This window comes from Colossoma macropomum, unplaced genomic scaffold (assembly GCF_904425465.1).
Source record: "Colossoma macropomum unplaced genomic scaffold, Colossoma_macropomum, whole genome shotgun sequence".
Classification (NCBI taxonomy): Eukaryota; Metazoa; Chordata; class Actinopteri; order Characiformes; family Serrasalmidae; genus Colossoma; species Colossoma macropomum.
Window position 1 is genome coordinate 12105090 of NW_023494793.1, and position 63148 is coordinate 12168237.

Sequence of the window (63148 nt, forward strand, 5' to 3'; positions counted from 1 at the left end):
ATTAATTGCCGCCGTCTTGCCAAATGAACCGATCTGTAAGGTTTCTGTGTCCAGAAAAAAAAGGACCCAGAAACCTCAGGTAAAGTGGAGCTGTCTGGAGGGCACCACTAGAAATTAATGTTAGGGCTGTATACAATCGATATTGCATTATTCTGTATGAATTTCACAGCATCGTAATTTAGTGAGGCTGCCAAATGCTCTGTTTGGCCGTTGATAGTGTGCTGCATTACTTTGACCTGAATGTTGTGACTATTGACCACCTTTTTCTTCTTTGAGGCCACTGCTGAGGAAACAGCTTAGACCAGTATGAATTCCATGCTAGTCTGAGCTGGACTGGGTGAGTTAGTGCTGGTCTAGTGCCGGGTTAGCTGGTTGACTATCAAAACCTATGTTCTGCATTTACATGGTGGTTGACCTGTAAAAGCTTGTTGATGGTGGTTTGCAGTAAAAACAAAACAAAAAAAAGCATGAAAAATAGAAAATTGTATCTTTGTTTTTGTTGTTTTTGCCTTGTGCAAAATTACCTGGAAAACACTTCTTTTTACACTGACTTCCTTTTTACACTGACTTAAAATGTTGTTTCCTTCTCCTTAAAGTTACCATTTTTGTTACGACAGCGACGCTATGCTAGTCCAAACTGGATTACACTGGTCTGGGGTTAAGTGGTCAACTAGCTACAGGAAAGATTGATATCATTACTGCATATCATCACGGTCACATCAAAACCTTGTAACTCCATTTTTTTCATTCCTTTTTTTTTTTTTACACCAGTTACCTTATTGACTATTTCTTGATAGAAATTGAATACTTGAGATCATCACTTTTGTTACCGGTGATCAGAGAAGGGATAACTCCACAGCCTCTCCCAATTGATGCAATGCTGACCAATGCTGGCATCCTTTCACTGATGTAACAGAATTGGCAGTTATTATTCGTCACTAATGACATTGTGTTTAGCGACAGTCTGAAAAGATGCAGTGGTGCTTCACGTGTCTCGGAGGAAGTACGTGTTAGCCTTGACTCTGCCAGACTGATAGCACTACGTGATGGGGAGACCTAGCTAGGGGGTATAACTAGACATGACTAATGACCCCGACATTCACATACAGTAAATAACATTTCCTTGTCATGGAAAGTTACCATTGTGCAGAGGGAAGCTTTTGTTACAACAGATGTTGGCTGACCAGCTATGCTGGGGTATGCTGGAGTTTCTAGCCAGGGGAATACGAAGTGAAATCCATGAATAAATTTCACAAAGATCCAACCACAGTGTCAATGAATTTCACTTGGAAGTTACTTTTAGTAACTTGGGGGGAAGAAGCTCCTCAGGGTGAGATCTCTGCTCCCCCTCTTATTTTCTCTCCTGATCAAATGATAGGGCCAAATCTGATCTCAACACATTTGCTGAGTGACTATAATCTAATTAATTCTGAAATTTATCAGGATCACTACATTCCAGGAATTTTTTGATGCAGAAAAAATCGGTCAGCTGATCTGATTTTAAGTTATTGGCCAATGATATCTGGATTTTTATGCGTTGCAGAAGAAAAAGCAATTTGGTTTCAGAAAGAAAAAAAAATAGACTTTATCTGTTTATTTTAAATTGAAAATATAAAGTTTGGGGGGTAAGTAGCCCCCAAATATTAACTTAGATTTTCATTACTACTAGGGTTTCACTGACACAGGGGTCGGCAACTCAAATGTTAAGAAGAGACACTTTTTGTCCTTTCAATAAAAATCAAACCACTTTGGGAGCCACAACATTTTATATCCGTTTTACCATGATGGGTGAAAATATGTCCCAGTTACTTTACTCTGCTTTAAGCTTTAGCTCAGCTATCACCACTTTTCTCACATCTCCGCCAGGAAACTTTTATACAAAAGTAGAACAGATTCTTCTAAAATGTCTCAACATTTGATTTTTTACGAGGCTGAAGTCAGTTTCTCATTCGCCAGCTTCTTGTTTGAATTTTCATGTTCCACCTTAAAAGGTGCCAGAATATAAATGCTGAGCCATTTAAGGTGGAACTCCAGCGTTTAAGACCATTTGTTGTTAAAACTGTTAGAACGATCAGCAGAGCTTTATTTTACTATTATTTTATTTTTACTTAAATATCTAATTAGGCTGTGGAGCCGTAAAAGAGCTGCATGATGGTGACCCCTGAGAATTAGTGTTACTTTAGCTATAACAATTGTTAGCTAGAATTAGGTCACATTATTAGCAGTCTTGCTGGAGATGAATACGATCTGTGCAGTCATTTCTGATTTGCACTTCCAAGATTAATTTTGAAAACTAATGTTTTGTTTAAACTGATATTATTACAGCTCTTATAATAATAACACATTAATGAGTAATGTGTATACCATTTAATCACAATAACATTTAATTAATGTACATAATTGACTTTCTATTTCACAGACATTTGTCACGAGTTATTAAAACAAAGTGAAATCACTAATTTAGAAGTGACAAATTATTTATTATTAAAATATAATTTGTAGTATTAGATTTTTTGTTCAATAATGATTTGACTAATAAATGATACAATCTTTAAAACTTCAATTTTTTTTTGAAGATTCACAAGGGGGGCTTCTTACCCCAGGTTCACCCCTTTTTTAGGCTACGAAAACCAAATGTGCTGCTTTTCCTCCTAATTGTGTGTATTTATTTGCATCATCTACCAGTACATGATAAACTCATTGGTGTATTTTACTATGTTAAACATCATTTATATCTTTTGTTTACATCTTCGATGCTTTATTCCCCCCACATGCTGGTGTGTGTGCACTGCGAGTTTCATCTGATTGTGCTCTGCTGAAGGATGGCAATGCGGTTATACTGGCAATCTGATAGTCTGCTTTCTGTACACGCAAGTGCTTTTTCTTTTTCCGCTTCTTTTGTTGCCCATGGGCGCTCGGCTACAAAAACATGCGCAGCGCGCTAAAATCTGGCTCTGTGTTTCTCCTCCAGATTGACACCACTCGCTTCTTTTTTCCATTCCAGTGCAGAAAACTGCAGAGCAAAGGCAGCTGCTGGCAGCCCCCCTTTAACACCACCACCCAGTACCCAACAAATATGAATAATTTGTTCCTCTGCTGTCGAACGTGAAGAAGGAGAGGGAAAGGATTGTGTTAAAATTTAATGACTTTCTTCCATACGAACACACATCAGTACATCAGTATGTATCACAAAAAAAGAAAAAATAAAGAAATTGGCAGCAGGAACTCGCAGGCATTTTGTCGAGATGTTACGTTCCTTTAAAATCATAAGAACACATACGTTCACTCCTTTCCAGGCAAACACACACGCACATGCAAGCAGGTTTCAACATTATAGGTCATTTAGAGAAGGAAAATGGATTGTTTTAAAGAGGCAGTTTGGTGAAGAAATCTAGTTTACACAATTTTCCTCCTTACTTGAAATGTAGTCAAGGAGCTATGATATGTTTGGTGTATGAAGTCTGCCTCTTTAGTTTTGCACTGGAGCTGTAAGACTGACTGTATTATCGAGCTGCATGATAAACTGTGTAAATAAACACATCATTTAGGGCTGTGATGACAGAATGGATCAAATTCACCTGAATGAGATAACCAGATTGGTGGAAACATAGCGTCAGAACCAACAAGTGCTTCCCAGTGCTGAGAGCATGTAACTTAACCATTCGGCCATTCGGTTGTAACCATTTGTTACAACAAACATGCATCACCATGAGGATCTTTTTTAAGGAATTAAAAGTACACCGACCGGACACTTCATTAGATACATCTCCTTGTATCTACACTCACTGTCCATTTTATTAGCTCTACTTATCACAGAACTTTGTAGTTCTACAATTGCAGGCTGTAGTCCATCTGTTTCTCTGCATACTTTGTTAGTACCCTTTTACCCTGTTCTTCAATGGTCAGGACCCCCACAGGACCACCACAGAGCAGGTATTATTTGGGTGGTGGATCACTCACAGCAATGAAGTGACACTGGCATGGTGGTGGTGTGTTAGTGTGTGTGGTGCTGGTACGAGAGGATCAGACACAGCAGTGCTGCTGGAGTTTTTAAACACTCACTGTCCACTCTATTAGACACTTCTATTTTGTTGGTCCACCTTGTAGATGTAATGTCAGAGACAGTAGCTCATCTGCAGCTGCACCGTTTGTGTTGGTCATCCTCCTTCATCAGTGGTCACAGGACACTGTTGGCTGAATATTTTGGGTTGGTGGATGATTCTCAGTCCAGCAGTGACGCTGAAGTGCTTAAAAACTCTGTGTCTGATCCACTCGTACCAGCGCACCACACACCGCAGTGCTTAGAATCCACCACTCTAATAATACCTGCTCTGTGGTGGTCCTGCGGGGGTTCTGATCATTGATGAGCAGGGTAAAGGGGGGCTAACAAAGTGTACAGAGAAGCAGATGGATTATTCAGTTGTGTAGGCCTGTAGAAAAATAAATAAAGGTATATGTTTAATTCCTTTTGTAGCCTTTATTGAAAAAGCTGTTCAGGCAATGCTGACTGTTTTTCAGCTTTACAGAGAACAAAAATATGTAGTTCTGATATAAGTAGCTATTAATTTTTCATTATTTTTATGTTGCTCAATACTGAATGCTATTTTGCTATTTGTTTATGCTTCTCATACCATCATCATGATATCTAACAGCTTTATAGAACATCGCATTTTACATCCATAATTTGCAGCCCTACTGTATTCTGATACACTGTTATCTATAAAAATGGGCAAACATACTCTTAACTAGCTAAAAACAGTAGCAGCAGTTTTGTTCAATGAGGGTAAGAAGAAAATTGTGCAAACTGATTTTTTTGCTGAACTACCTCTTTAACTCTCTACAAGAGTTACATTTCTTTGTCATTACATTTTCCCACCAGGATCAAACATGGAGCACAAAGACACAAGGACAACATTTCAGTACTTTTGGCTTGAGAGCAGGTAAAAGAGTCATTTTAGCGCTGAAGATCCAGTGAAAACATGGCAAGTGGCAGTGTTTCTACACTTCATCATCTAATTAGCAGCGAGACTGCAAAAGTAGTGATTAACATTCACCAGCTTTCCACCTGTCTCCTTTACACGTTTCTATTAAAGGAATACTCCAGCAACTTAATCTCGATCTGCCGCAACTGTGGCATATGGTCGATTACCACACTACAATTTCCCTGTATGTAGAAAAAGTCCAATACAAACACTTATAATAGAAGTCTATGGGTAGGTGCTGAAGCAACTGCCCACTGGCGTCTATTATAAGCAAGTTTTGTATCAACTGTTTTTGTTTTTTGTTTTTTTTTCCACGTAGTTATTATGCATGGTAACTGCCTGAAAAATGTTGGCATATTCCTTTAAACTTCAGCACCAGCTGTAGTTAACATGCAGAGACTCATAGGAGAGCAAAGTCTGGAAAAAAGTAGTCAGACTCTCATGCATCCACAGAATACAGAAGCTATCCAATTTGCAGGGAAGTATGGTCAAATCAAAGGACAGGAGAGAACCCACAGAGACACTCAAAAGATGAGAGATGGACAAAAAAAAAAGAAGTGGGCATGCTGCAGTTCACACTCAGTGAACCGCATGTATTGTTAATGGGTGCAAAAACACATTTACTTTATTTGTTCTCGTTTTTATTTACGTTCTGTGGCATTTATGTTTGTCTATCATTGCTCTTTTGATTGTTAGCATACCCAGTAATTAAATACTCTGTGGGGATAAACAGTTTATTCAATTCACAAAGGAATCTGACTGACCATGCTTACACGCACAGCTTGCTCTCTCACACGCCGTCTCCCCCTCTCCCTCTCTTATCTGTTCATTTCTAAGGGCTTTGACAGATCAGTAGCTCATTGTATGCTGACCTTCACAGTACTAGTCTCTCTCTCTCTCTCCCTCTCTCTTTCTCTTCAATATGGAGCCGCTGTGTAGGTTTTGGGAGAGCAGACACCCGACCTTATGAATAAAAATACACCCCTAGATCCCTCACCCTGCCTTCTGATCAGGACATCAGAGCTCCCGAATGCAGCGCGGGCCACAACTTTGCCTTCTTTCTGGCTGCCGACTCCACCACAATAGCAAAGTTAAGCTCAAATCAGCAACATGCGCCAGTATGGACATCCACACCTCTTCAGACAACACAGATATTCTGCTGATCTCACATACACAGCCCCTCAAAAAGTCTGGGACACAATACCTTCTTTTGAAATTAAGGCTTGCACAATATATTGTTTGTTAATTATCATCACAATATCAGTCTTTGCAATATCATTACTGCAGAAAGCTTTACAGAGCATAATGAGCAAATATGTTTAAGCATCTTCACTAATTATACAGACATACATTTTCTAAACTGCTTAGCCTTCTGGTTTGCGGGGGGCTGCTGGAGCCTATCCCATCGGTCATTGGGCGGAAGGCTTCACCAGTCACAGATGAATCAAAATGTAATCCAATAGATAATTATTTATGCTTATAATTAAAAGAATAATTGGTTCACCGATGGGTTTTAATGTTGCAATGCACACTGCAATCGCATTATGTTGTGTAATATAACTGCAACACATCTTTTTGTATTTTGTAGGGCTGGCCTGAATGGGGTTTTACAGGCTTCGATTACTTGGTATTCCTGAACAAATACTTAAATACTCACTCTCAAAATCACCCTTAAAAACATTTCTATATTTGATAATTAAACATAATTTTAAGTATGTTTGTTACTGCAGTCCAGTAGGCAGCAATAATGTATTAATACTCATATTGTTGCTATAGAAGTCGAGATATAGCCCTCTCATTCAAATACAACTGTTATGAATTATGTGGATGCTCACAATTATCATTTTATTACCAACATCACGGTTTTAGTTCAGCTCATTGTAGTTGCTCTCATTTACTTTATCAACTTTATTTGGTTAGTTGCCTCAGCAGTGAGGGCGACACACAGGTTGAGTTCACCCGAGACTCAGTCACGTTACTAAGAGTGAAGTGAATGATATGAGGCTCTGCGCTCCCGGGTTTTAGCATCACCCTCACCACAGATCACAGGTATTCGGAGAGCTGGCAGTCTCTTGCGCTCTGAGGGGAGGTGATGCATATGCCAGCATGAATTTATGATGTATTGAACTAAAACCAGCTATTATTGATCTTTTTTTCCACATATTAACAATGACTGTTAAGGCCTCTGATGATAAAATCTTTTGTAGTTTAGACTACAATTCCTGCGGATTTCCAATATTAACTTAGAAGCTGAAATAAACCAAATACTCAAGTATTCTAATTATTCAGGCCAGCTCTAGTATTTTGTGCATATCGTAGATCCCTTTTTAAATTTTTAATTTTCTCGTTAAGAAAATACACCTACATATGCACTTGGATTTATTTTGCACCACTCAGTTTCAAGTGCCTTGCTTGTTATGAAGAGCATGTTTTGTCTAATAGTTGCTACTACTGTTAAAAGCACAGATGGCTAACAGCAGATTGAAACCACTTTTAGGCCCAAACATGGGTTAAATATGTGAAAGAAGGGTCTGAGTGCTGACATAAACAAGAGCATGTAGGGTACAGAGATTTTTCTTTTCCGATACAGATACTAAAACCTTGAGAACTGGCCAAAACTGATCTGATATTTCTTCTTTAAAAACTACTGAGCTTGAAAATGAGCTACTTTTACTTGAAGCACTTCCTGTAAGATATAAGGCTTGAACTACTCAATCACTACAACCCCACAGCAAGAAATACAAACCCAACATCAATCATGTCACACAGAGTGACTGAGTGCTGTTTCAGGTTGGAGTTGATGCAGGACTGGATTATTTACTCCTAAAATGGGCCGATACCAATACCTGTAGTCTAGTGGGGTGTGTCATTATTCCGAAGGAAGCACTGTGAAATATCGTCAGTAATATGCTCATTTGTATTAAACATGTTGAAAAGCTAGGTGTCCCCAAATTTCTGATGGGCAGTGTATGCGTCAGCTTCATCTCTGTCATTACTTAAGAAGATCTTCTTCATGTTTGAGACTAAACAGCAAAGACAAAGGCATTTCTCCTCAGCGGCCGACACCTGCTTTAGAACACACTGAACTACAGAGCTCTCAGACAGAACAGCTTCACTTCAAACGTTTAACCTCTAGCGCACACACTCGCACTCTTACTATAAATACTCAGACGCACATAAATATTACACAACAGTCAAGCCCCTGACAACAAGCGCTATGATTTCCTCTCTATCATAGCAGAGATGCTAATGAAAGGCCTTTTTGTTCTGAGGCTGTGTTCTACTCTAAACCTTTGACCATGGCAGTCTACAGCGGTAATCACATTTTCTTTCATTCGTTATTTTTAGCACATATCGGCTAATTTATCACATGCTAATGCGCTAACAATTTAGGGCACAGACAATTTGATCTGAATTGATTCGAGTGAGACAAAGTGAAACATAATGGAGGAACGTTACACCATTAGTTGTACCCTTTACTTTTTGCCTCTTGATCATCTCGTCATTAAAGGAATACCCCAGTGTTTTTTAGCCGAATAACAGAAGCTAATAGGCAGTTGTGGAATTCTGTCAGTTAACGTTCATATGAAATACTTTATAGATCACTTATGGATTTTCCTGTCAGAGATATTTGTAAATAAAGTTTTCCAGTGATGGGACTAGTTTTCCAGAGGAAAGACTATGGTAAATCATTACCAGTGCAGTGGTTAGGGCCTGACCAATATATCGGTTAGTCAATATTAATGACCTTCAGCACGAGAGTAACATATTATTACAAGACATATAAAATATATCCAAACTTAACCATTGAGCACTGGGGAATAATGTTATTCTCATACTTATTAGAATCAAGTACCTCAAAAATTATGAGTTCAGAATTTTTTGATGCATGTGAAGAAAAGAGAAAAATAAGAGGTAAACAGAAAAGACAGTGCTACGATATTTAAATGATTTAAGATTGGGATTCTGTTGTTGAGTTTAAGAAGCATGCTAACTGAGGACAACTAATAGAGTGTAAAATTAAACTTCTTTTCCACTGTGCTGTTCTACTAAAGTTGTAAGTACTGCAGTTTGTAATTTGTGTTATATAGTGATGCATTTCAAGCGTTTATTCAGAGAATGCAGCAACTGCTCAATGGCGTCTATTTTGGGAGAGCGTTTTCAATTATTACTAATTAGAGGGAAATGTGTTGAAATCATTGTCTGTACTGTGTAATACAGCTGTGAAAATGAGTTTGTAAAAAAAACAACACTGGAGTGTTCCTTTAAGAATAAGAGTGGTCTGTGTTCCCCTTCACAATTTCCAGCACCAGTTGTTTTCTTCACAGACTGAACCACACAGCCCAGTAGAGCTGTGTCAGAACCATGATTATAACCCGTTTTCCATAAATAAACAAGTAACCCGTAGACACAAAAACAACTGCAAACTGCAAACAACGACAAAGGTGCTCTAACAACCAAGCTTCATATTAATATTCACCAGTAACTTTACACCACGCACTTCTGTATTCATATTTACAGCCTTAATTTACTGACATTTTACAAATATCAATGCTCTGCATGATTTGTTATTGTTTATAGGGCTTTATTCTCGACAGTCTACATAAAGAATCCCCCAGGCAGCAAGAATAATTCCCCTGTATTTGAACGCGGACTCCATTATCAAACACAAGGACCAGAAGTGGTTTAATAATATTCAGGACACTTCCAAATATGAGAATGGAATTGGCACAGACTTTTTGGGACAATTACACAGACTTGGTCAGTTTTAGCTAAGGATGGCAGGGAAACTACGATTGGTCCGTGTTCAGCATTATAGGAAGGGCTGCTGAAAAACTTCTACATATGCATCTATTTCAAAATGAATCATCTTTATCATTATTACTAATCAAATAAATAGGTTTTTTAGTCAAGGTCATGTGTAGTTCTAGCTGTGAAAGGCTGCAAATGAAGAGAATATTCACAGCAGATTTCAGAAACTGAAGAAGCTCCTAAAATTACAGTGAGTTTGAGGAATTTCCAAGTATCTATCGAGAAGCAGAGCCCTAATAATTAAAGGAATACTCCAGTACTGTTTCAACATAGTCTCTAGGCGATTACACAGGCAATAATTCTTCCATGTTTCTCTGTACATAAAAGAGAACAGCAAACCCATGGGCTAAAAACATACCTATAGTAGAAGTCTATGGACAGCTGCTTCAGCACTGCCAACTGACTTCCATTAAGTGACCGAGTCAGGATATTGGCTGACACAGAGTACCGATCAGATATACAGATGCATATAAGGTACTGTTACAATTGAAGAGTATCATTCCAAAACATGACCTATGTATATTAAGAATTTTTGGTAATTACGTCAATAACTACTTCATAATTAACCATATTCTTCATTTTTTTTAGGGTTACTTAGTCTAACTGATCACTGTAGTCATCTTAACTGTCAACTTATGTTCTTATCTCAAAATCACCCACAAATCTGACCATTTTCATTTTAAATTGACAGAAATGTAAAAGCCTGAAATTGTTACTTAATAACTGCTGTGTGTAGCACAACAGAATAGTTAAAGCTCTCCTGCACAGGGTTTTTATTGTGCCATGCAGGTTCATGCCTTGTTAAGAGGGCTTTTATTTTGACATGCTGCTGTGCTTTGTAGATACATATGGTGCATTTCTTCTTTGAAAAGAAACACTTGTTTCATCTCTTAAAATAAGACTACCTGTAATGTGAACAGTTATAATTATTAGCAGTATTTTCAGTTCCAATAATAAAAAAGTGCATTGTGGAATAGAATGACGCTCGTCAATTTGTGTCCAGGAAAAAATTCAGTATCGATAGCGCATCGGTCATGTCTGGCCAATATCCGTTTAATATGTAATGTGATCATTCATGATTATTAGCTGTAAGTAGAGCATTCAGTTCTATTAATAAAAACACAGTAAATATTTGATATGTATCGCGTTTCTGAATTACGCTCTTCAATTTTAGAGCGACTGTTTCCAAGAAACAGTACCAATAGTGGGTTGGTTTAATGAGATCAGTATCGGTGCCAATACTGATCAAATGTAGCAAATGACCGCATCACTAGACACTAGCTTGAAACATTCTAGAGTACTCCTTTAAAGCTCAGTGCATTTTCACAGCATGCCTAAGACTTTGGTACAGAATAGACATGCTTGTGGTATGATTTCCATCTGGCCGACAGTATGGGTAAACAAACACTCCAGCTCACCTCATAAGCACTCTCACACACACTCACACACACACGCACACACACACTCACACACACATACACTCACATTCAAATACATATTTAAAGAAACAGGTGTATATACATTAGAATCAAGTACCTGAAAAATGCTGTGTACAAATGTGTTCATAAATATATTTTGATGCATGTGCTCACTGAAAGTCTTTAAATATGTATTTGACGTAGATATGAAACGTTTGGTACATACATACAGACACGTACACACACATGCACTCAACACGCCGCTGCTGAGGATGCTCAGCTACCACAGGTGAGTCTCTCGGATCTCTGAGATAATGTTGTTGGCTTTCTTCAGTGCCTGAAAAGAGAAAGGAAGAAGGAACGGAGTTTGTATTAAAGGATAAAAACAAGTCAAACAAGAGAAGCTGCATCCTGCGAACGAGCAAGCACTGATATGAAGGCACCTATGAGACCTTTTGTTGAGAACAGTCCAGGGACATAATTAGCTCTTCTGCTTCCCTGCTCTTACACACATGTGCACTGCTGTTGAGAAAAGTCCAGAAACTGTATAAGCTCTCCTGCCCGTCTTACAGTCACACACAATATAGAACTTTCCCGCAAGTATGTAGATGCTTTTATTGTGGGTAGCTCTGTACAGCAAGAAGGGCCTGGGTTCAATTCCCCGGCCGGGTGACCAGGGTTCTTTTCTGTGTGGTGATGGACTAGCGACCTGTCCAGGGTGTTTCCTGCCTTCCGCCTGATGAGCACTGGGATAGGCTCCAGCACCCTATGCGACCCATGGCTTAGAACAGGGGTGTCGAACTCAACCACTAGAAGGGCCATATTAAAAATCTGTGGTCCAGCTGTGTTTTTATTGCATTTTTACTTAACATTTTGCCATAATATGAACAGGCCATTGTTTATTTGAAATATGCCAAAATTGCAACAGCAAAATGGGCATTGAATACTTATTCAAAAATAATTCTAAATAAAAATAAATTGTTTTAGGTCTTCTTTTTTTATTAATTGCTTGAACAAGACACCAGGCATCTTCTTTTTGTGTAACCGCTGGCCCATAGATTGTTGCTGGGGAGGGGGTCAAAACACACACTATGTTGTAGTGCATGCTGGGGACTGTAGTACATCTCAGGGTGAAATGGGCTAGTAGGAATAGGAACTTAAAATCACTTCGTGGGACGAACAGGACTGTGTCATGGGCCTGACTTGTTTTGTGTTTGTGTTTGACACATAGGGCTTAGAAGATGAACGGATGGTGTTAATAAGCATTAAATCAATGAAAAGTTTGAAAAAATGAAACTGATAGGGAGAAAGTATTCAGAAACCACAAATTTATAATACTTTACTGCAAGGCTGTTGCTTGCAAATACAGCTTAAAGATGTCCAAGTAATTTTTTGCAGTGGTTCAATGTTAGGCCATTCCATCTTGGCAAACCAGGAGGTTATGAGGATCCCTCTGATGTACTCGCAATTTGAAAATCCTCCATAGAATTTCAATGAGATTCATGTCAATAGATTGACTAGGCCATGCAAGCATCTTCACATTTGTTAGAAACCAGTCTTCAGTTATTTCAGCTTTATGTTTGGGGTTGTCTTGTTCAAACGGCCATCTTCTTCCCAGATTCAGCTGCTTGGCCAATGAGATTAATTTCTCATCCAATATCTTCCGCTACATTGCTCCATTCCTGTTTCCTTCAATGACGTGTAATGCCCCAGTACCGTTTGCAAAGAAGCAGATCCATATAATGATGCTCCCACCTTCAATCTTCACTGTTAGCGTGGTGTTCTAGGGATCACGTGCAACCCCTCTTTGTGGAGCTGAATTATTGTCAATGAGCTCTATTTTTCTTTTGCCTGACCAGAGTACTAGTTCAAGAAGAGTTCAGATTTGTCTAAATGCTTGAGTGCACATTTTAGATGCACATCTCTCTGCTTTTTTCAGCAGAGGAGCCTGTGTGAGGTTTAGGAACGCAGATGACTGCAGAGCAGTTTTTGCATTACTGTTGCTGCTGCTTTCAAGTCATCCTGCTGCCTTCTCTCTTACGTTTCTCATAATTAGTATAAGAGAAATCTTGTGTGGCACACCTGTCCATGAACATTCATATAATTTCCGATTACATAACAAAACAATTGTATTGAGAGAGATGTTTAAGGTCTTTGCTATAGTTCTGTAGCGTTGTCATTTGAGTGCTGTTTAATAACAGTCCCTGAGAACGTCAGGAAGCTCGTTGAACTTCACCATTAGTGCTACTTGTTGCATAAAATCTCAAAACAAATGGTGATGTCGCTTATAACAACACTAGGAGCTTTTTGGATGTACATTTATATTCTTATTTATACTGCATTAATATGTAGAGCATTGAAATATGGACTGGAAGTACACTAAATAACAAAAAGCAAAGTTTCTTGTTTCCCCTCAGTGCAAAATCATTCTAACACGCTAGTTCTGTTCTACTTTACGGGTTTGAACTTGACAGGACACCCTGTAGATATGCAAATGTCAGGCGTGAAAAGGTGACAGGTTCAGAAACACATTGTGTGCTTGGCCACCACTGAACACTGCTTGTTGCTATATTTGTCAGCTGTCTCTTAGAAGCTCACTGTTGTTATGACAGTCGATAGAAATCAACGCTTACTGTTAAAAACGTGTCAGTTTCTAACAGAAACTAAGTTGTAGCCGACTGTCCTTTTTGCAACCTTTGTTCAACAGCTATTAATGAAAAATCCACATAGGTGAATATGAAATCAAGCTTACTGCTCACTTACAACTACAGTAACTGTTGGCTAATGCTAACGATACCTTGTTTCACTGTTAAGTTGATTTAGCAAATTAACGATACTGTAGCAAAGTTACTTAGATTATTTAAACTGTTGAATTCCATACAATAAATGAGAATAAGAGCTTGGTTTCAAAACAGGTTAATGCTGTCACATCAGACAGAACACAAAGGTAAATGAGAACCTGGGGCCAGATTCACAAAAGCTTTCTTAAGAGAAAACTTGCGAAGGTTCTTAAGACAAACAGTAAGAAGTTTATAAGAATCTTAAATGCAATTCTAAAAAAAACACTTAAGAAGTTCTCAAATATTCTCCTAAGATCTTAAATACTTTTTAATGATTTTTTTTTAAAGAAAATCTTCATAGTTTTCTTGTGTAGGCTACTATGCCTTTTACCATGTACCATAAACGACACAAGATACATTTTGAATTTTAATTAAATTGTTATCTCTGTTATTTAGTTTAATCCAAGCAGAGGACAGCAAAATGGAGGAAAAACATCAAACCAAGCACTTAAAAAATGTTAGCAAATGAGAACTAGAGGTGATGATGGAAGAAACAGACAACAGGAAAAAATTCCTCAATGGAAAATAAGATAATTGTGGGATGACAGATGAGGATGGGCTGGAGTAGCAGATGCAGTGTCCATAATAATTTTAAATGCTTACTCTGGCAACTCTTACAGCCTAAAGCGAGTGTGAGGCTATTGTAAGATTGAGAAAACACTTAAGAACATAATATTTTCAAGAATACCATTTGTTCTTAGAATTAAAAAACAGTTAAGGAAAGAAAATAATACAATTCTAAATAAGTTATTTAGTTTATTAGTATATTAGAAGTTATTTAACTTTTTTCTTAAGAATGAAGTTAAGAAAAATACACACATTTAAGACGCTTTCATGAATCCGGCCTCAGTTTTGCCTCTTTGAGATGATGCAGATTTTCATCTTGGTTCTGATCGGCTCGTAGTATCAAAGTACTATATGAAATGGCCAAACAGTGACTGTGATCTGCTGCTGTATTGCGTTTGGAGAATGCAAAACTCTTCACAATTCAAGTGAACGGCATGTTTAGCATTCAAAACAGTAACAAATTTGAATGTTTGAACTTAAAAAAATAAATAAATAAAATAATTGAAAGAAGATGACTACAGAGTCATTATATGATTTTTTCATTTTATATATATATAAATATATATAATGTGCACACACTAACCTCCAGCATCTGGGAGACCTCTGTTCGTTGCTGTGCCGTGTCCTGAGACTCGATAAGGAGCTCCTGCAGCAAAGGCTGCTTATAGAGCTGCCCCACCAGCTCACTCTGCAGCCGCTCCTTCACAAAGTTCACCAGGAAATGCATCACTGTTTTAGGCACGCTGCAGGGCAAGAGAGAGGGAAGACAGAAAGAGAGGAAGGGAGAAAGATGGGGTAAAGATGAAGAAAGTGGTAGAGAGAATTTATTGGCAGGAGGGTGGGGTGGGTAGGACAGGGCGGGATCCATTGTAGTTACTTATGCAGCCCAGTTCAATGAAGCATCCATTTATTTAAAGTGCAAGAAATAATGGAATTCAAGTTTACGAGCCAGTGAATAAACTGTAAAAGGAGGATTTTTAAAGGACTTGGCCTATTTTAGACCTAAAAGTCAGCATTTTTTATGGCACAGAAGTCTTATAAGGCACTTCTGTACCTAACGCTTCATTACTACAAATAGTTATAGGAGTGTATGGCCGATGTGACGTTGACCCTGCTAACCTGTCCTGGATGTTCTTGCGTACAATGAGGAAGTAGCATTTGATGAGACGCTGGATGACTTCGCAGTCCCGCTGCTCACGAGTGCTCAGCTTTCTGGAGATCGGCACTGCCTGGTGGACCCAAAACAAACAAAGCATGCCAATAAGCAACAACTTTAACACTTAAATGATTTTTGACTTCATAATGCATGATGTCTTTTGAAACAACACTGTATTATAGTTGCAAATCTCTGATCTTACAATGATTAGATTAAATTATTCAAGCAATGATTTAATGCGTCTTATTATACATTATTATTATTTTGATACGATTCACAGCCATTTTAAAAAATACTCTGAATAGACAAATACACAAATATGACTGAAGGAACTATAGACTCAGTAGTAGAATACAGACCGTAAAACAAGACCCCAAGCTCTTGGTGGATTCTTATTTTTTTAAATAATAGCCTTAGATTTGATTTTGTCCACAATTTCACAGGTTCTTTATTGAATACTAACATGATCAATAACAACCAATTCCAATGTTCCAAAATTGATGCAGCTGAATCACCACCTTCAGACTGTTGCATCTTTACACCCGCACACCATCTGCTTGTGTAAATGTAAGTGCTGAGAATATCCGTGCATTTTTTACTGTGGTTCAATACAGCATTCACGGTCCTCCAGTTTTTCTACCTTTGAATTCTGTGCCAGGTTTCAACACACCTGAGTCAGTAAAGTAATCAAGATAACTAGCCTGCTCGGGACGTGTTTCTCAAAGAAGAATTTCTCAGTTAGCCAGAAAAATTACGCCAGAAGTCAAGCCATTCCAATAAGAGGACACGATGGGCATTCCCATTGGACAATCCCAACTTTGGGCTTAAGTTATCTGATTAACTGACAAATTCTGCTTTGTTAAAAACTCCCTGTAATGCTGGGGGATGAAATAAAACACAAACATGAATCTTGCAGCCTCATGCAGACTGCCTCAACACTGAAGATTGTTCTAAGCTGGACTTAGGACGCTCTCTTACTGTGTCCAGCAGGTTTACTGCTTTAGCAGGGCTTCCAAAACCTGGTACCAGGCCTTTATCCTCTGATGGCATCTTCTCATTCTTCCATCGCTTCCCTCCATCCAGCGACTCAGTCTGAGAAGATGGATGGTAGAGTCAAAAAAGTGAATACATGTGAGAGCGACTGACTGTGTTAAATACTTTAAAACAAAATAACAGATTCAAGTGTGTGTGTGTGTGGGGGGGTGTATTTGTGTACATATACACAGGTGCTATCCAGAATTTTTGGTACCCAAAAAAAAAGTTTTTGAAAAAAATATTTATTTTATTTAAGAATAGACCAACAGAGGCAAGACCGAGGCTCTGTAGTAGCAGGGCTCCAGACAAAAAATTAGCTTAAGGAGCCTCTGGCTCCTAAAAGAAAAAAGCTTTTTTTAAGTGCCAAATAATAATATGCAAAAAAATAAAGCTGTTTAACACCTCAGATCAGCTCTGTGATTTAAGTATCTTTGCCTTCCACCGAACCTGGTTCTTCTCATACATTTTATCATACGTCTTCGACACACTCAGTCCCTTTTTTTTCATTAACAAGATATATAGCAGAATTTGCAACATAATGAGCTTTATGTGTGAGTGACGCAAATTCATGAAGCCAAGAAGTTGAGCACATGACCTCTTAACGTCTGACAAAGACATTGATTGTGTGAAAAAATCTGGGTTTTTTTTTTCGCTTTGCCATTTGCCATAGAAGAAATAGTAATAAATAGTTACCAGTTATAATAATAATAATAATAATAATAATAATAATAATCATCTTCATCATCTAAAGTTGCTACCTCTCACCACTAGCAACTTGATTAATTTTATCACTCGCAAATTAATAATTGTGATCGTGACTGCGGCCATTTTAGTCACAGCCTGAAGCCCTACAATAGTAGTGGAGGCCAAGTCAAGACCGAGACCAGATAAACAACAAAGACAACTTTCCATGGCCTTTTGTGCTCATATTAATCAAGGGTACCAATAATTCTGGGAGTCACTGTAAGTGTGCATGTGTCTGTGTGTACATGAATACCTGCTGGCTGTTAACTGAAGCGGACACTTGCGCAGCATCTGTGAAGTCTGGGTGTTTGGTGTTGATGTACGCCAGTTCTATCGCCACCAGATTATGGACCTAAGACAGAAACACACACACAAAGCCACCAGCTTTTGTAGAAGAATCCATACTCAGTTCTGCAGAGCAGATGACCAGTGTCTTGATCCAAAACTGCAGCTTGTGTCCGTGTACATAAACTCAGTTTCTTACCATTTCATTGGTGATTGGAAGACGTTTTCTGAGTAAGCTGGTCACCACCTCCACTATTGAGTCATGCAATTTAGGAAACCGCAAGAGTTCCTGTGAAAACACACACAGTATGTAAGATCACAGTGTCAACACAGCTTATTCACAAAAGGACAGATTAGGTACAAATAAGGCAATTATTTAAAATGTGAGTGAATCTACACTTTCGTTCCCTCAATACATTAATACTAATGGAAGCGAGGTTTTATCAGCTATCTGCACACCTGTACTCACAGCAGTCTCAGTCTAAAAATATTGACACTGTGTTTGAATAGAAAGCAGGGAACAAAAGAGTGATAATGTGTAACGAAGGTAAACAGAGCAGGCAAGAGGAAAAGAAAGATAAGGCAGTGATGAAGAGCAGAATTTTAATTAATGTCACCTCCTGTCAAGACAGTGTGACTGTGGATGTATGCAAGGGATATGAACCTGGGCCACATAAATTGGATGATTTTTTATTATTATTATTATTGTTATTATTATTATTATTTTGTAGTAGTAGTAGTAGCAGTAGTCGTATGTTTTAAGGATACACAGAAAATTTGGCCCAAAAAGCTTGGCTAAAAAATAGCATTTTTACTAAATTACTTAAAAACCATTACGTAAGGCCTAAACAGGTGTCATGTCTAACACTTAACAAATCTTTTTAATGGTAATGAAATCCAGAAATAGTTTGTTATAATGTCATTTATTGCCATTTACGTTTGTTGAGGGCGCTGGATTTTGTAGGCCCACATTGTAATAATTTTAAAACATTTACTTTATATGAAATGTTTTTATTTATTTTCTTTTTTTATATGTTTTTGTCCTTTTGAAAAGAATGATTTTATCAATAATAACTGCTCATAAATTTGTTGTTTTTTTTACATTTTATTCAAAAGCAAGGCAAAGAAACCCAAAAAACAAAACAAACAAACAAATCTTTATGTCCTGAAATTTGATTTTAGTTTCAGCCAATAATATTTTAATTTTGGTGCATCACTAATAGTAATAATAGTGATAATACAACATAATATTTATTAAATATTCATGAAAACAATCATTTTTAAAGATTGAAATCAGTTAATACTTGCTCAAAAAATATAAACATATAAGCCAACATATTAATTGTATATTGGTAGACCCGTGTTGTATGATGTAAATAATGTGAGTGCACTTGCACTGTATATGACCGCTGCTGCTACATCTGCACCAAAATGTTACAGCATAATTATGCACGACTCATTGTGCTAAACAACCCACTGCCTCTTACTTTCAATGTAGCACTTAATTTGATTCATTTTATTTAAATAGGCAACTCATTTGAATTCCCAATAAATAACAATGCTTACATTGCAAGCTTGGCTAATATAAAGTACGGTAAACAATCTAGTGTGTTTCATGTGTTCCCCACACAGTGTGAGATTGAGATGAAAAAAAAGGTAATTAAAATCAGCCATTGGCTAATTTGGCTATAAAGACATCAAAACCAGCCATAACAATTCATGATTGCTGCATCGCTAGTGTTCAGTTTCAACCCACATTTCTGTTATACATTCAACCGATTGACATTCATGGACATCCTCTCATTGTTTAATGATGCTCATGTTCTCCAATAGTTGTGATCACAGATCAGATGCTGCTTTTCACTTTGGTTTCCAGATGCAACATTTTGACATGCACACTGCATCACACTGACCACTATATGTTATTTTGATAGTTTCTCAGGAAACAGCCTCGATTTCCAGGGCAACGTGTATTGCTTGGATAAAAGGCATCAGTCCACCCGCTTTGTAGAGAGAGAGCATATTCAAACACACAGTTTTCTTCTGGTGAAGCAAATAAGCACAAAAAGACATGCTGAAGTGGGATTTTCTGCTTTAAGTCAAGCGTTCTTTTACGGTGCATAGAGCAAACAAGCAATTATGTGCCTTCCACACAATTTCACAGAGAAATTATACCAGAATTTGACAATATTACACTGCTGAAATGAATACTAGTTAGAGAAAGTCTCTAAAAGTGACAGTGAATCCTGATAATCTGAAAGCACAATGAAGACTATTCAGTTTTAAATTTTTAAGCATGTGCACTCTGTGTGTTTGGTAACTTGCTTTTAAAGTGAATTTGATGCATATGTTTTGTACAGCGTTCTACTGCTATATTTTATGTTGACAATGTTATAATCTAAACAGTAAACAACACTGTTAGAAATAAAGGTCCTGTGCTGGTACATTTTTCGTTCTTCAAGGTACAAACGATGTGAATGTTCCCTCACAGGTACAACAGTGGCTTTAAGGTCCAATTGTGCACCTTAACTCAGCCTTTCCAGGTGAAAAGTACATATTTGTACCTTTTCATAACCGAATGTTTTAGAGCAGAACAATAAAATAAAAAGCCTGGAGACGAGACGGGGTGTGTGGAGTCAATACAATTTAGAAAATATAATTTTAATGCATTACGGTACAATTATGTTCCCTGACTAAAGGTGCTGAGATGTACACTTGAGGGTACCCACCCCAGTGACAAGAGGGGTACTGCCCCAGTGACAGTTTAGCACCTTTTTTCTGAGAGTGAATAGAAGGGGTTGGGGTGGGCAATATGACGATATTTATAGTCATCGTGATAGATTACATCACAATATTCTTCCCTGAGTATCTCATGTATATTGTCAGTACTTAAATAACAATGAAAACATTTCATAGTTCATTACAAAGAGAGCACAATTAGCCCTGTTTCATTAGTATAGCACATTGTGTGAAACACTGAATAAAAATGAGTATATTTATTTCAACATTTATTTTCATACTTTTCAAATGTGGCACAGTGTCTTTTTTTGCCTGTTCCAACGACTTAAACTTCACAAAAATTGAATACAGTGACTCGTCTTGTGCATCATGAAAATGTCCTAAAATACTGTACCATATTTCTCACCCATACTAGTGGTAGTAATAATTTCATATTTAATTTGGTACTACAGAAATACAAGATTATATATATATATATATATATATATATATATATATATATATATATATATATATATATATTTGCATATGGTACCTGAAGTAAAATAATTTCAATGTGTCTATGTGTCAATGGGGCTTTTTACACAGTGCTGTGAAGAGTTTTATACGAGGTTTCCTTGAGGAGAAGTATAGAAATGGTTAAATGAACACACTACTACTTAACTTATTGTATTAATGTTACTGCTATTTAATCTATAAACACTTACTGACCAAATAACCATCTTTCTGAATGAATTTTTTTCAGGTGCTTCAAACTTTTTGCAGTTTTATATCAAAAATCATGATAGTTTCGGTCACTGATATGAGGAAACGTGTACCCTCCTGTTCCTACATGCTACATGACGTGTTACCTGCGTGCTGTAAGATGAGCAGTGCTGGATGATCCTCTGCAGCTCCTCATGCACGAGCTCCACACAGCGCAGACTGGGTTCCTCCAGTCTTTTAATCTGCCTCTTCACCAGCAGCTCAAAGCTCACCTCTGGAACAAACAGTGCCGGCCGTGGACCCTACGGTACGAGAACTACATTACCCACGATTAACCAGCAACCGAGAAAATGGCCACTGTTTACGGTATTTCAAATGGTTAACATACCATGTTTCATGCTAATGATCTCAAAAGGTATATCTTTAGATTTAAACATGCAAAAACAATACAATCTGTGAGAAAACACTTCAAAACACATGGAAAAAAAAACATTGAAATGAAACAAAGAAATGAAAAACATTCTGTACGAAAGGCTCAAAAGCTTCTACAGGAAAACAAAACAAACTGACCAATACAAATGAAAATAAAATACATTTAAAGAGTTCAGCAGCTTTTCTCAAGGGCATGAACCACAAAAAAAGGCCAAGCAATTGCAAAACACACACCCAAACAAAGACACATTCTTACTGTGGCATTTCGGATGGCCGTGAGAATGTCCAGCTCAGTGAGTCCTCCCAGCGGGTCTATGGACTGTAGAGTTCGCCCAAATGTCTCATGGAATATGTAACAGATCCGAGCACCACCGCACCTGTACAAGACAAACAGAGAGAAAAAACAACCAGATGATCAGTGTCTCCGCAGGCAAACCGCTTAGCCTGATTGTGTCAACAGGCAGCACTTAACAGCAGTCATACATGGCACTAATCAATAGCCAGTGACACCAGTCAGAGAGGGAAACATAATTCTAGCCCTCAGTGTACTGAGGGAAAGTAAAGAGGCCTGGGGCTCTAGCTAATTACCTGCCTGTCATTTTCCCTCAGCTACAAACAGCAAATGAGTGCCGTTCAATACCTATCAAAGGCCTAGGCAAAGAAGATGTTCTAGTTTTGTTATGGGGAAAAAACGCACAATACAGTTTAGAAACAGAGAAGAGATGGAGATGTTAGTTTTGAGTTTTGTAGCATCTCAAAATTGCACTCTTTTAGACTTGTCATTAGTCTGACCTGCTGCAGAAATTTCTGCTGTCTTTCACCCAGCGTCCAGTGCCAATTCCCACATGCTCTAATGCTTTCAAACAGTCGAACTGAATCCAGTGCAATTAAGCTGAGCTAATGATAACGAGCCTTGGGTCACACACAATATAGACAAATAGCATATTGTGATTATTAGGGACGCACCGATACCGATACTGATATCAGGTACCATGCTCATTTACTCATACTCATAAAAATGCACTAATACCAACGCTCCAACACCAGCTGATGCCACGTCACATGAGCCCAGTGTACCCTGACGCTCTAACGAACAAACAACACAAGCTGGCACTAAAGGAGGCTCTGCTCAGACAGAACAGTACTACTGACTCAGAGTACAAAATACAATTAAGTCAATGAAAACACTGTAAATCTTTTCTTTGTACTTCTGTCAGTTAAATAAAGGATCAAGAGAATGAACAAATCACAGATTCTTGTTTTTTGCATTTGCAGTTTACAAAATGTCCCATTGTTTCTGGAAATGGGGTTTGTAGTATAAACATATTTTTGTGGGGTCAGGGTACATTTCTGGAGGGCCAAACATTCTCAAACATGCTCAAAGGCAAAACCCTCATTATCAAGTATTTGGTGAGTATTGCTAATACTTCTAGAACTGAAGAACTTCATGCATCATTAAAAAAAAACCCAAGCTCAGGGGTCGGCAACTCAAATGTTAAGAAGAGCCACTTTGTTCTTTTAACAAAAATCCAACCACCTAGAGAGCCACAACATTTTATGTCCATTTTACCATCTTGGCTTTAAATATGTCTCAGTATGTGCTGATGTATTAGCATAGGTTAAAAATATGAACGAAAACGCAGACTTACCTTGCTTTAAGCTTTAGCTCAGCTATAGCCACTTTTCTCAGATCTCTGGCAAGAAACACTTTTTTGTAAAATGTCTCTTAACGTTTGATTTTTTACGAGGCTGAAGTCGCTTCTCAATCTCCAGCTTCTTGTTCGAATTTTCCCGTTCCACTTTAAATAGTGCCTGAGGCACCAGAACATAACTGCTGCAGCATTTAAGGTGGAACAGAAAATTCAGATGAGAAGCTGACTTCATCTTCGTGACTTTTTAGTGTTTGACAGTTTCTCATTGCAGATTAAAGGTATCAGGAAACCAGCTGGAGTGATTATAAAAGCAAATAAGTCCATTTGCCTCTGAATTAACGATGTTCGTCTTAAATCTCTCTCTTTGCCTTTTCGTTAGCTACTAGCTAGGCAAGATTGTTGTCTGCATTGCTGTGACCAGCAGTCAGCGCACCAACCTTCAGGGTTAAAGAGTGAATTAGCAGTTATAGGCTACATTAACTCCAGCATTTACGAACACTTATTTTTAAAACTGTGTTAGAAAGATCAGCAGAGCTTTATTTCACTGCAAAGGAGGATCATTTTATTTTAACTTAAAAACGGATTTTGCTGTAGCGCTGCAACAGCGCAGTAAAACAGCCGCATACGACTCCTGAGCCACATGTTGCCGACCCCTGCCTTAGATCAATCATAGAGAACCTGTAAACAACAATGACAACAACAACCAGTGTATAGTAACTGCATAAACTGCTCTAATAAGTATCTGATTGGATGTCAGCCTTCTGTTCCAATACTCTTTAATTTACCAATTGGTGGATTTTTCCTCCAGGTCCTTCCTAAATCATTCATTCTTCATAGCCTTTTTAAATGTAGCATTACTGTTCTACAGGTGCATTTTATAGGCAAACCTAATAAAAACTAAAAATGATGCATCATATTTCAAGAAGACATCTTTGAGGATTGTGGTGATGCATTTTCGCCATATTGCCCACCCTCACCCAGAAGCACTCACAGTTCAGAGGTTTGGATGTGCCTGGCCGTGCCCTCAATGGTGTTGCAGTAGTCAGTGGCAAACTTGGTGACGATCTGCAGAAGGGTGGCACTGTGGTCCTCCACAGGCTCCCCATAGCTGCTGAGACGGGCTTGGTACTGGGCACTCAGCACGGTCACGCGGGTCTTCAGCTCGGGCAAACAGTCGCGGATGTGGTGCATCAGCAGGCGGCTCAGGGTGCGGGCAAGGTAGCGCGAGCCGCATCGTGAGGCCAGCGACGGATAGTGGCGCTGCAGGAAGGCCTGTTCATCACGGCAAGCGTCTGCCACGGTTTTCTGGGTGTTCAGGTCATGTTGGCTCCTGGGGTTGAAAAAGTGAGGGGAAAAGAAGTGAAGTAAAGGAAAGATGAAAAAGCTTTTAAACTTTAAGGAGTTTCTGAGATGACTCAAAGGCTACACTGCTGTACAAAGGCAAAGAGCAGGAACTCTGCCAAGAGTGAAACCACAGAAGAGCTTTAAAGCCAATGTGAATCAAAATCATAAGATTATGGGACAAGAGGTGCTCTGTCTTTTAAATCATATATGATATGATGAATTGCGTTTAATATGAACAGTGACGTGAACTAACATAGGTCAATTTGATTTTATTTAATTCCATTTCATTAATTCAATATATTGCTGTTGTTTGAACAAAACCTCGTATCTCCAAAATAGTAACTTTACAGGAGAAGAAAAAAAGCATACTTTGCTTTTAATGGAAGTCGTTGGAACCAGAATTTTTTTCCCCAAGTAATTTTGAGCTTTTCTTTTGGTTCATTCATCATGAAATTTACACAGAATGTAGAGGACAACAGGCATTTTCAGATTATGTCCAAAACTGAAAAATGACAAAAATGGAGATGCAAGGTTTTCCACCTACAGTAGCGATATATATATATATATATGGCTTCAATATCATGCTCTGTGGTGAAAAGTACAATATCAAAATAATTTGTTTTTCTGAGGTTTGGTAAGTTGGTACAGACAAAAGCCCTACCAGTGCTCCATTTAAAAGCACTCTCAAAAACTATAAACACTGATTTTGAATCAATATTTTGCGTATGGTTCTGCAGTAAATACAGTTAAACAGGCCTAATTACGCTCTCATTATAAAGACACATGCAGTGTTCTTTAAGTACGGACAATATCCACAATACATCACAGAATAGTCATGATACAATATCATTTTCCCGCACATCTACTTGGGAATATGTGTACTTTGTGTGCATTTGTGTATAGATGTATCTTTGTATATAAATACAACATATATTTATGTTCTATGTGCCTTACTAGTGTCTCATGTTGTCTAATAACACAACCAAGTATGCATACAAAAATATGCATCATGTAGGTCCTTATGTGTGACAAACAAAAGTGTAAAACTGACCCAGAGGTGAAGCTGCCCAAGTGGCAACTTGCCATGGAGATTGTTTTGCATCTTTTCCATTTTAACAAACCACCAGACAGTCAAATTTTCAAATATCCACAATTAATACCAAAACAACTCACTTTGTCACTCTGCATCAAACTGCAACAAATCAGATTATATCAGAATTTGTCAACTGAAACATCCAAGTTCAGATTAAAATTCCCACCACAACAGCTAACGTGATGGCAAGTGACAACTTCTTTCCAAAATTCAGCATTTCTTCATAGATGTGGATAATGGTGATGGCTATGTAAAACACACACAGGCATTCTCAAAGCTGCTTATCCTCCTGGGTCGCAGGGTCGCAGTTACCCTAACAGGTGGACACCACAATTTCATTCTTCACCAGGTAACCTGCTTAGAAAACACAATGTTCAAACTTCAGTGATCTTAAGAACAAAACCAAATGCCCCACTGATCTGTCCACCCCTCTAAAATGCAGATATAATGGATTATGACTTCACAGTAATTTTCACATTTCACATTTCTCCTACCACCCGAAAAAGAGAGTATAATCGAACCCAGGAGTTTCATCACAAGTTCAAAGCTGATCCTCAGACATATGATTTCTGTGATAAATCAATGTCGACCAAAAGTGCAGTTGCTACATTTTGCCTTTGTACAGCAGTTCACATCTTCTTTCCAGAAAAAAAGAGCACAACTGTACCTAGCTATTTACTGTCTATTTCAAAGAGTGGCAAAAGAGAAAAGCATTTCTAAATCAATAAAACTAGAGTAGCTTCCTAAAAGGACTAAAAAAGATACTTAGAGTACTGCCCACTGCTGAAAAAGAGAAACTATTAGGCTCACAAACCAGGGCTTTTCAGGTCATTTGATAGAAAAATCTCTGCTTCAACTTAGGCCTGAAAAGCAGGATGTGAAAAACACCCCAGTGCATTCTACTGGAAACTGCAAAAGCCAAAAAGCTTGTATTGGTATCATGTGTTACTTGTGGAAAAAAAAAAAAAAGAGACTTCTCAAGTGGCTTGAAGGCTCGAGTGCCACAATGGTCCTCTCATTAAAAAGCAAACCTCTGAGCGCAAAGGCTGCAAAGCATTCACTTTCAAATCTTGGAAAGGACAGAGAATCAAGCAGCAGCTGAGAGCAAGAGGGGCTTGCCTGTGGCTAACTGCGATTAAGTTAGCAGTGTGAAGTGTCATTGGAGGCAGGGCTGTTTTCTGTGCTGCTAAATTGAGCCTGTTCTCCTTTAGGACCCTAGAGGGGTTGTGTAAAAGCCGCAGCGGAAAAAAGCACCCGCTGCTTATCTCAAACGCACCACTCAACTGGTGGATATCTGTGGTAGACATTTTGCCCTGTGGGTCATGAGCTTGAAACTAGAGCGAGAAGGACAGCTGGAAAAATACGTTTCAGCAGGAGCGCACAGTTTGAATAAGGAAACGGGGAAAAAATCTGCGGACAAAGACACTAATGTTGACAAAGGCCCTCCTAGACACTTTCGAAACTCATAAATGGCTTTAATCATTCAGAATATTGATTAAGCGCTTCATTTTACAGATGCATGCTGATACTTCACAGCTACAAATCAAAAATTGATTTTCCTCTAATGACACACCACACAGCTATAACTAGGGAATACAGGCATACTTACAAAAGGATGGCACATTTGGAAATTCTATAAAATATTCACTGTAAATGATAGCAGGCAGGGAAAAAGAAAAGTGATAGCAAGGAAATAATTAATAATTATTAATAATAAGTTTTCAACTTTTTTTCACGCTTTAAAATTAAAGACTACTTACTTACTTATTTATTATGCATGTATAAAAACAATGCAATGCAACTACACCCTGAAAAGGCTTAGAGCAGCAGTACTTTCCCCACACCAGATTTAGCGTTTACTTAAAGGGCCCATATCCTACATTTTTCTTGTATTTTCTTGTACTTTTCTCAAGGTCTACTTATAACATTAGTTTACATTAGTTTTTTTGTGAGTGCCTTCAATGCCTTCAACATGGTGGTGGTAATATGAGGGAAGAGTGATTGACCAAAGGGGGGGTGGCAGGAGTTCTGCGCAGTTTCTGGCTGTAGCTAAAAGGCCAAACCCCCCTCATAGCTGTAGCACGACTGATGTAGGACTGAGGAACAGGGAGTAGATGGGGTGGCGGTGAGGATTGTAAATCCTTCATCACCAGAACAGAAGGTGAGGTTGTGAGATTGGAAGAAGGAGGGGTTTCAGGCATGTTCCTCCCCCCAAACTTCAGTTATAACATAACTACATTTAAAATGACCATTTGCCAATCTTACTTTATCCCTTTGAATTGAACAGACTTTTTGGTACTGTGTCATGAAGACCGATATTATTATTCTATAAATGAGCTCTGTTCTGATTGGCTGCATAGCTATACCTTTTTGGATGACACACAACACATTCAAAATGTGCCTCATTCAAAAGCACTCAGAGCTGAAACACTGCTTAAAACCTCAACCATAATGTGGGCCCTTTACGATCATTAAATCTCTCTCTGGCCTCATTATCTCCCAAGAGCTTCATCTACCTAAATTCCTACACAGGCCATTTTCAAAGCTAAAATAATGTTGAATATATTTTCTGTGTATTGTTAATGGACTCTCACCTGTTGACCACTCCAATGATGCCCAGTCTGACCGGAATGACACGGCCCAGTAGAACCTCCAGTGCGTCGGTTCCAGCATCCATCAGATCTAGCTTACTCACAACCAACAGAGTCCGCCGACCTGGCCACACAAACAAATGTAGAGTCTCATATACAATCAGAGAGCAGGGCGTGTTCAGAGTACAGGTGTGAAAATGCATAAGTGCACTGCAGTGCATCGATCTGATTGATTCTGAAATATTAGATTAGAATAATATTCAATCAAGTATGTGCCCATTGTTTTTTAAAGGTTCACTTCTCTTGAATGGCTTTTTATGAGTATATAGACTGATAATTGTGTCAAATGTGTTATCATAGCACAGAATTCCTATTTTTCCTTTAAAAACACAGACATTCTCAGTACAGTGATTTGTGGGGCGCTATAGAGCAGCTTAGTTTTGTATGTCATGAATGAGCTTGAATCCACCACAGTCCAATACACTAAAATACGCTAATGAGAAAGTTACAGCATGGTGGTAGGAAACTTCTAGCTACAGAACAGGCCTGCGCTAACATAGCTAACGTAACCTTTGAGATGTTTGTACTGTGCAGCTGGCTAAAACAGATGCATGATCTTGGCATTTAAAATTACCTGAAATATAAATTCCGCATCTATCTAATGAACATCTGTCAAACATAGGTGTACAGAACTGTCCTAGTAACAGTGAGCGGTAGGTTAGTATTGCTACAGCTTCACACACCACAGCAGAGCTCACGAATGCTGCATTAGAAGCAAGTTGAGAGGATCAAGACTCAAATCTGAGGGAGCGAAGCTATTCTGTTCTGAGTTCAATTTATGGTTTGACATTTATTATTATTTGATTTATTATTATTTGATTCAAAGATGACTGATGATTTCTCTAATTTATTTTCTTATTATGAATGCTAGGTTGGGGCTTCTTTGTTTCTGCTCAGTCTGTATTCCCCATTCACCAAAGGCTAAAGCACAGCCTGCAGAGTAGTGGTGGAAGGGCGGGGTTTGGAAACTGTGAGGCAAGGAGGTGTCTGTAATTTGCATACTCATGCATATTCATGAAACTTAGTATTCTTAAATATCAGTGATGCTCTTATGCCATTTTTAGTAGTCTTCTGTGCATAACAATAATGCATAGAAAATATGTAACGACTTATTATTCAACACAGATTACTTTAAGGTTTAATCTATTACTTTGAGGTACTAAAGGAATATATAGTTTCTATTGTTTTTGTTCCACTTCTGCGAAACTAGTTCTTCCAGTTGTAACTACAAAGCCAGGGTGTTTTGGGTCATTTGGAAAAAAAAATTCCTTCTTCATATTATGTCTCCAGAGCAGAATGTGAAAATAACCCAGTACATGTTGCTGGAAAATGTAAAAGCCAAGAAGCATCTATAAGTATTGAGTCACTGGACGAAAAAAAAGGACTTAGAATTCTGCCTCACACCATCAAGTTTGAGGGTTTTACCTAGAAAATCATTATAAAATCGTATCATGAGATTTATACTCTTGGTAGAGAGGCAGTGCAGAATTGAAACATATCATGTTTGTGGAAAATTATTTCAGCATAGCCAGATGACTGGCTGGGGGCCAGTCTGTCCAACTGAAAAACTCCAGAGAAACCTCTCTGCTCAGGCCCAGACTGCAGAGAGGGAAACATGAAGCTGTACAGGCAGTGTGTGTAACAGAAGAGCAAAGTCTACATCAAAAAACTCAACACAGACAGAATAATAGATCCTGAGGCTTCTGCCATCTGCCCCCGCAGAGGGAGACAGGAGCTGTGCCTAAATTGATCCTCACCATCTGGGTCCACTTCACGGGCCAGTTTGAGAGCGTCTGACGTGGCCAGGTCCGAGTTAGCCGGGGACACGCACAGGATGAGGGAGTTGGGGTTGGAGATGAAGGACAGAATCATCTCCTGAACCTGAGTCTCGATGTCCTCCGGCTGGTCACCAACTGGAACCTGTAGAGTGGAGTAATGTATTGTGTTTGACTCTTTTTAAATGTTTTTTAAAAGACATTTACTTCTTACACACCCCCATCCCCCTAGCTTATTCTTGTAATCACATGGCACCATATTTTTCTAAATTTCAGCATAATTAAATGGTTACGATGTAAACAAATTCATTGTGAAATGCTCTCTTCTAGAGAAACTTACAGAGTCAATATTGTTCACAGTGGTGGTGATAGGAACCAGACGCCAGACCCCCCCCCCACAGGAGGCTATTATACAAAAAGGTCTTTAATAAATAGCCTGATGCCTAAGACGTTAGTGTTGAGATAAGGTTTTGGTCTAAAATGTGTTTTTTCAAATCCATTCATGGTGGAGTTACACCAGAATTGTAGAGAAATACTTTAATATGAACTTTGGGTTACTCATATATTTCTATAGGAGAACAACATTAACTTCATTAAAACCATAGAATTTGTCTCTATTTATTATCTCTCTATTATCTCTCTTTGTATATAATTTGCATATGCATGCACTACATGCGTCAGCTAACTGGGCTACTGTGTGAATATGAGCGACACAGAGAACATGCGATGGCAAAAACATTACACTCAACAAGCAAACTGTCGAAACACATAATCCTGCTAATATAAAACTGATGAATAAAGGTCCCTGTACTGAAGAAAAGAGAGACCAAACCTCACTTAAATTGCAAGCTTAATATTTTACTGGTAAAGATTTTAATAGGAGGCAGCTGTTTTTCAAATGTTCCTACTGGCTCAAACAGAATCATCTGCTCATAGTCTTCATCAAGAATAACTGGCTGTGTGTTCAGAGCAAACACAGGCATAGTGAATTTTAAACGACTGATGTTTATTCTGATTGCCTATACCTTTCTAAATAAACTACTAAAACAACTGTTGGGTTTCTCTTGTACTTTCCAGGTGATACATATTTGTGTGAGTTTTAGAGAGTAATTTAGAAGTGAGGCAATGAGTAATGAGATTACTTTTCCCGCAAAGTAATCAGTAAAGTAATCCCATTGAAGTCTGAGAGAAGTAATTAGCAATTCGTAATGGGCCACTCTGAGTGACGACCCAAACACTGGTAACATAACCGGTTAATCAGTGCATTTCTTATATATTGCAAGGCATATGACAATCATAACATGCAATATAATCCTGATCATAAAAGTATCAAAACAAAAGTTCTTTTCCTCTGAGGTTACCTTGGTGATTCCAGGCAAGTCGACCAAGGTGAGGTTTAGAACGTTAGGGGAGTAAATCTTCAGGTGGATGGGCTCCGGACTGATACCCTACACACAATAGCAGAGGACATTAAAACAAACGAGAATTGATTGCGAGGAAGGAGCTAATAAATAGAAGTGACAGTAGGCCTTGAAAATGATCCCAACCTGTGTGTATGTGTGTGTGTGTGTGTGGCCATCTGGCCTCTGTACCTTGTTGTTAGTGGTGCGTTCAGTCTCCTCTTCGATTTCCTTTCGAATTTCAGAGAAATCTGTGAAAATCTGTCAAGAAAATAACAAAATCTGTCAACAGCAAAATAACCCTTCTCCACGTACTTATTGATGGATATACTTATACCAGCTGACCTCCACAGCAACGCTGTTCCCCAGCACAAACAAAACAAGAAATAAATTTCAAGACAACAGCGATAGCACATCCAGGTTGAGAGTCTGGAAAATACTTCTGGTGAAAAAGACAGCATGTTAAAATACCTGGTTTTTGCAGTGAAGGAAGGTTCCCCATTCTTCTGCTTTGATTCCTTGGAGAAAAATTAAAAAGGAGTTAAGAAGCATGACCTCTTGGTACTTAGCTACAACTTGAAGGACACTTATTCACTTTCTTGTGAATAAGGGCTTTCTAGCAGGGTTTGAGTGGAACCACACATGTAAAAATTATTGCAAAACATAAAATGTCATTGGTAGGCTAAACTGATAAAATCGCGAAAACGCATATAGTGATGTGAAGCAATAAAAGATGTGCTAAAACACCAAATAAAAAGGGTTTTAGTTAGTTAACGTAAACACAGATGTGAAGACAATCCACAATAAATGGTGAAAACATAAAACAAATAAGAAAAGAAATTATGGGAAGGCCACACAGAATGAGATGGGACAAGTTCATGCAGATTATAGAGCTTGTTTGTTCTTTACACACAGAGACCTGGATAGCTGCACTGAGAGTTTGCTTTGGTTCCATTTCCTGTGAAACAGTGACAGAAAAAGACAGAAATGGGCAATCTAGATGAATCTAGAGAATGTTAGGAGAAGAGAAAGAACAAACCATATTCTACAAGACCTACATTAGTCATATACAGAATTAGAGTAGGGTCAAGATGTCGTAGATGACAGGTACTGATTATTAACTGCTATGAACTACAAGAGACCAATGCATCACATGGACAAAGAGAGCATAAAATCACTCTAATGGCTTATATAATCACTTCTTGCTTTTATAAATTGAAGTGAAAATACAGTATGATACCTTTTCATACATAGGCCATGTACTTTGATGGCCCATTTAAGTATAATGATAGCCACCAAAGTATATTCCGTCCGATTTCTACAATTTCTAAAATTTATATAGTTTGAAAATATTACACATTAGAATATCAACCCCACAGTCACTCCCTCTACCCCTGCCCCAACCCCCTGATGTTTCCCAGTTTCTTTCAGACCTGTGGGGAAACACTGCTTTCATTTATTATTAATAACCACCATAATAAGTAATTGTTCTGCTAAGTAAAACAGTATGATAACAATTGGCTACGGCCAGCCAACCAACATAATGGCTTTTAATAACATTAATATAGAATTCTAATTGGTGACTGGGTTCAAAATTCTGAACGATTTCGCATGTTTGCTCAATAACAGCAAAGAAAGTGACATAAACGACACAGAGATGTTAGAACTACATGCTCTCATACAGACTGACAGACTATAGAGAAGTAAAAACAAAAGAAAAACACTGAGTGTTCTATAAATATCCATGTTGCTGGTAGTTACCATGCTCTTGTTTCCGACGCTCCTCCAGTGGAGGCACATTCACCAGCTGCAACACTAGAGGGCGACGTGTGACTATTCCAGAGCCACGGGGCAGAAAGTCACGTCCAACCAAGCTCTCCAGCACTGAACTCTTTCCACTGCTCTGTAGATTCAATCACAAACACACTATGTGAGACACTCCATATACCAGAAACAGGCTATATATTTATAATTAACCTATATAAATAGCTCTTTTGTTTTAAAGTATGATTTAGTTTGATTTGAAACAATCTAACAAATGATTACCAATATTGCAGTGCCTAAAGCTCAGCTTAAAACAATTTATATACCTGGTAAAAAGCTATTAGCATATCTCTTACCCCTGAACACATGTAAAAATGTAAACAAGAAAATCTTTTTTCTATTTTGCTCTAAGGAAGCAGGGCTGCCACAATTATATTATTACTTGATCATTATGGCAACTTCAGCCTTCCCAGTACGGATTTAGCAAAAATGTGCTAAATGCCAATAAGTCTCTATTCAAACACCCACTGTTTCATTGTGTGTTGTGAGATTCCTGACCAATCACAGATGTTATTGGTGCAATGAATCATGTGAATGAACCAAGACATTCACACGACCCAACAAACATAACTAATATAGGCCAAAAATAACACAGGCTAGTCCTTGACCATGTCACATCACAGGTTCACATTATATTGGAAGATACTGCAATCGCAATGTTTAGCAACATAACCGGAACAAGGTATTTAGTTCATATTGTGTCAGAATACTGAACAACTGCCTTCATTTCCTCTCTAAAAGCACGCCTTCCATTACCATTTTCCATTACAGTGATAATTAGGTCCATTCGGAAATCGTTTATCTGGGCAAACGCATGACTTTTTTGGTGTTTTTTCCAAATATCACAATGTTTATCACAAACACAAAATATCGAAATGTGACTTTTTTCCGCACACTGTTCAGCCTTAAAAGGAATTAGAACTAAGCCGGTCAAGACTTCCTGGCCATCTGCAATGTAATATCCCAAAGTCTCCTGGAATATTTCCTACGCCATCTTCCAAGCTGTATGTGATACACGGACTGCAACTACTCACTGCAGTGACATGGACAAACAAGAGCTCTGTGGATAGAGAGATACTGCTCTGCAAATCCTGACCGGGACACTTCACTGACCTGTGATCCAACCACCATAATCTGTGGAAGCTGAATGATCTCGGCTCCAACAGTGAGGAAAACCTCCTGCAGGCGGTTAATGATGGGTATAAGAGTCTCCATCTCTGAGCCGAGTGAGTAAGAGAGAGAGAGAGAGAAAGAGAGAGAAAATGAGAATGTAATTCCACAGATTGTTTTCACGATTTGGACAAAGGAGCTTACATGCAATGCGCAAACACTGATCACAACAGATCAAAAAGGGGGGACAAAAATAAGTACTTTTAGAATCATATTTCGTTCGCTATTACTCTCAGTTGTGTAATAGTAAACATACAAAGCCTAAGGGTTTCAGTTATATAATAGGAAGTCAGCAAAGGGCCTCAATGTGACTCAACCACAATCTTGCCATCTTTAATGGAACAAATGTTCTTTCAATTAGAGGCTCCCCTACAAAATCTGTGGAGGGGAATCACTTCCCTCGATGGTTAAAGAAGTCAGTGATGGGTTGGGCACTGTGCTGTTCCCTTTATCTGACTGTGCTCTTGTCAGCCATGTACAAATAACATTTCAGAAATGTCCATTTTCATGGTTGTCAAACAGGTCCCTAATCAGATGGAGGAGTAACTAGTTACAATTGCTAGTAATAGTTTAAAATGACAACACTTTTACTTCTACTTAACAACATCTGAGGAAAACCTTTGTTTATTTCCATTTTTATCATTAACATTTGCCTCATTTGACTCTGTTTTGGTGGTGCTGTTGCTCACACCTCTCACTTTTGAGCTTCAGCATTTGATTTCAGACCAATAGGATGCCAGAAAAACAAAGAGCGTCCAGTTCCCACTCGAAAAAAAGTCAATCAAAAGGAATAGTGTCAGTACACATTGTCACCTCAGTTGTTGAGGGAACAAAACTGAAATATTTCAGTGCAATTAATGTGGGTGTAACTGGAATGGAATTCTCTTTGGATCAACGTAAACAGCTTTCATTCATTGAAATGTGCTATCGTTCATTGCCGTGCTTCCCATTTTACTTAAAGCCAACAAAATCCTACGGAGCCCCGCTGGTGACATCCTGTATGAATAAAAATAATTTGCGGCCACGACTTCGTATAGCATGGGAATGAGATCCTAATGCGTGGCCACGACTTAGCAAGCCGTGATCTCGTTCCCACGCCTACTAAGTCGTGGCCACGCATTAGGATCTTGCTCCCACGCTTTACTAAGTCGTGGCCACGCATTATTTTTATTAATACAGGTTGCCACCAGCCGGGCTCCATAGAATTCACTTATTTAATGTCAACATATTTTTATTCTGCGAGTCAAACTACCTTGTTGGTTCATTTTGACAGTTGCTGTCAAGTTCTACTGCAGTTCACTACTTGAGGAGCTTTTGGACACTCACTTTTTCCTCCTTCTCTTCAGGTAGATGCTTTTTTTTAATCTGACTGAATTATCACTCCTTTGCAGTGAGTGGGGTTTCAAGCTTATCTGTCTGTAATAAACCGCGATTAATCTCAGTGGAAAACAATCATAACACAAGACACTGACAGCCCGAGCCAAAGACGGCCAACTTACATGGACCTAGAAACAAACATGCTGCCTTGCAAATAGCGTTTCCTCACAGACAGCCAGAAAGCTTACCTGCCCTATAATGTCTACAATGTAAGTGAATGGTACAGATATGTGACACAGAATAGGGAGATATCTATCTCTCTTGTTAGCTGAATTGAAGAAGGAAGAACAGGCAAGATATCGTTAGCTAGCTGGCTAGCTAAGCTAGCTAATTGATTAGCTAGCAAGATAACAGCTACTTTAGCTGACTGAGTCTCCTTACCGGAACGCGACGCGCTGCTTTTCTTTCTTTCTTTGAACCAAATCTTCACGGTCTTGCTGACGACATTGTAAACAGAGGGATAAAAGGAATAAACAGCTGCTCTCAAGACATTTTGAGCGGGTTCATCTTCCCTGCGCCCTTCCCTCAGCGGCTGTCAAAGAACATTAGGCGTGTTTCTCCTCCGCTTCAGACGACGTGATTGGCTAATGCCCTGGTGACGTTCTGTTCTACTATTCGCTCATTGGACGATGATGCTGCCAGTCACAGTTTTGTCATCGCCGCCACGCCCCACCCCTCCCCAGCATCAGGACCCTTACCACAATCATGTTTAGACCTTTACCACTTAAAATTAAATAGCCATATGAGAATTCCTCTGTATCTGTATTTAATTATTATTCATAGCAGTTTTGTATTCAGTATTTTCCATATAGATGCCATATTTTCAAATATACAGAGAAGGGGGGAATAAACACTGATTAGCCATAACATTAAAATCCTTGTTTCTGTACTTATTGTCCATTTTATCAGCTCCACTTACTATATAGGTGCACTTTGTAGTTCTATAATTACAGACTGTAGTCCATCTGTTTCTCTGCATACTTTGTTGGCCCTCTTTCACCCTGTTCTTTAGTAGTCCGGACCCCCCACGGGACCACCGCAGAGCAGGTATTATTTGGGTGGCGGATCATTCTCAGCACTGCAGTGACGCTGATGTGGTGGGGGTGTGGTAGTGTGTGTTGTGCTGGTATGAGTGCGCTGCTGTGTCTGATCCACTCATACCAGCACAACTCAGTGATTGGTATATATTACAGACTACATTGTCTATATTGTGTAGTTTGTCAGAGGCTGTAAACATGTGGAACAGGACCCAGCAAGACCAATGAAGAAGGGTGTGGCTGTACAATGATTAATGCATCGCAACTGCATGAGGTTGAGAGGGGCAGAACCACAAGACTGTGCTTGTTCTTTAAGCCTCTCTCTCTCTCTCTCTCATTCTCTCTTAATGAGTAATGGGAAAAAATGATGAACATCCACATCAGTTTAGGTATTCCAATGTGTGTACGTAAAATGTCTAAAATAATAAAATACTCTTATTTATTTATTTATTCCCCTGGCTGGTTAGCCCTTAGGCTCCATGTATATGACAGATGTGTGGGATAGACCTCATGAAAACCGGACGAAGGTGGATAGAAATGTAGACAGACAGCAAAAAAGTAAATACTTAGATTTGTATCTGATATCTATACTGCTACTTGCTGCTATGTCTAAGCTCTTTAAGCTGATCTCGGCATGATATCTTGATTCACCTGAAACATATCAATGCTATTGATATGCTTTATCAACAGAACAGATATCACTCTGATTAAAGAGTCTGATTGTAAAATGTTTGAAGTGTTGGATTGGATTAGAAGAAGCTTCTTATATGTATTCTGTCAGCTTATCTGGTATGTAGTACCATCGTTCATCATTTTGACATGGTGGGCCTGAATGATGCTGAAATGACCACAGTTATCTGTGATTAAGAGTTTGGGTTTGGTGGCTCCATTTAGTAAAAGCCTCATAACAGTGAATTTTAGGCAAAGGGCAACGTGGTTTCTTACTAAAAGATCCTGTAATCAGACATATCTCTTACAGCACATTTAGGCTACAATAAACAGACATTTAATATGTTTAACTGAGTGAAATCAGTCAAATCAGAAGGACATATATGGTGACAGAAGGTGCACTCCAACATACTTTTAAAATTACAGAATATAAAATACTGCAACCAATAACGTGTCTTAATAAAATGAATAAGCAATTTCTCCTTTGAAAAAGCACAAAAGTTTAAGAGATTCCATTCATTTACAATACTAATAATTTGCCATAGTAATTTGACATGAAATATTGCCGTTTGAAGTCTGAAATGTCTGAACTTTGCTTCGGAGCTATGAGCTAATTGTTAACATAGATTTCTGTACTCATAAAACAATAAAAAAAAAAACAGGGTTGTTTGACTTACAAAATGAAAATATGTCAAAATTAAATAGATTTACTAAGTTGTTTATTAAACTGATTCATGTAAAGCAGACATTTCAAAGAGAGAAATACATCCCCCAACCCCCTCCCCCATAAAAACAAATTCAGTGAATGCCAAATAAGTAAAAGGGAACTGTTTGAGTTTTGTTCCATCAAACATTATGATCATGAGGTAATAAATTCTGTATACGTTGACTCTATAATTATGTTGTATAATTAAAGGTCTAAGCTAATAGACTATATTTAGAGGCAGGGGGGAAACATGGTAGGTTTTTCAGTGAATCATTGCTTTAAATACAGTTAAAGAGGAATTCCAGTTATTTTGCAAAAATTGCACATAATTAAGTGGTTGGGACGTAAACAAAGTCATTCACAGTGTAGTGATAGGAGCCAGACAACCACCTCTTCTTAAAGCTACCTCATAAAAAGTTATTACATGAAATGATTAGTTTTAAGATGTCTGGCACATTGTTTTATGACAGTTTGGTGATAAGGTTTTGGCTTAAAGTGTATTTTAATCCATTCATGGCGGAGGGATACATGCAAGGCCAAATAGTTCCCAAAGAAAACTTATTTTTTTAAACTGCTATTTTACTGTTCTCAACATTGCATATGAAAGATCAGTGTAGATTCACTGGTGGTGGTTTTAGATAGTATACAAAATGGCTATATTTGTGTTGTAGACATGGTGACCCCTGCTTCCTATCACTACCACTGTAAAGAGTCAATAATTATCCATACAGTGAACCACTTCTTATCCAACCTCTCAGAAAGACTCTTGACATCTTAAGGACTGCATTATTCAGAAATTTTGAACAACTGCTGGCGTTCTCCTTTAAAACAGTAGTGAAACGGAACTGTATAAAGGGATGTTGAGGGGAAAATGAGGCCCTCCCGCCATATTGGAGCCATTAAAAAGAGGGAGGGCTCTTCCAGCGGCTGAGACAGTTCAGTGGTGCGTCAGGCCCTTGTGACCAATGCAGCCATGTTCAGCTAGGAAAGGAAAGGAAAGGGATACGGTCACCACAGCAGATGAACCTTTCTGTAATCGATAAGGCTGGATATAAATTTGTTGACCACTTTCGGAGGGATATTTCACTGCTTGAAAGGCTATAAAAAGCCCCTGAAGACGGTCTACAGCGCTGTCTTTGCTGTGTTGGAAGTGAAGAGGCGGAAGGTGAGGCTCTGTTTCAACGTTAGCCCAGTTTTGTTTTTCTCAGAGGGGGGAAAAGCTGTCAGGCGGCTGGTGCATCGAATTCATCTCTAAATCCAAATCTGTAACGCTACAAGCCTTTTTAGCATCGATTCCTTCTTTTCTGGGACGGTGTTTAACCTAAACAGGCCGTTCGCTGGACGTTATTAAAGGGAGGCTGAAGTCGGCTTCCTATTCGCCAGCTTCGTGTTTGAATGTTCCCGTTCCACCTTAAATGGTGCAGCAGTTACAGTGTAAGTGCTGCACTGTTTAAGGTGGAACGGGAAAATTCGAACGAGAAGCTGACTTGAGCTGTCCTTGTCGACCGGGACGAACAACTTATCGAAACAAAAAAGGCCTTTACTTGTAACACCAGTCCCTTGTCAGGCGTATTTCGCAATAATCATAGATATCCGTTTCATAGTTATCCGTTTAAAGCGTTTATCAGCTTAGAATTGATGTTATTAAATGTGGTGACGTCACATGACTTGGAGATGTGTTTTTTTTGGAAATCGCCTCAGAAGCTAACTAGCTAACCTAACGTTGTTTTTCATGGTTGTACATTTTGAACTGCCCTAATACTAAATCGTGGAGTAACGTTACTCTTTTACAAACCGTCCCAAAATTGTTAAAAAGTGACTAAAAGTCGTTTAACAGTGGACAATTCTGTGTAAATCCGTCTAACAAATAGGCTAGCAGCACGATTTCTCTGTTAGCCAGATAAATTAAAGAGAAATTCCACATATTTTTCAAAACTTCTACTTAGTTCAGTCGTTGAGATGTCAACAAAGTAAGTCAGAGGGGTTTGATGTGAAATACTCCATTCAGGAGATACAGAGTTACTTGGATTTCTTTACAGTGGTGGTGATGCGAACCAGGGGTCGTGATGTCTTAAGTTTTTATATGTAACCTAATGTTAATGGAAATAGTGGTATAACTTTCTTTGGGGACTATTTTGCCCTGTATGTACCGCTCTGACATGAATGGATTTAAAAGAGACATTTTAGGTCAAAGACACTACTATAAAAATATTACAAAACAATGTCTCAGGCAACAGGCAGTGTGTTCATAACCATTTATGTAGCTTTCAGTAGCTTGAACGTTAGAGGGATTAAACATTTGCATGTCTGGTTCCTATCACCACTGTTGTGAACAGTTCTGACTGGGTAAGTTTTTCTACACTAGAGGATTTAACATCATCAAACCACGCTGAATGACTTTGTGTATATCTTAATGATAGAATTATGCAGAACCTTTGACAAACAGGCGGAAGACTGTCAATAAGACGAGAGATAAAAGAGATTCTTGTTGGTCTTCACTTTTGGATAGTTATCCAGCTTTTTATGATTTTGAAACGCATCCTCTCTGTCTTTGAAACCCTGTCAGTGCTGTTTATGTAATGAACATCGTCTCCTCCGCAGATCTTCTCTGGACATCATGGCCTCTCGCAAAAAGGTGCTGCTTAAAGTGATCATCCTCGGGGACTCTGGGTAAGGGTCAATCATTCCTGCCGTGTTTTTTCTCCCTTTCTGACTGACCACTTCCACTTTCAGGAGGAAACGGACTTTGTGGCTTGAGCCAAAGTCGGTAGAAAGGCCTCATTTTAAGGTCGGGAAAGGACTTGGCGCCAGGTTTTGGACTATTTTACTTTCATTTTTACTTTGCTCTTTGACAGCAGTCTCAGGTGTACACTTTGATCTGGCCAGAATACTAGTCTAGCCAGCTGCTGGGGATTTTGCAGTAGGCCTTGAGGAGTTCCCCTTGTTTCCCATGTCTTATTCTTCCATGTGTGGGGTTTAGGTGTGGTTGAAATCATCAGTCTAGTCAATGCCACGAGGTAGGAATGATATTACACAATGATACATCTCCTGCATTGGCCTCAGTGACCGGCAGTGAAAGTTTGAAAGTTGTCATAATGGGACTGGTGGAAATTACATTAAGTTGCTTATCTATTACTTTGGGAGAGTTTTAGCACACAGGTTGAGCACGGCCCAGGCCTAAATCACATTCTCTTTGGGGGGGGGTTCTGTTAACTGAGCCAAGTTATATCCTCTGAAATGCCATGTGACACCATGGTCTGGTAAAGTAAGACAGAGAAACATCTGTGGACCAGATTGGACTACATTCAGATTTTTTCCCCCTCCCTGCTTGTATTGATGTGCAGTACTTCTGCTAAGCTAATTGCTCAGTCATCACTGTTTATTCAGTAGTGATCTATACTTATTAGCAATTTTAATGCTTAGGCTAATTCTAATGCTTGTGGTGTATAATGAGAGCACTGTTTTTGTTTTTTATTTTATTTTTTTTAAGTAGCTGGGCTTCTTTTGAAAAACAGTCTGTTTGATATAGGATAGAGACATGCAGGGATAGGTTATGTGAACTGTGTACTGTTGCTAATGTCCTGCTGCAATTTTGATGGCACATTTTTCTTGTTGCAGGGTGGGAAAGACCTCTTTAATGAACCAGTATGTTAATAATAAGTTCAGCAACCAGTATAAGGCCACAATTGGAGCGGACTTCTTGACCAAAGAGGTTATGGTTGACGACAGGCTTGTCACCATGCAGGTTCGTCTTTATCTCTTTACAAATGACTAACTAAAGTCACAAAATCCTTAAATGATAATGTAGAATATTGATTTTCTGAAATCTTCTCACTTGAATAAGCTTGACTACACGATAAAAAAAATCATTTTTTTCTACATTGTGTGTGTATAAAGTGTAATCACAATTAATCATATTACTTTTGTGAACTTAATTGTGATAAATCATATTTGTCTTATTTGCTCAAATCTGACCCTGATTTTTTTTCCTTTCTAATTCATTTTAAAAGTGGCACATTTTTTTTTATAGCTATGTGAGTGGGAATAATAGGCTTAATCAGAATTTATTTATAACTGTTAATAATTCATGAACGTTTTCATCACGTGAATGCAGAACCTGAAAGTGAAGCCCATGTGATTTAAATAGAGTGCAGTTACCAGTTTTCATTAGCGACGTCCAGTGAGAGTAACAGTGACTGCATGTTCAACCAATGAGTGTGTGTATATTGTATATATCTTGTATACACTGAATGGTTCCGACTGCTTCTCGGTTGTATACCTCTCGCTCTCATAATGCTATATTACATCTTGTTTCGAGAGAAGCTGTGGCTTTCCACTTTGCTGTCGCTTTTGTTAGTTTGCTGCTCATTGATTTATTCCACCAGCACTGTCCAGCATAGTCTGCTGAAGGTGTCCTCCGGCGCTAACGTTACTGATTACTGGTATTGCCGCCTCAGCGCTGTGTTTCACTTACGTTAGACTCGGTGTACTTCAGTGATAAACAAATCACCATGGCAGTAACTGGAAACAATTTTGGTTTTATCAACTTCTTGCCATTTCAAAGCTGAATTTGAATGAGAGCTACAGCTGCAAAGTCCTAGCAACAGCATGGCAGCTAGCTGTGCTTCAGGCTGGACGTAGGGATTGGTCAAAGGGCCAAAATAGGAAAGTGTGTGAACATGACGGTACTGTAACGTTGCCTGTAGTAGTCCACACATTTGCAATCCTTTTCACTCAAACAGATTTGGTACAGGTCTTATCCCTGGTGTCACTACCAGCAGAAAATGTTGGGTTGGATATTGAAGAGGGGAAATAAACAGATTCTGATCCAATTCTATAACAAATCTAACCTGAAATATTACAGAAGTGCTTGCTCATTATAATGTGAAGTGAAGTAAAACAGGTCACGTGATAGCAGTGACTATATGTAGAGTAACATCAGCTTATAAACCGGAAGTAGTTGGCTATCGATGAATTTGCAGTTTTACGAAAGCTAATTTTAAAGCTTAAGTAGTTTTTAAAGAATAAAATATAGTAATATATAAATCGAATACTCAAATACTCAAGATTTCAGTGTTAGAAAAGAAAAAAGTGGTGTTGTGCCGTCTAAATTGAGTTACTAGCTGCAACTGAAATGGTTGTAGCTTGTTTATTATCTAGGTGCAAGTTTTTCTGATAGAAGCTACAGCATAAGTATCACATAGTTGAACAGTTTTCATATCTACAGTGAACATAGAGAATTAAAAATATTTATTTATTTTTATTTTATATATACATTTTTAAATACACCTTCAGTAAAGCATCTTTCAGTCAACTTTATGTGCAGAAGCCAAGTCAGCTTGGTATAGGGCCTTTAAGTAAGGCTGAGATGACACTTTGTTGGAAGGATGATGTAATAACCTTAGTCATGTTTGGTTTGCAAATATTCACCCAAAGAGGCATTTCTGTTCTTCATTCTTTGGTGTTGCAAGACAAACAATATTGTGAGTGCTTGTTTATAAAGAACAGTGCTGTTTGCAATCTTGATTGGTTTATTACGTCTTATCTTAAGAGGACTGGAGATGCAGTCATCTCCCGACTGAAAGGCACTGTGTGAGTGAGTGAGTGGACCTTACTCTCTCTAATCAGCAGCAACCGACTGCTCTAATGTGACTGCCTGCATACGGCCCATTAGTGTTCAGTAAGCAGAGTCAAACATCGTCAGCGTCATGGTTGATCCTGTCTGGCTGGTCTGCTGTGATGGCATTAATGTTCATGTGATATGTCATGGAGATTCATGCCAAGCAACTTCCTGATAAGTTCCCAGTCGCGTGTTGTGCTACAGATTGCTGATTTTGGGTTTTCCTGCAAACCGCAAGATTCACCAACTTGTGCGATCGGTGGGTAGAGTTTCTAAAGGGAAGCGCTCAGTTCATCTCAAGTGTTGTTTTTGTCCTGTAGTGTTGTTTTTTCCATAGTAACTATGGGACTCATTCACCACTCAAGTTCTTTTTAAATTTGTTCTTGATAAAGGCTCTAAGAAAAACTCTGCGTCAGATTCATGACGTGTTCTTAAACTGCAGAATTGTTCACACCTTTGTGCTCTTGAGTGTGTGTAGATTCTGTTCTTACCTAAGAACAAACCCCAAATAAGAAAACACTGGTGAATGTCTGAATCTTGAAAACTATGTAGGCAAGTTTTAAGAAGAAACAACTTCTTGAGAGCGTTTATTTTTTTTTATTATTATTTATTTTTTTTACAGCTTCCTACAAGTCTATGAAATTGCAAAATAATAGCATCTTACTATAGTTTTTTGTATAATCTTTTTCTGAAGAATCAAGTGAAATTGTACCTGGTTCTCTGTTGACAGATTTGGGACACAGCAGGGCAGGAGCGTTTCCAGTCTCTGGGCGTGGCGTTCTACAGAGGAGCGGACTGCTGCGTGCTGGTGTACGACGTCACTGCCCCAAACACGTTCAAGACTCTGGACAGCTGGAGGGACGAGTTCCTGATCCAGGCCAGCCCCCGCGACCCTGAGAACTTCCCCTTTGTGGTGCTCGGCAACAAGATCGACTTGGAGAACAGACAGGTCGGTTTTGCGCTCCAGACTGTGGGACTGTTTTCAGGGAAATTTATTTATTTATTTTTTAAATCATTCTGCCAAACTTTTTGTTGATCCTTTTTGTTTTGAGCAGGTTACAACAAAGCGAGCTCAGGCATGGTGTCAAAGCAAGAACAATATTCCCTATTTTGAGACCAGTGCCAAAGAAGCTATCAACGTGGACCAGGCTTTCCAGACCATCGCTCGCAATGCACTCAAACAGGTACAGGCCTTTTCAGCACATTTGATTTTGAAAAGAGTGCCAAGTAATCTGCTAGTTGCGGTGCTCTCAATGTGTCCCAAACTAAAGATGTAAATGATTAATCAGTTGGTTTAAAAGGAAAAAAAAATAATTTCATTTCCAGTTCCTCGGTTCCGGTTCCTCCCTCCTATTCAAATAGGCGGGTTTGTGATTTAAGTTGAAAATTGTGTGCACCCTCACGCATTTAATTTTTGCATTGTGTGCATGAGGGTGCATTCCCTTCTTGCTGCTGCTGTACTTAGTCGTACTATGGAAAAAGAACACCAGCTCCCCATAATGAGTTAGTAAAACATTGTGTTAAATTAGTATTTTATTTATACTGGTTACTACATTGTTCTTTCAGTGAGCTCTGTGCAAATCTTTTAAAGACCCTGGTCAAATTTCACATTTCACCATGGTAAGAAAAGGCTGTGAATCTCTGTTCCGCCCTCATTGTTAATTGTAGTGGCTTTCTGCGACTACAGCATCAACAGATTTATTTATGGTTATCGCAGCGCTTAGAGGCCTTAGTATCTCTGTATCAGATCATCGTAGGCTTATGAGCATTAGCATTAGCTCATAACACTCCATTCAATAATTATGTCTGAACACCTGGAAAAAAACTGATGGCAGATGCCACACTTAAAACACCTTGATTCAAATGCAGTGTTAATGATGTATGTTGTGTAATCTGCAGATTTCACAGGAATTAATCAATAGTGTTCAACCCTCATTGTATTCTCATATCTAGGAGTCTGAAGTGGAGCCATACGATTTCCCTGACCAGATCAAACTAAGAGATGATAGACCTGCCTCCTCTAGCGATGGTTGCAACTGCTGAAGGAGAGAAAGCTAAACGGCGAGGGGCCGAAAGGAGGGAGAGATGGCAGTGATCCAGTAGAGGCCGAACCGTTACAAAGACGCCAACCACCTCCCCAGCCCCCCCCCCTTGCCCGCCATGTTCGTCTTCTCCTTTAAGACCTCCAGGGTATGAAATGCCACGTGACAGCGTCCCTCTCTTTCCACACCCCAAGGAACACGTGGCATAGTAAAACTGTCCGAGGAAACGGGAGAGAACAACTTCTTTCCTCCAGCATAGCATTACTTTTAAAACTACAACTCCCAGTATCACTACTATGCGTCAAAGACTGTCACTGCGCCCACTTTCTTTGTGCAATTTTCTTCTTTCAAAACGATCTTTCTTGTCTGCCAAATCATTGTGCCTTTCATTCTGCATCATGCTTTCTATAAGGCCATTCAAACACCCTGTGTTTATGTATTTCTATATTCTGGTCATGCATTCCCTACTGTATAAATTGCACCACTGATAAAGGTGTCAAACCCATCTGTATTTGCATGTCATCAATATATGAATGAGCGATCATCTGTCATATCCAATGGAGGATATATACAGTCTTAATCTAAACCTTTTTTGTTAATGATTTTATTCAAGTGCTTGAACTTGCTTAATATTGTCTCAAAATGTCTGCTGTAAATGGTGTCGACTAACAAAATAGTAGCCACAACCACAGTGTGTTACAGTGCACACTATTTGGCACATCTTGAGCCTGTTAGGATCAGCTGTTAATTACATATTCATTGTTTTAGTCAGTATCAACTCATCTATACCCAGTTTTAGGAAAACGATCATGGAAGCCAAACATACAGTTGCTTGGCTCACAAATTCATTCTTTTCCAGCAACTGCTGTTAGGCTGGACAAGCTTTACAAGCGTGGCAGAAATCCAATTCAACCTAATGAGAAGTTGTAGTTCAAAATTAAGTATGTTAAAATTTCAAATGACCTTTATTGTGTATTTCAGCGAAAGGACATTCTATCAGGTTATGTCATAAGTCGTTTTTTGGTTATCTAACATGCTTCAACAACAGTCAGTTTTCCTACTTACTATCCTGTACATTTACACAGGCAGCTTTTGTTACTGTGTTTTTTAAACTGATATGTAAATTACCTCTTTTCTGGTTGGCTGTTCTGTATTGTGCCTCAAAAAAAAAACAAAAAAACAGTATGGGCTGAAACACTCCTTATAACTTCAGTCTGAATTGGGCTGGTCTAAACTGCTGCAGGCTGAAAAGATGGATAGGTTAGCTTTTCATTTTCATAACTTCACAAAAAGTATGAGCTGTTTTTGCAGCTGAGTGTCTGTAGATTGAAGTTTTGGTTTTCCTATATATAGGTTGGTTTAAAACCCAGTTTTATGTAGCTACTCTGCATATGGAGGGTCTGATAGGAATAATTAAGGTATTTCAACGAACACCCAAGTTCTATGATTTCTCATTAGGTTGACATTGATTTTGCCAACTTTCTGTAAAGCTCGTCAAACCTATCAAGATTTGCTACGAAGGAACAAGTTCATGTTGGATCAATTGTCATACAAGAAAGGGTTCAATGGGTTCAGTAAACGTAGAAGCACAGAGTTCTAGATACATCCAAGTGTCCTCATTCATAGCCTTTGTTTTCATGTTTTGATTTTGCCTTTTTTGTACATTTACATGTTGTACTTGTATTAATATATACACACAGACCTTATTCCAGAGAACTTCAGTTTTATATGCCAGGATGAGGAACAAATGGTTTAAACAGTTTTGCCAATAGAAACTGAATAGGTGTCCTTGGCCAATTACACCATTGTAACTTGTTAGTGTAACCTTCCAAACCAAATAGACAAATAAAGCTAAGGATACATTCATGACCAGTGTTCATATTTTAATAGTTCCTTTCACAGTTGGAGCCCGATTTTCGAGAAAGAAATTGATTAAGCCAGCCAAGTGAATCTGTTTTGTAGCTTTTAATAATATAAACACAATATTTACAAATAGAGCAGTTGCCCTCATATGGCCGAACACAAATTTTCATACAGGCTAACTGTAATATCTCTGCAGCTTTGTAGAACATTTGATCCGGTGCCTATGAACTGAAGTGAGACTGCTTATCTTGAAAAGCCTCGCTCCCATTTCAAACCAGGTTAATGTGAAGCTGTAGCATGTCAAAAGCTCTGTCTGTAGTGCTGGTGGCCACCTTTATGTGGAAAAATGCTGGCAATCCAAAAGGAAGTACTACAGTTCTGTATGAATCAGAGCAAAAGGCTCTTGGAAGGACAAATAAAAGATGAGCGTGAAAATGGGGCAGGTTTGTGCTGCTCATTATACTTACTTCTCATTACACTGCTCATAAACAAAGGAAGGAAATGCTGTCAATAGACTAATTAGGAATCTTCTGTTAAAATCGAGCTGAACCACTGGCACGCATGGTACCCACAGTAGCCAGCTTTAAAATACGCAGAGGTGGTCTTATGGCTCCCTTCTTCCTAAGTGTCCTTATCGCATACATTCACCCTCAGTTTCCACTCTTCAAACCAAGTAGCAGGTTGGTGTTGTGGCTTTCTCTCAGCTGTTAAAGTGTGCTCTTAGATCTAGCTGGTCTCAGTCCATGTATGAAGTGTCCATTCCCTCTGTCTCGGGGTGCAGCAGACGTCCAGCCAGGCGTTCAATATCGTCTAGACTCAGCTGTCTGAGGGAGCGTTCGTAATCCTGAAGAAGGAGAAAGTGGAAAAATTATAAATCAAAATAATGTCAGTGACTCACCAATGGAGATATAAACTGAATTTGATGACTCGTCACTTCTCACAAAGGCCCAAATTAATCCGGGCTCAAAGTATTTCCTGATAAGAGGTTCACTGCTCCTTAAAGGGGCCACTCATAAACCTAGTGAGGTGTTAGGTGGCAAAAAATGAAGTATGACTATTTTACATTTTCCAGCCTCTCTTTATCCCTTAAAATTAAACAGGCTGTTTTCGTTGCTATGTGTTTAAAGCACAGGGTTCGTTTTCCATGGGGAGGTGGGCAATGCCAGTTTACCACAGGATGTCTGTAATGTTTATAACTGACTAGAAATCTCAGTATAAATGACAGAAACAGGAGTGGTTACTTGATTTATGTGGCAACTTTGCTCCAGAAAAGGAGCAGAAAATGTTTGTTTACACTAGTTATTTACTTTGCTGTCTAAAGTCAATGCAGTCCATCACTGGCATTGCCATTGGGAATTCCCAGCTAATGGTCAACTTCACCGCATAAAATCAAGCCACATAATATCAAATTTTTTTCTATAATTTTTACACATTGAGTTGTACATGTGAGACAGGAAAGTAACGTTACCTATCGACTTGATTTTAGCCACAGAGAACACCAGTAAATCGCTACTGTCGGAAGAAAACCTCGTATCTCCATTTTTGTCATTTTTCAGTTTTTGACGTAATTTGAAAATGCCTGTTGCCCTTTACATTGTGTGTAAATTTCTTGATGAATGGAGCATTGACTTACATTCAAAGTAAAGTAGGTTTTTTCCTTCTCCTGTAAAGTTATCATTTTGGAGATATAAGGTTTTCTTCCGTTAACAGCGAAATGCTCAAGAGCCTCCATACTTAAGAAACTTTTTTTCTACAGAATACGATAGCATTTTTATCAAGGCGTTTCACACTGGATCAACATAACTTGAGGTTATTTCTACTGCTTGTTTTATGGAAGGTAAAGGCTCTGGAATCTTTACTGAAGTGGAAGTGCACAGTCGGTAAAAATGTCTGGCATGGCACATGTGGTTGGGTCTAACATCACTGAGAAATGCCAGTAATAATGACATAACCCCACCTCCTCGTGTAAAACGAATCCAGTCCCAACAGGGCTAAAAACAAATATATGTAAATAAACACTGTTCTGACTGGCTTCCTGATTTTGACACCACAACCACGATGAATGGAAAAACAGGCTATTTTGCAGTGTGGGTTTCATATCTGGACTATTCATCTAAGGACCAGATTTTTTAAAACTATTTTTACCTGGGGAGCCAATAATTACAGAGCTAACTGTAGCTGTGTGCACAGTGGAGGTCACTTCTGATTGCAATGAATCAAAGTATTACCAAAAAAAAAAGGCAAGGGAAATTTGGTTATCTATGACATTTGCCCCTTTAAAAAGTGCAAATGGGTGAGAAAAGCACAGACTGGGCAAAAGCGAGTTCCAGAAAGTTACCTTAATGAGCTGTTCCTGCACTCTGGCTGCATCTGCTGGACTGAAGTGTTTGGCCAGAACGGTGGACAGTAACTGCCATACCCCACTGCCACTGCTTCCATCACTGTTGGTGGCGCTGCTGCTACTACTACTACTACCACTACTGCTACTGCAGACCGCTGCGCCACTGCTTCTATCTCCCGCCGGACGTACCACCAGGTTCAGCTTGGCTTCTGGGCCAATGGAATAATCACTCAATCTGTATTCATCTGAAAACACAACAAGAAACCTATAGTGAGAGACAATCTTTAACTAATATGAAATATGTTGACCAAACGAAGCCATAAGCCTTGAGTTTAACAGTAATGCCAGTGAGCAGAACACATTAAGATAAAAAGACTGGATAGAAAGCCAGCTGCTTGACGCCGGTTTGAAAACAAAAATTAAATATACACAGTTTCCTCATTCCCCCAAATGCAGTCAATCAGCCGAGACATGTAGTCAAAAGTTTCAAAGTTTCCTTCTGTGGTTTTGCACTGGACCTGAAAGGCTAAGGTAGCTTACACGTAATGGAAGCTTATAGCCACCAGTTTAGCACTGTACAAACTTCAGCCACATGCCTCAAACTGCCTCACGTTAAGTACCGTCAAACACATTTTCTTATGTGGTTTCTGACACTGTATGACATGTATGATATCTATTATGGACGTTATTAATGCTTCGAGACAGCTGTTCCTACTGTCTTTAACTATGGAACCAACTTCTTTACAGTTTGGTTTAGGACGGTATTTTGGTGGGTACAAGCTTTCAATATTTGTTAGCCTCACAGCTTTAGTGAAAAACTAAAAAAGCAAACTTTACACACCAAACGTGTCTTAGCTGATCGACTACATTTGGGGTTAGGGGTAAATTGTGTACATTTTATCTTTGGCAGAACCAACAGCCATCTTAGATTCAGGCCTACCTGCAAGCGCTTTTCCTTTGTAGAGCAATCGCTGCTGATTTGGCGGTATGTTGAGGCGTTCAAATACTAACTCTTTTACTGTTGACACCTTCTCGTTTTCTGCAACCTGTTGACCAATGACAAAATGGCAGTGAAATTCATTCAGTCATCGCTAGCCAGCATATTTACTGTGCAAGTATATACATTACATCATGGTGCAAAATATAGGTTGTCCGGGACCCTAATTAACCTCTTGGACCCCCTGAATGTCTCAAAATCAAAATTCTTGGGGGTCCCTGAAAAATAAACTTATGATGTAATGCTAAAACCAGACACTCAAATACAGACTGAGGGAAAGGTGATTGCTTAGCCTTCTTCAACCATGAATGGCGAACTCTGTTCAATATTCTTAATGAACTAGACATGCAGCACTAATCTGCCTCAGGGTGGCGCTGCAGCATATTGGTTCACTCAGTTGGTCCTTCATAGTCTAACAACTATGCTTGGCATAACTCTGAAAAACTTTACAATATGCCACAGCATATTTGTAAGTCTGAAAACTTGCCTAATTTCCCAAGATATTGGTTGAAAGGGTGAATTGTTACTCATCTCCCAAATTGAGGAAAAAGAGTGTAAGATCCCAATTAATGTATGGAAGAGCGCATTACCAAACTAGAAAAGAGCGATTCTAAATGAAGAATTTTTTTAATGTTTTGCTGCTGTTAAAGCTAGCAACAGTGCTGCTATGGCAAGTAGGTTAGCAGCTAGCCGATGCTGTAGTAGCCAGCCAACATGGGATCCACAAATACCAGGGAGTACTTTGAACACTGCTCTACAGGCATTAGTAGCCACCTAGAGCCACATCCCAATATGACCAATAGCTTGTGCTTACCAATGAAAACACTTTCTAGCACAAAGTAAGAAGCGCAGTACTACTTTCCAGCAATATTTGTTCTACATAAAAATGTAGAGCAGGGGTGCACAACTCCGGTCCGGGACGGCCGGTGTCCAGCACAGTTTGGAGGTTCCCCTGTTCCTCAAACATACCCACTTAACCTGGCAATTAACAGACAAGTGTAATCAGTTGCGTTGGAGCAGGGATATCACCGAACTGTGCTGGACCAGAGTAATGCACCCTTGATGTAGAGGCTTCTTTCAACCTGCCTAAACTGGTGGTACTAACTAATTGAGGTTTGATCAACACATAGATTGGTTCTCTCTGTCCGTCTCTCTAGATCAACCCAGGAACCAAACCCATACCCTCCACACCTCCAGTAAAGGGAGGAACTCAAACAGTTCTCTCTGGGGATCATGCTAAAGAAACCAGGGCTCCACTACACACCTAAAAAGATGGTTCTTCAAGGGTTCTTTAGTAAAGACTATTGTTCTATTTAGATCCATGAGCTGCTTAATGCTTAAATGGGTCTCTGCATGCTGAAACTGTTCTTCAGGTTGATGGAGAATATGTTGTATGTGGTTCTATACAGAACCTTTTTGTAAATGGTTCCACATAGCACCAAACGGCTCTACAGTTACAAGCCTGATATTGTTACAGTAGAGAAACCCTTTTGGGTGGTGAACAGACCCCTTTTCAAAAAATACAACACATTCAACATCCATCCATGATGAAATGGTTCTATACAGAACTCATGGTTCCAACTTGAACCACTACGTGTATTAAACAACCTTTGAAGTACCATCTTTTTTTTTTTAACTGTGCAGGAACCAAACCCAGGTCGTCCTCCACCAGTAAAAGGAAGAACTCAGCAGTTCTTTCTGATGGGATCAGAACTAAGACAACCGGGGCTTCACCAGGGTAACATGAGTGAAAATCAGACTTAACACATAAAACAAAGAAGGTTCTAAAATTTAGGACGACAAAAAAAAGTTATTCAGTAAGGAAGTAACACTAATTTGCACACCTTACATTTACCGTTACGTTCACGGCTGTTTAGTCCCGTATGTTACTGTACAGTTCAGTGTCTACGCTAAATATTTACGCCAATGGCGCTGCTAGCATGGCCCACTGAAACACTCTAAAACCCTAACTATAAAGGTCAACTCAACGGCCAACAAGGGCCATTACCTGACCTTCAACGGACTGAAACTCTTCAACTCAGGAGTGTTAAGTTGGAGAGCAATGCTAACCCGAACCCGAACTGGCTCGTTAGCTACGCCGCTAGCCGGCTAAGGACACGAACAACGTAGGTTAGCTAAAGCATCGAGAAAAGCTTTACGGAACCATTCCTTTTAAAAAAGCACGACAGCCCGAGCTCACCTGTACGCTACATTCTTTCCCCTGGAGCGGTTTAACAGTAAGAATCATCTTGACATTTGTTTTAAAAAATAACCCGAAATAAAGAAATGTATTAAACAGGACCAAATTCTTCAACGTTAGCGTCTAAACGCTGCTGCTTGCGGAGGTGACGTCACGTGCCGTAACTGCAACCGAGCCGCGGTGCACATCCGCTTAGCAAGCGGCTGCGTTCCTTAGAGCTAAGACTCTCGAGCACCGTACACTGTCTAGAACATTGTAGTAAAAGCACCACCTAGTACTGATACTAACAGGAACACTAGCTCGCATATTCTACTAAGAACGCTAACAGTCCATACGAATGAGATCACATCCTACCAGGAGCAAGAGCTAAAGCTACATCCTAGCTAATGAGAATGCTATCTAGCACATTCTAACGTAATAAGGCCACTGGCTAACACATTCTAATACACTATCTAGTACATATGAACGAAAACACCGGCGAGCACGTTCTAACAAGAACACTAGCAATCAAATTCTTATAATGTGCTAACTTACTAGCTAGCTTCAGTTTCAGAACATGTTAGCTGGTGTTTTTATTGAAATGTGCTAATGATATTATCTAACACGTTCTAGCGTAAGAAGATCACTGGCTAACGCATTCTAGTACACTATCTAGTACATATGAATGAGAATACTAGTGTGCACATTCTGATAAGAACACTAGAAATCACATTCTCATAATGTGCTAAGATACCTTACCAGTTAGCTACTGTACCAGAACATGTTAGCTACTTGGTGTTTTAAATAAAATATGCTAATGATAATATTATCTAATACATTCTAAGGTAATAAGAACACTGGCTAACACATTCTAGTACCCTAGCTAGTGAATATGAATGAGAATACTGGCGAGCACATTCTGATAAGAACACTAGCAATCACATTCTCATAACCTTTCTAGCTAGCTACTGTATCAGAACATGTTAGCTAGCTAATGTTTTTATTAAAATGTGCAAATTATAATATTATCTAATACATAAGAACACTGGCTAACACATTCTATTACACTAGCTAGTACTTAGTATTAATGAGCTAGCTAGTGTACTAGATGATTTATTTCTAGCTTGCTAGCTAGTGTAATAAAACACAAGGTAGTACAACTAGCACATTCTAATAACAACATAAACTAGTAGGTACTAATTAGAAGTCAGTACATACTAATAAGACCCCAACGCTAAAACATTTTAATAAAAACAACCTTAATCATTCTAATAAGAACATTAGCTAGAATTTCTATGTAAGGATGCCATAGCAAACCTTAGTTTGCTAGTACTCAGTACAGATGAAATGTTGTGTATATTGGAACACTAACATTATTATTGATTCCATTGAGAACACTGGTGAGTGTTGTTTGCGAGTTCTCAGTGCATGTTAAAACTGCTTCAGGTGGAAAGTACCTCAACATTATACTGTTTTACTTTCACTTCAGGACATGCAGCAAAGGCAGCTCACGAACTGGCTAGTTTGTTGGCCATTACTTTATTGGATGAATTACACAGCAAATATAGGGTGGTACATTTCAAATAGCCAAACAAAGCTAATTCAGTTTTTTAAATGTTATTAAAAACTGGGAAACATATTGCAGCGTGTTTAAAATGTTCTGCATGTTAATATTGGAGTATTAGTGACAACTCTCTTTGTGCACAACATGACTTGTACGTCAGCTGTGTCTTCTATAATAGCACTGAATGCTGACGTTAAACTCCACCTAAAATCCAACCTTTTTTACCTTGTAAAATTCTTGTTTTTCTGTAGTCTTCCACATCTTGTTGTGAACTCTTTTTGCCCGCCTGTGATTTTTGATTATGTCACTGTGCTTCAGTGGGCGGGGAAAAAGCATCAATCAATATTATTGTTTCTCCTCCCCCTCCCATCACCCTCATAAAGTATTGAGAAAAAACACTCAGCTAGCTCAGGGATCCTCCCTTATACTGCATTAAAGTAAGAAAGGAAAATGCATTATGATTCCTGATTTGTGTTCATCTTCAACAAAATCTGTTGCACAGTAGCATTTGCAGCCCTGCAATTCAAATTATGGCCATTTGATGCCTTCGCCCTAATGGCAACCACATTAAGGATAGTAGCTAGCGTTTTATGTGCCAAGTAGGTGCCCTGATCAGAACATGAATACATATATTAAAGCACTGAACTGCATGAAATCCACATTACTTCAAGGCTTTCTTGGTGCTTCCGAGTAACGTTTACAGATCATAGGATAAATACAGCAGTAAATGTATGTAGAATTGCAAAGCAGGTTTCATGATTGCACCAGCAGACCTTGTGATTATATGCTACATAGATATATACATCATATATTGTCTAGTTCAGGCCATCTTTGTTTGACGTTATCTTAAAATCATTACCTTAACTGTTCGGTGTAAGGTTGCCACCTCAGCCCTGTAAAATTTCTGGACACTATCAGTGGCCCAATTTTCTTGCAGGATAGTCCAGAGAAATCCTGGATGGGTGGCAACCCTACATGTGTCATAAACCCGTTAACTGCTTGTGAATATTAAATACTAGTCAATCTCAGTGCAGGAGGCCAGATTTGTCAGAATAACAGTAAGGAAGAAAATAAATAAATAAACAAGCAAATAAATAAATACAACACTAGGTTTGGGGAAGGGGAATAAATTTATTTAAAGACAAAAGTCATTTTCTTACAAGTATTATTAGGAAAAATCAAAACAAAAACACACAAAGAATCCTAAAACTTTTCGTTACGGTTCATAAATGTGACAGAGCAAATATGAAAAAGGTAGGTGAAAGTAAAATTTACATTTAGAAAACCTCCGTTGCCAGTGGCTAAAAACCAAGACAAACAGCTAAGTATGTAATTTTCCAGAAAAGGCAAACTGTCTGTATCATTTGAAAGTGTTTAGCCAGAAGCTAAAAAGTAAATGGTAAAATGTAATTGTGCATGATTATACAAAGTTACAGAACAACATGATAGAGTGGATGACAGATGTATGGATTAAAGTTATTGTCAAAATGTTGGTATCTCCAGGTATCGCCAGTAGATAAGGCATAATAAAAACAAAATTATCCAAATGGAATCTGTGGGGCAAGAAAAAAAGAATCAATGTATTACTGATCTTCTTTGTAAAATGAAGTATAGAGTACTGAATGAAACACAACATGTAAAAAAGTGTTTTTTTCAATTTCAATTTCGCTATGAAAAGTGTCACTGAAACTATAACTGTAGTATAATGTAACAAGCACCTACCAAGACTCCAGCTGTTTACATGTCTGGCTCTGCAAGAAAAGAAAGCAAAAACATGTTCAAAGTTCACTTCAACTAAAATATCTCGAAGATTTCATATTCAAAATAACATCAACTACAACAAAACTCTGACCAGCACTCCGCTTAACACAGGCTTCACACAGCATTCTTACCCCAGCTGTACTTATTTTGTTTGCCCATGTGCTGGACCTCGCAGGCGTAGGTCTCTCCAGAAACGGGTTTGAAGGCTGCACTCTTGGTCAGATGGAACTGCCAGCCCTGCTCGAAGGCCAGGTCAGTCTGCTTGGTGTCCATGATTTCCACGCCATTCTTCAGCAACTTGATGGTGATGTCTGGGGGATGGAAGCCACTAACGTGGCAGATCAGCACATTATCCTTCCCATATTCTCCAGGGTTACGGCTGTAAACCTGGACTTTTGGTGAAGCTGGGGATTAAAACATACACGTGAATAAACAACGAGAACCTTCAGGGGAAAGCAGCATGCCAAACAACCTGTTTTGTGAGAGCGAAGGCGGCAGCCAGAAAACTGCGGCCATGCTGTATGATCATTGTTAGTGCCGTATCTAATTTACCAAAGATTTTTGAGGAACTGCTGTTTTTTTTTTTTAGGATCTTTAGAACATTTCTTTACATTTTAACTTGATTTGATTTATTTATTTTCACTCTTGAATGTTAAGTTAAGGACTTAAAACACTTACTGCTGCTTCCAAAAATCAAGAAAAACGGTAAAATTAGAAGACTGACTCTGTAAAGCCGTTTTTCAGCACAAATATGTTGTTTTTCCTTGATATCTACGTTACGCTGGTTCTCGAGACAAAGACACTTCCTTGAACCTAAAGTGAAAGTAAACTGGTGGGGGGATTTCCACAAACAATAAAGGCCTCGGCTGTACAGAAACAGAAAAAGGCTTAAAACAAGGCATTCGCGTTAATAAAAAACGCTATCTGAGGAAGATACGCTTATAATGATTACATTTTTCAGGTTCTACGCCAATTTTAAAACCATTTCCTGTTTTCGTTTAGCTCGGTCAAGTCAAAGCAGCTTCAAAACAATTTTAGAGGTTAGACTTTACCAGTCATTAGCAACAACGAACTAAATATGGCTTTTAAAATGACGTTTAAAATTAGATACTATGTTAACTAACTTACATTTAGGCGGTAAATGGTACCACACAACACAGTAAGAGGCCCGAATGGCGTCAAAAAATAGCTTCGTAATTAACGTTAGCTGAGTTACTTACAGACTTTGGCGAAGGAACTGGCGCTCAGGACGGCGAGCACGACAAAAGAAAGCAGCAGATGCATTTTCCCGCTGAGTGCTAAGTTAACCAGTTGTTACGGACAAATAAATTCGGCGTTTAAGCAGGTTTTATCGGAGCTGCTCCAAAAAGCCTCCTCACTCCTCCTCAGCAGACGGTAGGTCTAAAGCGAAAGTGCCAAACGCGCCTCATAACACCGCCGCAAGCTCCGCCCTGCTCTGCTTTTTTTAGCCAATCAGAAATCCAGATTTCTTGTCACTAGGCGAAAGTTGCATCTCGACGTTGTGCTGGACTGCTGCTGTGTATCAGCTGAAAAACACGAGGAACTGCCTCAGTGCTGGATTTAAGGCTGCGTTTTACAGATCTAGACGAGAGTTTATATCATAAAGCTGCTGTTATTGTGGACAGGCAGCTAATTCCTACTGAAATAAAAAACAGTGAAGTTCTATGGTATCTGATATGTTTTTCATACAATACATAAAAAGTAAGTAAAATAGGGAGAATACACAGTATGACTAACTAAAATATACTGGAGGTAGCCTATTTTGTCCCAAATGCAGTGGGGATCATTCATAAAGTGTGGGATTGCTATAACGTTTTGTTTAGGTACCTTTTTTAGTTTCTGCCTTCGTGTGAGACCTTAGGTGATTGTATGCTTTGCTCTGTATGTTTTGTGCCTTGTGATCCATATGTTAAGCCTTTAACAAGCCATGGGCCTGCCAGTGGGTCTGCCAAGTATTATTGCACACTTCTATAACCTAAGAATAGCTCTATTAGTTTGCACTTAAGTCCCTGCAGTTACTGAATAATAAGCCTTAGTATAAAATAAACCTGGAAATGTTCAGGGGGTGATGCCTTGGGTAGCCAAAGACAAATGAACTCATATGTCAGTGGCTCTATCCATCCATCTATCTATGTATCTATATATATGTGCGTGTGTGTGTGTGTATATATATATATGTATGCTCTAAAATCACGCATATTGATGTTTGGAGGATCTCTTGAAATAAAATTATCTTTATGTTAACTTAAAATGAAAGGTAAGAGTGTTTTTGCCTTCTCTTGTAAAGTTACTATTTTGGAGATATTTGTATAGATACTATATATATATATATTTCTACATATCTTACAATACAATACAATACACCAACGTTAGAGCAGGGAAACACTAAGTAGTCCAGTTCAGGGGAATTCCAATTCTGCAAAGCTAGTAAAGGACAACTTACACTATGGCCAGTCCAGGAATATTGTGATATGCTACCACACGGAAGCCATAAAATAGCATCTGCAATAGTTGTAGGGAAGACTTGAAGATTAATTACCAAAATGATTTCAGGTACAAGAGAGCCCACCACCACCACCACCACCAAACATGATCAAAACACTGAAAATGTGAAAATGACCATGTAGGAAAAATGTGGTGATTCTGTTCAGTGGGTCTTTGCTACAGGCTCATTGTGCTCTTTTTCTCGATGGACTTTAGAGGTGTGTCGTTAGGTTATTGGCATGATGGATATGTACTTTCAGTTTCTGAACATGCTTGGAAATTTTGTGGCTTGTACTGGTTATTCAAACGTTTCAGTTTGCCTCATTATACTTTATGCACAGCAAGATGGGGCTTCAGATATTAAAGGCACAGTGCGACCAGAATGAAAAGTGTAATCATTGCTACGTGTTGTAAAGATGCCATCTTACATAGCTAAATGTTATGTCTATGACGTATTTTTTTTTGTGTGTGTTTGATTCTCTCTCTCTCCCTCCTAGTATTTCCCTTCTCAGGTGTACCTGCTCTGCACTCAGTCATGTTTCGGAGGACCTCTAACCAATCAGAGGCCTGGTTGGTGCAGTTGGGGGAGGGAACCATATTTTAAGAGAGGCCTTTAAGATGGCTGAAGGGGAGAGGGAGGGAGGGAGGGAGGGAGGAGGGAGGGAGGGAGAGAGAGAGAGAGAGAGAGAGAGAGGGAGGGAGGACTGAGGACTGAGGGAGGACTGATCGAGGACTGATCGAGGACTGATCATGTGTGCTGTGTTTTAGTTTGTGTTTTTAATCTCTTGTGTTGGGGGTGTGTTTGGTATTTTACCGGCGCTTCTTTTAACTTAGTTTGCAAGACTTTGTCTTTTGTGTTAGGAGAAGTGCTTTAGTTGGTATTTTACCTGCACAATTTTAACTTTGATTCAGAAGAGATTGATTGTACCACCTGGGGGTTCAAACAGGTAAGAGGGGCACGCCTATACATTAGTCTACTCTGTCTAGTTCCCTAGATCAGAGGTCAGGCACCGCTACATGTACTTGGTTGCTGGCCAAGGAAGTGTAGAGTAGTTAGCTTTCGTTTTCTTTCTTTTATGTTAGCTAAGTACTTTTTGTTTCAGAGTAGGCAAGCATGGTTAGGTTTTGTTTCATTCTTTTCTTTGGTGCCATCCATCGTTTGACTCTTCCAGTGTGGTTCTAGGTATCATAGCACACCAGTTTTATTGTGGATGGTTTTAATAAAATGGCCTTAAAAGCTCTGTTGGTCTGTTCCTCCAGCTTTTAATCCATCATCACCAGTACAGATTTAAAAACTAGAAAATACCTCTTCTCATCACGCATATTGATGTTTGGAGGATCTCTTGAAAGACTGTACAACCTTAGCTTATGAACAAGTCGCTTCTGTTGTTTGAGTAATCCACTCTGTCCACTGTAATGATGTACAGCTACCTGGCTATCTGAGTATCTTACCTCAGTATGGCTTCTTTTCTCTGGCCGAAAGGGTAAAAACATTTTGGCTGTAATTTTGTGCTGAATAAAGATAGAATCACTGTTTTCTTTATGATTTTTCTGACGACCAAGCTGGGAATTACACTGACGCTAGCTTGGTTGTGTTTATTAGCCTATAGATAATTGCCTAGCAGTCACACTTGGTTGACACCACTGAGATTTAATGATTTTAATGACATATTTACAAAATTCATGCTATAGATGTATGCATGAAAACGTGAATTCTGTCAAACTGCTGAGGTCGAGGGATGCAATCCTGTACTAATATTGCATACCACAACAAATAACATATGAAACACTATATTCTGGAATGACCCTTTTAGGGAAGCTGTTCAAGAAGACTATGTGCCGTCTGCAACACGTAACTACTTCTTGAGTGTGATGCAATTACAGCCCAGATCAGCCTTGTTGTTATCAGTTGTGATAGACAAGTTTTATGACATCTGTCCAACCACCCACTTTCATATGGCATTTGGTGTCCAAAGGAATAATAAAATGTAGACTGGTATTCAGTTATAATTCATAATTTTGTTATTTTACAAGTTAGCAGTTGACTGAGCATGTCATTATGCTAAGTCACTTGTTTTCTTTTGCAACACTTATAACTGGTCGTATAAACGTCCGAGTGATCCGGTCACTACATCTCAGTAACTGATGAGCTAAATCAGGTGTCCAAACGTAGGTAGACTTTACCTTATTAATCAGTTTTGGTCTGGTGTAGCCTTTCGCACACCTACATTCTTAAAAAAGATGGTTCTTCAAAGGTTCTTTAGTAAAGGGAATGGTTCTATTTGAGTTCTATATAGAACCATTTCATGCTTAAATGATTCTTTCTACAAGCTTGACATCATAACAGTAGAAGAACCCTTTTTTAGTGCTATAGAGAACCATTTTCAAATAGGTTCTATATAGAACTATACAACACATTCTCCATCGATCTGCAGAATCATTTAATCATGAAATGGTCCTAATTAGAACTGATGGTTCTAAATATAACCATTCCTTTTGTTAAAGAACCCTTGACGAACCATCTTTTTTTTGACTTGAGGCAGGATTTATTGACTGTGCCACTATGACTTACTTTACTGATTTGATTCTTCACAACTACTCACTTAAGTGAATCAAACTATGCAGGAATCGATTCATTGAAATCGACAGCTCAGCTTCATTGTTTCATACTGTGTTTTTTTTTTTTATCAAGTATCTCCAAATTGGTAAGTTTACAGGAGATGACCAAAACTTTCTTAACTTCTAATGGAAGTTAATGTAAAGACATGATGTATTTTTTTAAAAGTAATTTTGGAGCGTTTCTATAGGTCCATTCATTGTGACAGCCACCATGTTCAAATGGTACAGAAAAATAAACATCAACAAAAAATGGAGATACATGGGTTTTTTGGACAGTGATGACATACTGCACTACGACTACACTGAAAATAGGTTGGCTACCTTATCACGATTGTGACTTTAAATGTAAGTAAGTAAATAAAGTAAGTTTTTATTTATAGAACGCGTTTAAAACAACAGCAGTTGACCAAAGTTCTGTGCATAAAAAGAAATATATAAAATTAATAATAGTAAACAGTATAAATTGAGTAACAGTAAAATACTAAATAGTTTATCCAAAAGAAAATTCATAATTGTCACGCCTCCCTCTGGCTTTGACATTCTCAGAGACTCTATTTCCCAGAAGTCTTTGGGAGATCACATGACCGATGAGCCTCCACAATCCACCAATCACTATTTCCATTCATCTGAGTGCTAACAGAGAACTTGTAGATAGGAGAATTACGAATTTCTCCAATGCTAGAGGGCGCTCCCAAGTAAGTCAAAAATGAATAGGTTAATATGAAGCATTTGAGCAAAACTATAGTTTATAAATGCTTAAAAAAAATTAATATAAAAGATACAATCATTTCCTGAACACTGAATAGCATAAACATTTAACGTTGCTGTTATATTTTTAAGAGCTTTTAAACTCAAGCTGTAAGAGTTTAAAACGTGCCTTATGTACATTCATGACATCAGTGAACGTGACAATGCAACAGCCAATGAGCTGCTCAACTCGCCAGCCAGTCAGCACTCAGTAGCAGTAATGCTAGCGTCCTGCTGCCCAAAACCCGTTTGCTGTAGAGAAAAGGAAATAAATTGGTGAGTCTTCTTTGTTTTAGTGAAATACATCCTTCTACTTTCTAAAATTAATTAAGTGTTAGTGATTAGAAACTATTATAACTTTTTGTTTTTAGCCCTTGAGCTCCATTTACTCCCATGTATTGAGGACGTGGGCGCCCTCTGCTGTTTTGCAGTCATGTTTTTGATATAACAGGGGAAACAGGAAGTGACCAGGCTCCTCATAAATCGGCTCTGGTACT

The 63148-nt window shown here is 38.7% G+C and overlaps 4 protein-coding genes across 5 annotated transcripts; 1 reads left to right on the top strand and 3 right to left on the bottom strand.

Annotated features, from left to right (window-relative positions):
* Positions 1-9428: 9428 nt before the first annotated feature.
* si:dkey-32e23.4 (dynamin-1-like protein) lies at positions 9429-36536 on the bottom strand. 2 transcript variants are annotated; one of them, XM_036578513.1, is made up of 18 exons: positions 36383-36536; positions 34568-34671; positions 33392-33533; positions 32550-32588; positions 32102-32148; positions 31823-31891; positions 31592-31678; positions 30213-30375; positions 28399-28519; positions 24359-24697; positions 21972-22092; positions 21430-21585; positions 18039-18128; positions 17808-17906; positions 16754-16867; positions 15739-15848; positions 15203-15362; positions 9429-11549 (listed from the first exon to the last, which is right to left on the bottom strand). In XM_036578513.1, the coding sequence occupies exons 2-18, from the start codon at positions 34667-34669 to the stop codon at positions 11493-11495; spliced, it is 2016 nt and encodes a 671-aa protein (XP_036434406.1). In that variant the 5' UTR covers positions 34670-34671; positions 36383-36536; the 3' UTR covers positions 9429-11492. The 2 variants fall into 2 exon arrangements, with proteins under 2 accessions (XP_036434406.1, XP_036434407.1); XM_036578514.1 differs by lacking the exon at positions 32550-32588.
* A 2801-nt stretch (positions 36537-39337) lies between these two features.
* Positions 39338-46580, top strand: rab7b (RAB7b, member RAS oncogene family). Its single transcript, XM_036578515.1, has 6 exons — positions 39338-39578; positions 41015-41083; positions 42032-42158; positions 44764-44982; positions 45089-45217; positions 45987-46580. The coding sequence occupies exons 2-6, from the start codon at positions 41031-41033 to the stop codon at positions 46074-46076; spliced, it is 618 nt and encodes a 205-aa protein (XP_036434408.1). The 5' UTR covers positions 39338-39578; positions 41015-41030; the 3' UTR covers positions 46077-46580.
* A 1441-nt stretch (positions 46581-48021) lies between these two features.
* ubl4a (ubiquitin like 4A) lies at positions 48022-53650 on the bottom strand. The gene is made up of 4 exons (XM_036578517.1): positions 53477-53650; positions 51220-51325; positions 50277-50524; positions 48022-48782 (listed from the first exon to the last, which is right to left on the bottom strand). Exons 1-4 carry the CDS (start codon positions 53522-53524, stop codon positions 48675-48677), a joined length of 510 nt encoding a protein of 169 aa, XP_036434410.1. The 5' UTR covers positions 53525-53650; the 3' UTR covers positions 48022-48674.
* A 2480-nt stretch (positions 53651-56130) lies between these two features.
* b2ml (beta-2-microglobulin, like) lies at positions 56131-58199 on the bottom strand. Its single transcript, XM_036578518.1, has 4 exons — positions 58001-58199; positions 56912-57184; positions 56742-56770; positions 56131-56572 (listed from the first exon to the last, which is right to left on the bottom strand). The coding sequence occupies exons 1-3, from the start codon at positions 58062-58064 to the stop codon at positions 56757-56759; spliced, it is 351 nt and encodes a 116-aa protein (XP_036434411.1). The 5' UTR covers positions 58065-58199; the 3' UTR covers positions 56131-56572; positions 56742-56756.
* Positions 58200-63148: the final 4949 nt, after the last annotated feature.

Bases quoted from the DNA above. Each gene is read 5' to 3' on its own strand.
- si:dkey-32e23.4 (XM_036578513.1), bottom strand. From the start codon at position 34,669: ATGGAGACTCTTATACCCATCATTAACCGCCTGCAGGAGGTTTTCCTC. The intron at 30,376-31,591 runs GTAACCTCAGAG...TCCACTCTACAG, and splicing joins ACTTGCCTGGAATCACCAAG to GTTCCAGTTGGTGACCAGCC. The intron at 16,868-17,807 runs GTATTCATGTAC...CCATCTTCTCAG, and splicing joins CTTCAGTTAACAGCCAGCAG to ACTGAGTCGCTGGATGGAGG.
- ubl4a (XM_036578517.1), bottom strand. From the start codon at position 53,524: ATGATTCTTACTGTTAAACCGCTCCAGGGGAAAGAATGTAGCGTACAG. The intron at 50,525-51,219 runs GTAGGCCTGAAT...TTGTGTTTTCAG, and splicing joins CAAAGGAAAAGCGCTTGCAG to ATGAATACAGATTGAGTGAT. The intron at 48,783-50,276 runs GTAACTTTCTGG...CTCCTTCTTCAG, and splicing joins TGCAGGAACAGCTCATTAAG to GATTACGAACGCTCCCTCAG.
- b2ml (XM_036578518.1), bottom strand. From the start codon at position 58,064: ATGCATCTGCTGCTTTCTTTTGTCGTGCTCGCCGTCCTGAGCGCCAGT. The intron at 57,185-58,000 runs GTAAGTAACTCA...TTTAATCCCCAG, and splicing joins CAGTTCCTTCGCCAAAGTCT to CTTCACCAAAAGTCCAGGTT.
- rab7b (XM_036578515.1), top strand. From the start codon at position 41,031: ATGGCCTCTCGCAAAAAGGTGCTGCTTAAAGTGATCATCCTCGGGGAC. The intron at 44,983-45,088 runs GTCGGTTTTGCG...TGTTTTGAGCAG, and splicing joins TCGACTTGGAGAACAGACAG to GTTACAACAAAGCGAGCTCA. The intron at 45,218-45,986 runs GTACAGGCCTTT...TCTCATATCTAG, and splicing joins CTCGCAATGCACTCAAACAG to GAGTCTGAAGTGGAGCCATA.